The sequence below is a fragment of the Diospyros lotus genome, chromosome 4 (genome assembly GCF_014633365.1).
Source record: "Diospyros lotus cultivar Yz01 chromosome 4, ASM1463336v1, whole genome shotgun sequence".
Classification (NCBI taxonomy): domain Eukaryota; kingdom Viridiplantae; phylum Streptophyta; class Magnoliopsida; order Ericales; family Ebenaceae; genus Diospyros; species Diospyros lotus.
Window position 1 is genome coordinate 36,840,418 of NC_068341.1, and position 72,089 is coordinate 36,912,506.

Genomic DNA, 72,089 nt, shown 5'->3' on the forward strand with positions numbered 1-72,089 from the left:
CGAGATATGAAGAGATTCTAGTGATGGGTCAAGGTGTTGGCAGGTGTCAAAATGTGTTTTGATGTTATCTGATTGCTAGCAAATAGTGAACCTAAAAAGTCACACACTATATAGTGTTACTTTTAGTATCGACATTATGCATCTAATGTGTCTCGGTTAGGTCATTAAGTGTTAATGACATGGCAGTTAAAGGTTGATTGTTGGAGCACTAAGAGTCAACTGCCCCATGTTTAGGAGTCGAATGTTGCAGCAGTCAATTGCCTAGTGGATGGGAGTTAACTCCTGATGCCGTCTCAGCCTTCCAAGTATTGTCCACATGACATGAAATTGGAGAAGCAGAGGTGGGGAAGTGGTAAAGCAAAATTGGATGTGAAAATAAGCTTATATAAATAGCAGAAAGCTTTTGCTTGGTTGCTTCTGCTTGACGTCTTCTCTGCTTCTATATTCTGTTCCTTTTGCTTCTGTGAAAATTACAAGAGCATGATTGTCACGCAAAAATAGAGACACAGGTGCTAGTGATACAGAGAACTTGTAGTCTAGTATGAGAAGAAGTGACTAGAACGATACCGGACAGTACGCTAGATGTGGACAACTTAAGACCACCACAACTTGAGGTGGATCGGTCTTAGTACAGAAATAGTTTCTATACCCCAACCTAACATCGAATTTCAGGTATTCATTTATTATTATTCATATGATGAATATATGTATTGCTTAAATATCCAAACTATGTATGGTGTGTGTTTATTACTTCCTCCGCATGTATCTGATGTATGTAAAAAAAATTAGTTTTACCTGTACTACCATACATGTAATCCTTCAATTGAGACATTCAAGATGCTTGTTCAGATTTAATAATCATCTGACTGATTTCCTTTCTTCTATTAGTTCGAGTTGGAGAATGTAGAACATTGGGAGTCTTATGTTTAGGTTGGTTTAGGTTCAGAAGTTGCGAGTAGTTAAACAAGTCATGAAGGCTTTAAATCACTATCAGGGTCATGTTACACTATGTATGATTCATCTTAAGGATCAACTTGTACATGTTCAGCATCACCTTCTAGATTACCCTAATGATACTCATCTTAGGCTTCAAGAGCAGAAAGTGAGTAGAAATTATGTAGAGGTTCTTTCCCAGGAAGCGGAGTTATATCGGGTGAGGGCCCATATTAGATGGGCTGTAGAGAAGGAATCAATGTACACATTTCTTCTTCCAAACTATGAAGGCTCATCAAATTCAGATCCTTAATTGTGAGAATGGTTCGCTCACAAAGACTAAGGAAAAGCTATCAGATTTGATCGTTCAATATTATCAAGATCTCTTGGGGCCCTAGAATTGTGACACTCCCCTGATCGCAGAATAGGTGGAGATGTATGTGGATCAGGCTATCTCTCATGATCAATGGGAGGGTCTTTTGGAAATCATCACCCCGGAGAAGATTTAAAAGGCTCTATTTAGTATGGGGGATGATAAAGAGCCTGGGCTCAATGGGTTTACTATTAAATTTTTTTAAGCAGTCATGGGATATTGTGGGCCCCAAAGTTATTTTTGCGATTCAAAGCTTTTTCAAGACTAGTGAGCTTTTGAGAGCGATTAATACTACCATTATTAGCCTTATCCCTAAGGTGTCTCACCTGGGGATGATCAACCACTCTTACCCAATCTTATGTTGCAATGTCATATACAAGGTAATCTCTAAGGTCTTGGCCAACAAACTTAAGATTGTTCTCCCAAGCTTAGTGGATGCCTCACAAACTGCCTTTGTTCCAGGTCGCTTTATAAGTGATAATATTCTTCTGGCACAGGAGCTCCTCCAAGGATACCATCTTCACAAAGGCTAACCCAGATGTGCTTTGAAGGTTGACCTGGCCGAGCCTTATGACTCGGTTGATTGAGATTTCTTAATGCTTGTTCTTCGCTACATTAATATCCCTCCTCAATGTTGTGCTTGGATTAGAGCTTGTGTCACTATCCCAAAATATTTAGTGAAGATTAATGAAGAACTTCATGGTTTTTTGGCTAGTGGTCGTGGCCTTCGCCAAAGAGACCCTTTATCGCCTTTTTTTGTTTTGGTGATGTAGGTTTTGTAGGGGATCATGAGATATCACGCTCAAATAGATGATTTACAGTTCCACTAGCATTGTGAGAGGACCCAACCTATCATGTTGATGTTTGCTAATGATCTATTACTCTTTACTCATGGGGATAGGACTTCAACAGGGACTTTGAAATCCTATCTAAAGAGTTTCTCGTGTCTTTCTGGCTTTTAGCTAACTTAGACAAGCGTGACTATTTTGTCTCAGCTCCAGATGAGGCCCTTTAAGAGGAGTTATACATAGCGAAGGGGTTTCGTTGTGGCTCTCTTCCCATCCAATATTTGAGAGTTCTGCTTCTAATGACAAAGATTTCCTATACTAATTGTCGGTCTATCCTCAACAGAGTTTCTAAGCAAATATGTGCGTGGAGAAGTAAACGACTATTCTTCGGTGGTTGTCTCCAATTTGTCAGGTTTTTTTTTATCTCAACTATTCATGTTTATTGGGCATCTTTGTTTATTTTACCTAAGTAGGTGATTAGAGAGATGGAGGAGACAATTCGAGCCTTCCTCTGGAGTGGTGCAAATCTTAATCCGCACAAGGCTAAAATGCTTGGAAAGATATATGTTATCCCAAGGCGCAAGGTGATTTGGGTATTAAGCCCATCTTTGTCTGGAATCAAGCCCTAGTGGCCAAGCTTATTTAGCGTGTTTCATAAAATGGTCAGGAATTCCTCTAGATTCGATGGGTGCATTCATATCTCTGAAGGGGCAGTGTTTTTGGCTCCTTCATACCCCTTATGTTCGTGGTATTAGAGGAAGCTTATTTCTTTGCACAACGTGGTGCAATGACATCTCAAATGAAAAATTGACAATGGGTAGAAGGTTTTCCTGTGGCATGATTCTCGGCATCCATTGGGTAATTAGGTGGACATATTTTCACAACAGCTTTCTCGACAGATGACGATATCAACTAAAGCTAAGGCGTCTATGATTATTGATAATGGGAATTGAAGATGGCCACCTATTGTCAATGCCTCCTTGGATGTTATTTAAGATGCCATGCCTACCCCACTTTTAGTGGATCAACCTGGTCTCCTCCAATAGTTTCTAACTAAGAACAATATCTTTTCTGTTAAAGTGGCTTTCAATGCCTTGTCTCCTTAAAGGGATAGAATGCCTTGGTGTGACCTTGTCTGGCATAGCTCAAGGATCCCAACTTTTACCTTCATTCTTGGATGTCTATTAAGGTTATCAACCCTTAATGGCCTCAATGTGTACATGTCATTCCCAAACTTTTTTTTTTTATGTAAAACGATTGTAGAAAGACAGTCATATGTTCTTTGAGTGTTATTATTCAAAGTAGATCATCATCTTCTTTTAAAGACGAGTTAAATTTGGATGCCTTGGTGCAACTGGAATCGAAGGTTGAGTAGGGCCTCTGGAAAATGGAGCGACAAGCTTAAGCTTCCATGACAAGTTGCAAACCAATTTGTTCTTCAAAGGATTGTCTACTACATATGGTGTGAGCGCAACAACCATTGTTTTCGTGGTCAGAGCATTTAGTAGACCAATTGGCTCATCTAATCCAAATCACTATTTGGATGTCTCTTTCTATTTTTCATTTTCCCGAGTCCCTATTAAGGTTGGCCCTGGTCCATTTATGGCACCTTCCTCAAGTTGTCTTATATGATCTTCTTTCTTTGAAGCGTTAGCCCTTGTGTTTCTATTATCTTTATTAGTATTATTAGTTTTTCTTGTACTTTTATTTTTGCTCAAGGTATGCCCTAGTGGTGTTTGTATACAATTTTTATTTTTTGTTTTATGAATTTCTCAATTATAGAAGGAAAAAAAGGTTACTTCTAAAAATCTATTAAAGGAAGTTTGTGTCATTTTTAAAAATATAAAAGCGATTGATAGGATTTAAATAAGCCTTAAAATTAATATGTGAACCCTTGAAGTAGTGAAAACGGTCCTCCGCACACGTTCAGAAACTTAGGTGCTGCAAAATTGTTGGTTCAAGTCTGAATCCGTATGAATAATGTATTATCTGCGTCTATTTGAGAGGATAAGGCCCAAGTCTTTGACTCTGAACTTACCCGTCTTACCCGTTAGCCCGAGCTGGCAAACCGTGGTTTTAGGGAGAGTATAACAATCCGGGTCCAAAACTGTTGTGTATCGAAGACCTCTCAATTTTTACGTTATAAAAAAAAAAAAAAAGTAGTACATGAAATTCTTTCCCTTAAATTTCACTCCAAGTCTCTATTAACCACTAAATAGTTTTGTAATTTAGTTTAGTATTTCAAATCCTTACAATTTATTTGTTTTTTTAAACAAGCCCATCCATTCAGTTAAAGAGTTTATTGATTAATTGCCTTCATACTAAATTAAACCGTGAAAAGGGAAAATAAATCATATTGGCCTAAAATGCTAAAATTAAAATTAAAGGGACTCAACAGAGACTCTTTTTTAACTCAAGAAAAGAGAGGTTGGCAACTTAAAATATTAACAAATAACCAAAACACATATTTATAAACAAAAAAAAAAAAGAGTAAATTATAATAACCATTTCTGAAATGTGACAAATTACAAAAATCACTCCCCATATATTAAAAATAAAAATAACAATAACATTACTTCTTGTTAAATACAAGTCCTTTCGTTCTTTTTTATCTCTCTATTATTTTGAAAAATAAAAATAAAAAATTGAAAAAACCCAATACGATTCACCTTGACACGTGATGAACCTACATGAACCCATATGAATTTGTGCAAAAAACCACAAATCCATAGAGGTTCATCAGCTAAATACACCTCAAACTAAATATATATATAGTGTATATATATATATATACAGAGAGAGAGAGAGAGAGAGAGATTTGTAAATATAAAGGTATTTTGATTGTTTATGAATATATTTAACTAAAATTAACTACCGATAAAGAGAAAAATTACAATAAAACTTCAAAACATAAAAGTACTCGCTATATATATTTTTTCAAACGTGAGAAATGGTATTTATAGTTATCTTCAATTTCAAAGATATGATGTCTAAATCTTTATTATTGAAATAATTCAAACCACAAAAGATACAGATAGACTTTATGGCAAGGTTTTAGTCTATCATCAAAAGATGGGTAGCCTTATAATAATGATAATGTTGCTTTCAAATTATGAAGAAAGCAACTTTTATTTTCAAAACCGTGACGTGTAGAGCAAGACAGCCAGAATTAACTTAGAAAACAACGTGACAGGTTTGACATGTCAAAAATGGCTCCGTTTTCTATAATCCTACATAAAAATGACTTCTAATGATATGTGTACAGTGTTCATGGATGGACCAATATGATGTCCATTGCATCTGTGGTTTAGTAACAGCTATTATGCAAGTCTTCTATTTCAGAAGACCTGCTGTTAGAATATTACTCTTTATTTATCATATAAAACTACACTCCCTCCCTCCCACCACCCTCTACTAGTCGATTGCCTATGCTTGTTCCTGCAATATATCCGCCCGACCAAGCATTCTGCAACCACGACCAATGATTCAAAACGAGATAGTAAGTATAATATATATATATATATATACACATATATACTTTTTTCTTTTTTTTTCATAAAGAGACGTTCTTCACAACTCAAACTCAAACACAAGCCACGTAATATTATTATTTTTTGAATATGTATGCGTTACCTGGAAATTGAAGCCGCCAGTTACGCCGTCAACATTCAGTACCTACAGAGGTTTAAGAAACTTTGAGTGCATGGGTGCCTTATAATCCTCTGGGAATACTATAAAATAAGCACTTAGACGGAGTCCAACCATGAGAGCGTATCGGCTAATATGGATAGTGTGAGAAAATGAGAAATCAGAGGTTAGCAAGAACAGCAAGCTACCTCTCCGGCGAAGAATAAATTTGATTGGACCTTGCTCTCCATTGTGCTAAGCGTCACCTTCACAAAACACAAGAGTTTCAAAGCTAAATTAATGCACACGAGCGAGCTTACGTACGAGAGAGAGAGAGAGAGAGAGAGAGAGAGAGAGAGAGAACCTCGGATAATGGCACGCCTCCAGCAGTGACAAACTCATCCTTAAATTGGCCCTTCATAGTTGAAAAGTTGATATTACCCTTTCGAGCACAAATAACAAAAGGAGGTGAAAAAAAACATTTTTTCAAGAGTCTGAATTTGTACCTTTCCTTTTACTCTGAATGAACAATGCTTCAATTTTGAAGCAAGAGATAGTAATGCACTATTTGAAACGGACGCCCATAAGATATCCTCATTTAAGCCCTGCTTATGGGTATAGAAAAACATTAGATGCAAGTAAAGTTCCAGTGGCACCAACAGCATATAATCTTGCAATAAGAAGATTACACAACCTCACGGTCTAACATATATTTCCAAAATCTCTTTGCAAGGCCAAGTTCTGGAGGAGAGGAATTCAGCACTTTTTGCTTCTGCAGGGGTGAAAGTACACATATTCACAGCAGCAAGAAATCAAAGTGTTGTTGTTTCTACAACAGTAGAATCAATAAAAGCAGAATAGAATAATTGGGACTGTTGCCTGTAAAAATAACAATTTAACAACAGGGAACAGGACTGCCTAGAGGTTGACTTATAACAAGCTTGTTATTCTTAAAGTGAGTTATATGTCCTGGGGTGAAAATATGCCTGAAACGGAGGGTCTTCTATCCTACCTTGCACTTAATAGGACAGCTACGGTGTGCACTATATGGCTTTGGAGCAGGTTATAAGGGTTCTATAAAACCTGATTGCAGGTTTGGTTTAGGTTTTGGGTATACCTATTTTTTATTAGTAAGACCATAATAGTCTTCTCATATAAGATTATAATTTCTTACTATATTGTATCTTGTTAGTGTTACGTACTTGACCTGTACTTATACTCCCAACCCATTTAACTTAAACAGCAATAATATGCATTCTCTTAGTAGAAAAGCAAGTATACAATTTAAACACAAAACCTGACTGGTATTTGGCATGGGAAGAGGGGGGGGGGGGGGGGGTTGTTTTTCTGATTCATCTTGGGGTAGAGTTGAAGCAAACTCACCCGATAGCTCACACATTGCCATTCTTAGTACAGCCTCAATTTCAACTTCAACAAAACCTTTTCTTTCATGCCTTTACACTCCCATTTGCAAAATTTATCAGCAATAACTTTTCATTACAGTTTTTTTGTACTAACTTGCAAAACTTTGGTAAATTCCCATATAAGGGACATAATAATGCATGTATGCCCAATAAGTTTGCCCGTGGATTCCTATTTACACCCAGTCCCAAGCCCAAGCAAAGGAGGGCTGCTTTAGGCAACCAACAGCCATCGTAAAACTTGTCAGATCAAACAACATGAATTTTAGTCTTTAGTTTAGACAAATGATATGATATGTTGTTGTTTTTGTTGTTATCTGTATGCCCAATCTACATAGAGTAGGTGCTCTGGTAAAAAAAATCAAAAACAAAAACAATATTCTACTACCACTCTCCTAGTGGGATTAAGACATGATTGTTGTAGTATTCTACAGCTTGACAACCTATGTACTTGTTGGTCTTTTTTTTTTCTTCATGGACAAGCATGACAATATTCACCCCATTGGAAAGGGGGCAATCCTAGTACATAAATTCAGCATCTGTTATTAGCTCAACAAGTAACAAAGGTAAGAGAAAAGTATTACCACAAACTGATTTTTGTGTCGACTAAGAATGGACTTGACATCTTCAACATGAATGTCAGGAGCAAAATCAACATATAGTATCCCTGAATTGGTATGCTATCAAGTTGAAGAGAGAGAAGCTTAAACTATTAAAAAGAATGGAAAACAAAAGAACAGGACCATCCTTTACCTTTATAATCTGAGCTGGATAGATCACGAGCACCCCAAGCAGATAACCTAAGGATTACTGGGCCACTCAGTCCCCAGTGTGTGACTAGCATGGCTCCAACCTATAGTTACAAAATTTCGCATTACCCCTCACAGATTCTTGTGAAACATAAGCAAACCAATAAGAAAAGCATGCCTGCGTTAGCTGTGGTATACTCCTCCCAGTAGTTTCTAACTTTAGCTTTGCTTTAACCTTAGAGAATGTAACCTGGGCATGAAAAATAAAACTAGCATGTGATATTGCGGAGAGAGGAATCAAATGTTATTAGTAGTTCCAATAAAGGTAAATCATGCATAATACTAACATAAGAACCTTTTCTTTTCTTTCTTTTTTTTTTTTTTTTTGAGAGCAATCATGTGTAAAGAGAGAAAATGCCCTGTACATAATGATATAAGAACTTAGAATGCTATAGAAATATCCTTATAGAGAAATGCTAAAAAGTTACACCTACCACTGGCATATTTGGGGAAACATACTCTACAGCAGAAAATGGAAAATCATTGTCTCTATAGATTTTGAAGGCATAAACTTGTGATGTTTAAAGAGGTAATCTCAACCAATAAAAGGGGGAAGGAAAATGTTAACAATGAAAAGAACTCACACAATGGAAGTTACTAGAAGGCTGTTTCAGAAACCAATAGCATTCATTTCAAGCATGTAGAGATCAACTTAGAATTGTTACAGACAAAGGGAATCAACTGTTAAATTGAAACAAGCACCATAATAGTCCTTGCAGATGTTCATCCAATGCGGTTTTAGCCAAGGATCCAATGCCATAATGAACAATTTAAAGGTCAGCTAAATGGTGGAAGTAATTATAACTCCATTAAGGTAACCAAATGTCTCTTCATCTAACTAATGACAAATGAACAGATTAATTTCATTTTTACTGTCCGTCTATTTTCACAAAATCAAAGCTGGGAGCGGGCTTGGGCTACCCACAGAAAGAGAACCCATTAAATTGAGCTCAACTCTAGACCTGACTTTTGAGAAATCACTTGAGACTTGAGAGGCAAAGGATTACTGTTAGTGGAAACAGATAAAGTGAAATAGCAATGTTTGGCGTTTTTGTACTTATTTCATGTATCAGAGGAATACACTCTGCCTTTTTAGGACCCAAGGCCTCTAGGTGCTGATACATAAAGAAAAAGTTGTAAAGGGAGTTTTGTTGGGGAGGCACATCTGTTCAGAGATAAGAGATAAGATGAGATAAACTAGAAGGATAAAAGCTCAAGTTGGACCAGAACCATAAAAGTGCGGTCTAAGAATCTTTTAGACCTTAGCAGAAAGGAGCTAGAGGTGTAAGAGGGTTACAAGGATAGCTAGATTGTTGTGGTTAAGTGTTCATAGCAATGTCGCTTTTAATCTTTCATTGCATAATCTTCCAGACAGTGTGTCTAGTAATAAAACAATTGCCACATATTTCCTGCACTAGTCCTAGAAATCATGCATTACCTGAACTGCACCAACCAATGCAAGAATCCTACCTCCATCAGTGAATAAAACCCATAATGTAGCTACTCACTTTTATTTTCAACAAAATGTTTGTTTCTCGTCTTCACATCCTAAATTCTATGACAAGGGAAGAATAATCCAATACACATTGCAGGTATATGAAAAATTCAAAAATATGATGATACATCGCTTGCATCACTAAGTTTCAGAGCAACGATAAAAGAAGGTAGAACTAGTAATGGAAGAATATAAATTACTTAAAAGAGAGTAATACCCCAGACAACTCTGCCAACTGGGGATCCTCAATCTTGAAAGTAAATAAACTTGGTACTGGTTCTACTATGGAGTGACCAAGTTGAGTAGCAAGAGTATACCCCTGGAACAGCAAAAATAAGATCTAATAGCATCAAAACTAATCTGCATAGACTGCAATCTCAATATATCTACTAGAGTAAAAAACCTGCTTGCGACTCCCACTAGCAATTAATAAATAATCAGCTTCAACAAATTCCACAATGTCAACAGTTCGCTTCTCAATCTTGAGAAGGAATTTCCCAGCCAGTGTCATTGATGCACTTGTAACAACTTTTCCAGTTTGCAGTTTAACTGATTGAAGAACAGTTATTTCAGAATAGGCTGCTTGTTTATGTTAGAAATATTAAAAAAGCATTATTCTAAGATGTACGAAAAGTGAATCACCATGAGATAATAAAACTTCAGAAAAAGAACCCAAACCATTACCAGTAGGAAGCAGGCAGTGAACTTAACATTAAAGACAATATCAGTACAGGAAATGTTTATGCTCCAATGCAAAAGAGGCAAGGATTCCCCTAAAAGATGCTACATTATTCTCTTTCTTGACTATATGTGTGTAATGGCAAGAAGGAAATGTGTTTATGCTATCAAACACCAGGATAGAATCCTTGCTAACAGAGAAGACAATTCCATATTTTTTTCTTGATGATGAATCCCTGAGACCCATGGCATCCCTGTGATTTTATGCCATGTGGCCTATTCCGCAAAACCAGATAAAGATGATAAATGATGGGACAGAAGTTCATAATAATGCCGCACGGGTTCTTAATACTTAATAAGTTGTCCTACCAAATTTCCAATGATTGTTGTTGGACCTAACAGATTGACAGAACCAGTCGATAAATAAGATTTTCTTCATATATACACACAAGAAAACCTGGTTCATTCACCTCGTGAAAAGGAGTAACCATATCAATTATTGGGGCAGGAGTAGGTTAGGATTGGTGCAGTGAAACTTGAAGCAATAAGGCCAAACCAGTCTCCCCCAAATAACAATGAAAAATAGCCCAATACCATCTTCCAGGAAAAGACAAATAAAATGAATTAATAGATTCAGAGGTAAATGGAAATAGACAAGTCAATAAAATATTGAGTAGATACCTCCTCTGTGCTTTGCTTCAGACATAAGGCAATCAACAACAGAGGATGAGTTGTTACTGACAGGAAATACCCTTCCATCACCCTCAGTCTGAGATCAGAATAATACTCATTCTAATTATTGATTGATTGAAGCAAATAATAATATTGAAAACAAAAGCAATACATAATAAAAAATAGCAGAAAGGATTCCCAATATGCAGGTTCCTAAAATAACCTTCAGTTCCACCCCATGATTAGAAAACCAGGCCATAGTATCCTTTGGACCATGCGTCTTAAAGAAAGAGCCTCTAAGTTCCTTATAGCCCCTGGGATAATTTTCTGCCAAAATCTATGCACACAGTCAGCATTATATGCACAGATGTACACATATATGGAATCATGTAAGAGGCTCAAGTTAAGCAAAATAGTTAATATAAAGAAAGAAAAAATGCCAGATTGCATTAGTTCCACACCACACTAGAAAAGCAACCTTCCAGTTGAATCATTTATATTGAAATTTCACTTGCTATGTACAAGGTTAGGCAATGTCAGAGTCAAGTAGAATTTTTTTCTTTGCATCTAGGAAATATTATATGTTGTTAAGTAAATGAAAATAATAAAATCATAAGGTGCTCCATGTTTGAATTTGATTTCAATACACGCGTGTCATCCTTAAATTTCTGCAAATCGTAATCACAAATACGTGTTCAATGCTAGTGATAACCATTTGGAAGTCATATATAGCAGACAAAGGGAAAAACAGTCATTAAGTGATGTAAACAGTCATTAAGTGATGTATGAAATCATCATACAAAAGGAGCAGTTGGTAAAACTTACTAAAAGAGTCCCAATAAAGACTCAGTAAGATAACAATTAACATACTTGAATCCGGAGGCAAAGAATTCAAAAAAATATTGTGGTGGCACAAAGAAAGGAAGATTAAAAAAATAAGGCAATGCTAACCATGGTTAAGGAACATTAAATAATACACATTATTTCAGATGATGTATATTTGTTATACCTCATTTTTAGGACTAAAAAATTTCTATTGATTGGTTTGGATCAATAAAAAAATTTTAGTCCTAAAGACCAGTTAACGACCCAGCAAAATAAATAGACAAAAATGATAAAATCAAAACGTGAAAATGCCCACCAAATTGTCGGAACAATGCCCATTTGTTACATTGCACCGGCCACCTCCGGAAACTTTAACCTGCCAAAAACAGCATCTTTCTTTTAGAAAATTTACACAATCCTATATTTTCTTTTTCATTTGATCAATCAAGATTATCTTAAACTACAAAAAAGATAATTCAGAAGTGTCTGATAATCCAAATGAAGAAATTCGAAAATACAAACCTTTGACAAAGGCTTCCCCTTTTCAAAAACCACCACGTTCAGATTAGGGCCTACAGTTTTAGCCCTAATTGCTCCATATATTCCAGCCGCGCCGCCACCAACCACCACTAGCAGCTCTTCACTTGACTACCACCCATTAAATCAAACGTTCAGAAAAAGTAGAGGAAAGAAAAAGACTAAAAGAGCACACACATACAAACGATACCTTTTGAGACAAGGAGAGCGCAATTGTACTGCAGCATCTTCTTGTCGTGGGGGAGGAGAGGAAATGGCTAGAATTAATGAAAATGGTTGAAGGTTTGGAAGGAAATCCAAGTTTAAGGAAGAAGCAATTGAGCTTGAAGCTTGTGACGGCGTTCATGACCGGGAAGTTCGATGGAAAATCAAAGGAGTAAGAACCCAGAGCTATCAGCTATGGCAAAGCTTCCTGTGTTCTTGTTCTTCTGGATTTTCTTCTCTTCCGTTGAGACATAGACACCAACAGGCTACAGCCAATGTTAATGTAAATCGAACGACAGATTATTATGAGGGCTGGCTGGCGGTGGCCGTGGCGGCGGCGGATTTAGCCAAAGTGTCATTCTAATTTTTTTTTTATTTTATAACGCAAGTTCCGAGTTCCCTTCTTTTCTTTCCGTACTTGCAATTAAACGTATATTAATTGAAATTATTTTTGATAAAATATATCACATCACTAAAAAAATTTTCATGCTTGAATATTTGATTACTTAATATTTTTCATAAAAAAAATTTATGGTACAACACATTGAAGAATATTTTGACCTATTTTTCCATAAAAAATTGCAACTAATGGGAGGTGGGAATTGTTTCCATGAAATTGAAAAATATTTTTCTTTTTTATCTTTTTTCAATTAACATTTAGTTAAAAAAGAAAACTCTTTTCGACTTACATGAAAAACAAAAAATCACCCTCTATTAGATAAAATTTTTCATAAAAAATAGGTCAAATGATATTTTAATAATTGTACCATAAAATTCAATTTCATAAAAAATATAGTATGTCAAATAACAAACATGGAATTCAATTTCTTGGATGAAACATTTTTCATATATTTTTCATGCTATCAAACACATCCTTATAGTCATTTGGTCCTCCAATTTGAAAATTAACATATCATGCTTCTGAATTTTTAATTTTGCTACAATTAGACACCTCATGTCTCACAAGATAGCGCATAAGATACACGCGCACTGTGAGTAGATCATTAGCGAGAAATGAGAAAGAACTAGAGGTCGCCGATGACCCATCCATCGTCGCTCTTGCCTTGGTTGACCGACCCACCAGCCGATTAACCCACCCATTGGTCAATCGGCCTATCACCTTATTCGTTGACAATCTTTTTTTTCTCCCTCTTCCTTCACCACTGACCATTGTTTCCTCTTCCTTTTCTCGTTAACAATTTCTATTTCCTTCTCTTTCCTCACCAACGATGTAATATCCCGAAATTTGGAAATTAAATAAATGATTATTAATTTAGTTGGGAACAATTAATAATTGCTAAATTTTGCATTTGAAGTGATTTTGATTTATTGGAATTGAATAATTTGGTGAATGGTTGATACTTAGTAATTATTGCATATAAGTTGATTGTTAAATATTTTTTTTTTGGGGGGGGTTTAATAGAAATATTAATTATTGTGGTTGTGGTGATTATTGAATATTTGTGAGTTAAAAGAAAATATTAATTTATTTAAAAATTTGGAGATATAAGAAAATAAATTAATTTAGTGGATTTTCTAAAAATTTGGGGTTTAAGAGGAATTGAACTTCGGGCGAGTGTGCAATTTAAGAAAGCTGTGGGGGTTTAAATGTGAATTGCGGAAGTGGCCATGGTTCATTTTAAATTCAATTGGCCGCATATAATAGCTAAAGAAAGCGGCCACGTGCGCGGGAGATAAAGGAGGTCACGGGTTCGAGGCGGAGCAGGCGTGCGCGCTGAAGGATTTTGGCTAATTTTTCAGCCAAAACCCTTGCCCAAAACGGCGTCGTTTTGGGCAAGGCGGTGGCAGCCATGTGCGGCTGCTGGGCACGCCACGTGGCGCGCTATGGGCCGCCCAATTTACCTTGTGTTAAAGCAGCATTTTTGCTGCGATTTTAAGGCCGATTTCGGCCAAATTCGAAGCAGAATCAGAGGAAAAAAAAAAGGAAGAAGAAGAAGCAGCGCGCAGGGCTATTTTTGTGGGAGAAATCTCAGATTAAAAGAAGTTTAATCGCAGTTTAATTATTTCGGTAAGTAAATAAATGTGTATAAATCATTTTATACGGTTGGAATTTAATTTTGGGCTCAATTTTATTAATTTTGGGAGTTTAATCTAATTTACAGCGTGTATTAATTTGGTGATGTTTAAGCGTGGAAACGCTGTAATCAACTGAACAAGGCAAGTTCTCCTCTACCCTTGCGATCTATTTCCATTTGGTGAACCCCTTGTCTTCCCTTAATTCGGTTTGATTTTGCGTATTAATTATATGAATTAAGGATGTTTTGGGCATGATTTAATTTAAAAGAAATATGAGATTTATTGGGATTTTAATTACGAGGTGCCTATGTAGGATTTAGATGGCTAAATTAATTATATTATACGGTTAAATTTAAATAATGTGAGTCTCGGGTTTTATTAATCGTTATTAAATGTTATTAAACGTTTTACTTCGTAGCGGGAATGCAAGAAATAGAGGAAACGGTCGTGTAAAGGCAAGTTTCTAACCCTCTCCTTGTGTTCTTTAATTCCTGTGAGAGACTTCGTAGTTTCTCGTATTTTATCATCTCCCTTACTTTAATTCGGTACCTGACCTTATTTGTTGAATTATTATTTATTGGGATTAATTTAAATTAAATCCAGAACTTTTAGAGTTTATTTGTTATGAGTCTACGGAGGTTTGTATCGCCCCCCATTCTTTTGGGAATGATGCTAAACCAACTTGGGAACTAGGTTCCTAGAAGTGCGGGTTTATTTACGATTTTATCGGATTTATTTACAGTTTGGTTAAAGCTATCGAGCAGTAGGGTAGGGGTCAGTTGTTAGTGACGTTGGGGTAGACTATTGTACGGCCCTGAAGTGGACCGTCGAGTGGACACTCCTAGTCACTGGCCGTTGACCGGTGCCGGGCGCTGCTGACTAGCTCTGCCGGTATGTGATTTACTGCATGATTAGATATCTTGTATTACTGTTCATGATTTGATATGCACATGGGTACAAGATGCATGTTGGGATATTCATTTATTGAGTTTGCTTGGACACGGACATTCTAGTTTGGTTAGGTTGCATCCAGCGTGGCATATGCATGGCGTGTGGTTTACTATGTGGGCGGAGCATGGCCTGATGCCTGGATGTATGGGCGCCTTGTATCACGTTGATGCTCACTACGCCATTGCATTTCTATGTGCATTGTATGGATACTGGTAGTATTTAGTTCTCGGACGGGAGTACCGTTCCGAGAGAGCCTATGGCTCGGTTGTCGGGAGTACCGACGGATACGAGTGACGGGAGTACCGACCCGGGATTGTGCGCGCAGGTTTGTGGAAATATTTGTTGCCTTTCAGGGCAGCGGCAGGTTGGTATGGGACTTGGGTGCCGTGTGTCTTGTGTGGGCCTCAAGGACCAGTATGTGCTTTTATTATGCTCCACTATTGTGTTGTAGCGTCTCATGGCTTGTGTGTACATGGGGGTTTATTTGGGAAGAGTTTTCTTGTTATGTTCAGCCTTCAGTTTTTCTTTTCTTCATACTTGCTGAGTCTCTCGACTCACTTTGCTTTCCATCATTCTAGGTAGTGCCAGCGTGGGCCATAGCAAGGGAGTCAGTTTTAACGGCAGAGTCGGTGTGGTGTACAAGCAGTCTAGTCAATCCCTATCCACTCTGATATCTAAGTAGAATTTGCTCTATTATTTCGTACTGTGCCAGGTGTTTTCTCGAGTCTTGTGTATGTCGGCACAGGAGTTCGTATTCTTTTATTTATCTTGTGACCGCTGTGTTAGAGGGGTACCCATAGTGCATGCATGCATGTCTTGAGCTTTACTTCCGCTGTGTTTTCGTGTATGCATGCTGGGGTGGTTTTTGTCTCGTGTTTCATTATTTTTTCTCTTCCGTAAGTGCTCCCGTTCGGGTAGTCCAAGCGGCTAGGATATCCGAGTAGGGGTGCTTATAAACGATCTATCTCCCCCACTCTCATCAACAACTCATTGAGAATACACACGTATCTCACGTACAATTTTATAAGAAATGAGACGTGTGATTATAGCGAAATTAAAAATTGAGTATGACAGGTGTAATGGAGGCCAAATGCCTATAAGGAAATAGGTGGAGAGGCTTATGCCCTATTTGTTTAAGTAATTCAATACATAAATAAGAGTTTTGATCTGTTTCAATGGCACTTGCTAACAATTGACTTCATAACCACGTATGGGTTAAATCAAAATGAACATCGTCATGACTGACTGTAATTGCCGCGCACATCACATCAAACAACTTCCAAAACAATATTGTCCTCTAAGTCAAGAATGCATTTATTTGTATTGCAGACGGCATCTTTCTCTCTACACACATTTACCAAATTGAGACCCATTTGCGACAGAAAATGCATAACCACAGATCAGATGTTCTTCGTAATCGTAGTAGTAAAACCAGATTTAACATTCTGCCATGGGAATGGAAATAAGCAATCAATATGCAGAAGCAGAACCTCTCCACATCATCTGGGTGGTCCGTCACGTTGAAGTGGGAGTCTCCGGAGCCAACTCTCTGCCCACTGCCACAACACAAACCACACATCTTAAAGACGAAAACAATTTACCTTCTACTTCATTAAAATCAATTCAGACTGCAAATGAAATTACAATCCTATAGGCCAAAAAGACACCTTTTTGGCAGTCAGGGGCCAGGGCCAAGGCAACGCCGTCTAGGCCCCCTCTGCCTCCTTTCCTCTTCTCTTCTTTTTCTCTTTTTCTCTTCTCAACCAACCAAATAATAATAATAATAATACGGGGAGAGAACGAACTAACCAACCAACCTGTCGAGGAAGGAGGAACCAGGACAAGATGCATGTCTGCGTTGTTAGGAGGAAGAGGAAGATCTGACCTAAGAGGATAAAGCTTTCCAGTGAGCGGATTCCGGGAGCACACGATCACATCCTCCAGCCCCGTCTCTTCTTCCAGCTTTTCAGTCAATTCCTCCAACCCATGCCCTCTAAACCTGAAAGACGAATATGGCTCATCCCCACTCTCTCTTTCTTCCTCAATCTTGTCTTCGTCTTCCACAACGCTGTAATAGATAATCCGGCCTTCAGGCTTCGCTAAGCAATCGCCCGGCTGCATATACAAACAATGTAATTTAATTGGATGAAAAATGCAATTCTCACTGACAAATCAATGTAATTGACCGGATATCTCACCTCAAGTTTGGAGCGAAGATGGAAAGAAGATGCAGAATCGGACCGGGCAAGCGGCATTGAACCCGGTTCGGGAGCGTACGCCTCCGGCCGGAGCTCAACAATGTCGACTTCCCACAATATCCAATCCATGTGCCGGAAGGGAACATCGTGCGTGATGGAGTTCCTCCACGGCGGCAGCCCGCCGTTCGCCCTGAGATAGTTCCCGTACCGAGTCTTCAGCCGCACCTGAAATCCTTCCCTCACCGGCTCCCACTCCACCTGCGAGTCCAGCTTCCTCGGCAGCGATTGCGTCACTTTCCGGCCAGTGACGCCCAGCAGAAACTGCTCGTCCGCCGCCGTCAGGTACTTCCCGTAGCAGCTCTTCAGGCGGACGACGGCATCGAAGCCGTCGACGAACTCCACCGTCCACTCCGCCCGCTTGCTCAGGCCTTGCCGGTCTTGGCACACCGACTCTTGGTCCTCCTCCGCCAGCAAGTACGTCTCGCGGTGGCTCCGTAGCCGGATCGTTTTGGCTTTCCGGAAGAGCTCCATTTCAAGCTGAATCGGACCCGGTTGCAGATTGGATCGCGGCTGATCTTGAACCCGCCGGGAAAGCGAATTGGACGTGGTTTTATAGTGATGGGACGTGGATGAGCGCGCGTGATGGCAAGTGTCTATTGGCGATCATGTGTTGGCGCCGTAGCCAGTAACTTCCGCGTTATAACTCCAGCTCTGCAGGATTCGTTGGGAAGTGATTGGATGCGGCACCGGGTCGGTAAATACGTGTACTCCCCGTAGCCGGCAAGATGGGTGAAGCACGTGACGGACGAAAGCCTGTTTGATTAAAATATGAATTTTTATTTATTTTGTTTCATTTTTATATAAAATATTAATTATAATTTTAAGAGTAAAATGTAATAAGTATATTTTCTATTTAAATAAATATAACTATCTTATATTATTTTTAATACTCAAAAGATTCTATTAATTGATGATAAATACATTGTCTTTTAAAATATATAATTAACTAATAATATTATTTAAATAGTCAAAACAATAAATTATTAATATAAATTAATTTTAAAATAAATTATTAACGTTATTTTTTATTTTTTATTTTTTATTTAAAATTTAATATATGATTTTCTCGATTCTATTTAATTAATTTGATTCCCTAAAATATCGTTCCAGATTTAATGCTTTCCAAGTCGGCAATTCTCTTTAAGATGGATCCTCGTGAACCCACCTACCTACAGGTGTATGTGGGCCCCATCTTCGGTAGGATGTCGGGTCGGGTCTGAAGCGATTAATGCGAGGTCACGGAGCCAAAAATATTGCAAAAATACAAACTGATGCACCAGCCGGGAATCGAACCCGGGTCTGTACCGTGGCAGGGTACTATTCTACCACTAGACCACTGGTGCTGCTTGTGATGCTTGCCTCACTTTATAGATTATCTCTTCCAAACAAAAAGATGGGAAATGCATTACCTCCATAAAAATATTAACGTTATGTTGGGATAGAAGAACTTAATTACTGTTGAGTAATTAAATTTTTAATTAAAAAAAACATAAAACTCAAGACCTATTCAGTTATATAGAAAATAATTTTTATTTTTCTTAACTTTATGCCATGAAATAAAAAAACATAAAGAAAGATGGTTTCAAATTTTCTAACATTATACACTATTGACTTTTGATAAGGTTAAATCATTATAATCAAAATATGAGAAAAAAAAAAAAAGTTGGTAAGGCATTGTTTGTTTTAGCATAAAACCTTTTTACATATTATTTAGTAGGGGTTTGAACAAAAACATCAACAATTTTTCATTACTTCGAAGGAGAAGGAAAAATGAGTTAGTTAGGTCAATAAGAAATCTAAGGTTGCGTTCTTTTTACTTTTCAATTTTCAGTTTTGAATTCTGAATTCATTTTTAATTTTTTATTTTGGTAGTTTGTTTTTAGAAAATTGAAAACGCGTTCTCTTTGTCATTTTGAAAATAATTTTTTAATGATATTTTATTCAATAAATTTGATTATTCAGTAAATTAAAAATATTTAATGTTTATAAATTATTAAAAAAATATCTACATTTTAAAGTTAATGAATTTTGTAATATTTTTTTATTATAATAATAAAATATGAATAAATAAATAAATAAACGTGTTTTGAGTTTGTTTTGGATGAAAACACTCAAAACAACTTTTTGTTGTTTTGAGTTTTCTTTACAATTTTTTTTTTTTGTTTTCAAAAATGCATTTTTAAAAACAGTAAAGAGAACGCGTTTTCATTATTTTAGAAAATTGAAAACTAAAAATGACTTGAAAACAGCAAAGAGAACACAACCTAAGTTATTTTTTCATCTATTTCTTAAGATAGTGTTTGTTAAAATGAACAAGGTAAGCTCGTATCAATATAAGATTGAAATATTTTTTGAATCAAGATATGGAATGATCAAAATAAGGATAGAAAATATTTTAATATTTTTATCAAACTATTTGTTAAATTTTTTTAAATATATTGAGAGACATATAATTTATTTTTTCTTATTTGTAAGGTTCAAAATAATTTTATCTGAAGAAAGAAATAAATTTATCTGAATAATTCTAGATAAGAAGTCACATGATTTTTTTCTAAAAGTTGTTAGATAAATTTAACAAAAATAATGAAAAATATTTTTATCTGAAATACTTTCCATATCTTACTTTTTTTCAACATATATCTTAATTAACAAATACTATCTAAGTTGATTAAGTTAGAGTTAGCAGCCCAGTGCCACAGGGATAGGAAGTGTTGCTCGGTTGATATCTTATATTAATTATTTTATATTAACAATAATTTTTATTATAATCTATTTTCATTTTGGTCACACACCATGTAAAAACTCATAAAAATACTTTCTCTTGAAAAACACATTTCACCTAATCAAAACAAAGCAATACCTACTGCAACATATACTTCAATAGCAATAAAGGTTAAAATAGTCACTTACAAAAATAAAAAACAAATGAAAACATTATAACAGTTATAACATTTGGGATTAGGCCTACTTTAATATAAATTAAATCAAAGTTAAATTGTTATTGAGTCTATGATATTGTAAAGTAAAAACAAATCAATCAAATCAATTACCAAATTAGGTATGATCTAAGGCTTTTTGGCTTAGCTTTTTTTTTCAATAGTTTTAAGTTATTCACATTTTAAATTAAAAGTTATATAGTGTTTAAGTTGATAATGTGTTTGGATAGATGTGTTTTTAAATTATCAATTATTAGTTATATGTTTGGTTTAAAAGAGCTGATAAGTTATCAAAACTTGATAAAAAAAACTAAAATAAATATAGTATTGAATGATTTAAAATTTTTATCATTAAATATTGATAAATTATATATAATTATTAAAAATATATTAATACAATATTATTATATGTATTATATATATACATATAACTGTTGTTATATATATAATATATATATACATACACGCAGTGAGCGATAGGGACGGAGGAGATGAGGGTGGGGGCGATGGCCCAGATAGGCGACAGCGACGACAGTTATGGAGAAGGGGCGACGATGACTTGTAGCAATAATGGCAGAATAGAAGCGGCGGATCTGGAACTAGATGTGGGATGGCGTGACCTACCCACATGAGGTTGCTTGTGGCTGTCTAGTTGGATGACAATGACAATAGTTATGGAGGAGGGACGACGGCAGTAGCGACGATAATGGCAAAACATAAGCGAAATGGAAGATGATGGGAGAAGATAGCAATTGAGGAGTAGATAGCAGGGACAAACATGTAAATATGAAAAATATTTTAGGGCAAAATAGTATTTTTCTAAGTTAACGCAGTAGCGTTTCTTGCCAAAGTTGGAGGTATCATCTTTTTCTAAACGCTATTAACATAGCTTTTAAGTTATATAACTTTTAAGCTTAATATTATTATCAAACACTTTACCATAAAACACTATATAGCTTATAAGTTACTTGTGCAACTTACAAGCAGTCAAACCGCTAAGCCAAATAGCCTCCTAATTGAGTCTTGATTTAAAATTTGTATAATATATTAAAAATTTATATCTCACACTGGTAGAATACCGAAATAGAATTTTTTGGGGGTACTCTAGTTTTATTTTTGTGATATTTCAATTTTAGTATTGTGGGGCTCCTAACTTTTGGATAAAATAACCCTTAATTACATTTAAAATCATAACTTTATATTTTTTAAATAATATTAATTGCATAAACATTTTTTAAATATTACTTTTGATAATTTCATTGTTAAAATATTTTTGTCATCATTAGCCAAGAATATATAATAACAATAAAAGTATTTTTCATATGCATATTTTTCAAATGAGGGTAGAGATGAGTCTCGTGATAATTCCAACTATTAGATCATGTATATTTTATAGGTTGTGTTATTTATACATCATTTATGTACATTTTACGCTACATAAGGCACATAAATAATATAAATATTCATCGTCTCATTACGTCTCACCGCAGCTCACCACTTTAGGTGAGAGCATTTTAGACATTAGTACATCATTGTGTAGTTTAAGGTGTACACAATGATATTTCAATAACATTTTTCGTATTTTATAACACCTCATTCTATATGTTGTGAAGATTTTCAAATATGATAATATATATATATATAAAATAATAATTTTTTGAGTGTAAATTAGAAATGGACAGTGCCTTCCTCGATGAATACCGTTTAAGCTGTTAGGATTTGCGGTGATATTTCTCAAAATTTCTTTAATCTAACATAATCCAAGAATTATCTAAATATAATAATTAACATTAATTCCACCTCATTTAAATATCCCCTTACTTTTTTGCCACACTATCTTTTTCCCTATTTGCTAAGCCTTCCACGCTATTGCTACCTCTTCTAATTTTCCTCCCTGCCCTTCTCCCAATTTCCTTCTTGCATTCTATTCTCTAATTTCCGTTTCTTTTTCTCACTATTTATAGCTAGCCCAGCCGTCCACCTTGTTCTCAGTCCATTCATTTACTACAATTTTCTCATTCTTTTGCTACAATTCCCAACCACAAGCTATGGTTTCCTCCTCAATTCTTGAGCCCATCATGAGAAACCCACTTAGCCGAGAGTGTGATTTTGTTCATCTCCTTTAATAGGTGAACGTAACCCTTCTTAGCCCATCATTCACTTTACATGACTCCCAATTTACATGGCTAAGATTGATTATAGCAATCATCTCCTCTTTTATCAGCTTTTCTTCCATCAACTTAATGTATATTTTTTTTATTTATTCGAGGTGTTCTAATTTTGTCCGACTAATGCTTAAGGATGGATGACATTTCTCTCTAATGCATCTCTAAATAAATTTAAATATGAACACAGTCTATACACAATTAAAATTTAATATATTTTATATAAATATTTTTCTTAGATGAGGTAGGTTGGACATGCTTACAAAGAAAATAGAAGATTGGAGAAGAATGAAAGAAGCTTCTGCCTTTTCTTTGCATATTATATAATATATATGGTATTCTATTGCTATTGTATAAAATTGGAGCATGCATGGACGAGAGGAGAATGGTGAGCCACTATATTATATGTATCTTCTACTCCATCCTTTATTTCCACTAACACCTTATAACATATATATATATTCTATTGTTTTTATCTAATGAGTAGCACGTGGAACAAGGGAAGAAGAATGGAGACGAATTCTGCTGCCTTTTTATTTTATAAACCAACCCATATTATCATATATTATATTTATATGCATATGTATACTTTATATTGGCTATGGAGGAAGAGGTCTCCTTAAGCGTCCATTGTCTCGAAGTGCTTCCACCATTGATGCTAATATAATATAAAATATATTCTATTACATAATATATTATATATCATTAATATAATATACTATTATTATAATTTATGTTAACTCAATACATATATTATATATATATATATTCATATACTTATGCACGGCCACCCCTAAAATGTTTCTCAATTGCTTTCCACTTTCTATTTTCCTTTACTTAAATAAGATATTATATACTATAATATACCTATCCATATGTTAAACCGTCATCCCTTATATGTATACACATACATATATAAATATACCCAATAACAATATCATATTCAGGTGCACACACTTATCCTTGCATTTCGGCAGTACGCTTTTTTCAAATTCTAAACTTCCCCTAGCTTCCATTTTCCCAGTTATTATATAATATTCTCACGTATAACACAATAATAATAATATAAAAGTATAATATTTCCTCAGTCTCCATGTAATATATATTATATATAATCTTTACCTTACCTTTTCTAACTTGTACTTATTTGAACCTATTATTATTTTTTCTTTTTTTTAATATCATGAATATATCGAATATTAAAATTATATATTCCTCCATCTTTAACTCATAATGATAATTTAATTCCTAATACTCTTAATGTCGAAGGCACATTCATTCTTCTAATCACCACAAAATAGGCACCCCAACCACTAATTACAATGACCACCAATAACATGTTTTTAACCATTATCGGGTCGTTAAAGAAATAGATTTTGATGTTATCTGATTGCTAATAGGTAGTAAATCTAGAAAGTCACACATCATATAGTGTTGCGTTTGGTATCGATATCGTGTGCCCAATATGTTTTGAAAAACAACAAGTTAAATGTTGATTTGCCGGACAAATAAGTTGACTTTCCCCTATGAAAGTCGACTCCTAGAGATTGGGAAGTCAACTTCTTGTCACCAATTTAGCTTCCTAATAGTGCTACATGTGGCGTGAAATTGTGAAGGCTAAAGGGTGAGGTAGTAGGAACAATGGACGGGATAAATATAAGAAAATTACAGAGCTTCTTACTACAAGCTTTCCTCTTTAATTTTTGCTTTTGCCTTCTTCTTCTGCTTCTGTTAAAAATCACAGGTATGTGATTGTCACGCGGGTATTTTGAGATGTGGGTGCTGGTGATACATGCAACCTTTAGTCTAACACAAGAAGAGGTGACTGGAACGGTGTCAGACTTCACGTTAGGTGAGGACAGCCTAGGACTACCACAACATAAAGTGGAATCAGTCCCAGTACAAAACTAGTTTCTATACCCCAACATGACATTGAACTTTAAGTATGCATTTATTGTATTCATATAATGAATATACGTGTTACTTAAATACCCAAGTTGTGCATGGTGTGTGTTTATATATTCTGTTGTGTGTATCTTATACATTTGAGAAAAAAAATTAATTTTACCTGTACCGCCATACGTGTAATTTGTTAACACCTAGATGAAAGAATAAAAAACGTAAATAGATGTTTACATTGAAATACAAATCTAATGGGACACTCGAAAGATACAAAACATGATTGGTAACAAAAGGATACATGCAAACATATGTGATACATTATCAAGAAACATTCTCTCATTTAGCCAAGATGAATACGGTTAGGATACTCATTTCTCTTGTTGGTTGTTTAATTAGCCACTATTGCAGTTTGATGTTAAAAATGTCTTCCTCTTGTTAGAAATTATGATCTGATCATACGCAGCGAAAAAATAAAATCTTATTTTATTGGTATCACGTTTTTCAAATCTTACGGTTAAATCGAAGACATAAATGAAAGGTTACATTCATGACGAAATCTGATTTCGTTGTCGATTAGCCCGCCGTATATCTCCCACGTGTGAGATGTCGAGTTGGTCCACCTTAAATCGCCAAGACTCCAAGAGATTTGAAGAAAGAAATGATGTAGAAATTTTTCTCAAAAATTTTTGTTTGGATTCAATTAATTGATATCTTGGATTCTAGGTTTAATAGCCTATTTATGGGCATAAACCCTAAAACCCCAAGTTCTATTAGATTGGGCTTTAGGTGCTAGCAAAAAGCCCAATCCAACTTGATAATTAAATAAATAATCATATTAATTATTTAATTATTCTTATTTATTTAATAAATAATTACACTTATAATTTTGTAATTCCATAATTACTAAATTTGCTCTTTTTCTTTTAAAACAATTTCTATTGGGTGAGACTTTATGGGTTCACAATTAAATTGACAACGAAAATTAATCAATTATTAATTCTCGTAAATCATAAGTGGCATCAAACAATATATCATTATTATCTAATTTAATGTGAAGCGAGAATGTGAACCTTATACTACGGTGCCATGCAATACAGTCCCTCTATCATTCTATATCCTAATGAGATATGAGATCACAGACAAAAGGTCAAATCTCTCGATCTTGTCATATGACCAAATCCAATAATCCAACTTGACTAATATGACACAACCTCTACAGAATCCAAATTCCGTCATCATATTATCTCGGCCGAGGATTTATCATCAAATGACCACTAGATCGCATAGGATATCCTCCTCGTATATCTCGAGGTGATAGATTTCATGTTTGATGCACACATACCTCTTGTATCACTGAACTGGGCACATAGATACGACCAACTATCCCTGATTAGGACAACCATATAATATCGTTGATATCATAATCCACCAACACACATATATCCATGTCATCTCAGGTTTAAAGACTAATGCAAATCCGTAGTTAATATTGAATCATTGACCCGTGAGATAAAACCCATGTGATTCAATATTAACAGTCCAGTTCAGTGAACTCGTTTCTATAATGAGTACCTACTCGTCTTTCTTTTATATATCATATAGAATGATACGAGATTCACTAATCTTATCTTTCGGTATTTTATACAGAACAAAGAGGAAGACTATGTGCCAACCTTTACGAGTTGCTAATTATCCTGGTTATGAACTTTATAGTCAGGAACATATTTATAGTATAATGTATTGTGGATTATCCATTTCGATTATTTTTAATAATTAAGAATAGTATTCACTCCTTATTATACTAAATGATATTTGTATGTTCAATTCAAACCATATCGTAATTTAAATTAAACATAAAACTTACCATTAAATAGAGTTTAAAGAATTATAAGATCAAACCCTATTGTGTCACTAGAATTGGTCTTAAGGGTTTATATTTAACACCTCTATGGTGACTTAGAAAATGAAATTTATATTAAGCCTCCACGTGAGTTCGAAAAGTTATTTGGAGATAATAAAGTGGATTATTTGAAAAGGGTCTTGTATGGACTAAAATACTCTCCAAATTAGTGGTTTGGAAGATTTACAAAGGCAATAAGACAAATGAGATACAAATAGAGTCAGGGAGATCATACCATGTTCATAAAATATAATAGAAAATGTAAGATCACAACCTTATTAGTTTACATTGATGATATTATTGTCATAGGGAATGATGATACTAAAAGAATTGTTATAAGGGAACATTTGGCCCCAGAATTTGAAATTAAAGATCTTGAGAGGTTGAAATATTTTTTAAAAATTGAGATAACCTACTCCAAAAATAGTATATTTTTATCCCAAATGAAGTATATTTTAAACCTTTTAAAGGAAACAAGAAAACTTAACAGTAAAGCAATAAGTTCTCCCATTGACCTAAAACACATAATAAGAGCAAAAGATGGAGGCAATAGAGTTAATAAATGTAGTTATCAAAGTTTAGTTGACAAGTTAATATATTTGTCCCACACCAAGCCTAATATTGCTTACTTCGTGGTAGTAGTTGATCAATTTATGCATGACCCAAGTAAATAACACCTACAGGATGTAAATCGTATCCTGACACTACTTGAAAGCAACTATAGATAAAGGAATCATGTTTCGGAACAATGATAATACAACTCTAGAAACCTATTCAGATGTTGATTATGTAGGTTTACTTAAGGACAAAAGATCAACATTAGGTCATTGTACAATCCTCGAAGGAAACTTTGGTCACATAAAAGAGTAAAAAATAAAGTGTGGTTGCTAAATCAAGTGTTGAGGTAAAGTTTAGAACTATGGCCCATGGAGTGTGAATTTCTATAGCTAAGAATTATTTTGAATGATCTCAAGATCAAACCAGAAAATACAATAAAACTGTATTGTAACAATAAATCTGTTATTAATATTGCACATAATCCAATTCAACATGATCATACTAAACTTTTAGAGATGGATAGATACTTTATCAAAGAAAAATTAGACAAGGGCTTAATAACCACTCCTTACAAGCCAATAAAAATCAATTAGCAAATATTCTAACTAAAGAGCTTCCACTAGCAAGATTTTAAGTGATTACATGCAACCAAGAAATAGTCAACATATACTCTCCAGTTTGAAGGGGAGTGTCAGAAATCACATCAATCAATCGATCCACCTTATCTTATTTCCATTGATTGTGGGATTATTTCTATAATTATGGCCTGACTATTGTTGACACACATTTTTGTACCACCCCGCATCGAGTGATAAGAAGGTCTGGAACAACTTACCTTAATGGGCCTACGCGAACTTCCCAGGGGGGTCACCCATCCTTGGATTACCCCAAGTCAAGCACGCTTAACTTAGGAGTTCTCTGCCTACATTCAGCCCAAAAGGTATCCAGGTGGTGTTGTTTCATTCCTTACTTATTCTCGATATATACTGCCCTCCTTTAGACTCTTGGGGTATTACACACATTGTGTCATCATGGGCCCACAACCACGGGTTAGCTCACAACTATCGCCCTTCGACGACTAGGAGTCCCGTCACACTTATGAGCCTCTCAGTCACCCTCTGGGTAGTTGCCATCTGGGTGACCGAGGTGGGATGAACCCGGCCCTAACGCACCATCGCCAGAGACTCCCCCTTAAGTGCGGTGGCGCTCGTGGGCGTGGACCGTCTCAGGAGTGACAGATGATAGTTCGGCCAAAGGGTTCCCACAGACAGTGCCAAATGTTGACACATTTTTGTAACACCTCGCATCGAGTGATAGGAAGGTTCAGGATAACTTACCCTGATGGGCCTATGCTAACTTCCTAGGGGGGTGACCCATTCTTGGATTACCCTAGGTCAAGCACACTTAATTTGGGAGTTCTTTGTCTACATTCAGCCCAAAAGGTATCCAACTGGTGTTGTTTCCTTCCTTACTTATTCTCGGTATATCCTACACTTCTCTAGGCTCTTGGGGTATTACATACATCGTGTCATTATGGGTCCACAACCATGTGTTAGCTCAGGCTATCACCTTTCAACGACCAAGAGTTCCGCTGCACTTGTGAGCCTCTCAGTCACCATCTGGGCAGTTGCCATTTGGGTGACCGAGGTGGGACGAACCCGGTGCATCCACACCATCCCCCCCACAGGTGTGGTGGGGCTCTATCGGCCCCTCCCTTATCGGGGGTTGTAGGGACCATTATGAAGTTCCCACAGACGGCGCGAAATGTTGACATATATTTTTGTAACACCTCACATCGAGAGATAGGAAGGTTTGTGACAACTTACCCTGATGAGCCTACGCGAACTTCCCAAAGGGGTCACCCATCCTTAGATTACCCCAGGTTAAGCACGCTTAACTTGGGAGTTCTCTACCTACATTCAGCCCAAAATGTATCAAGCTGGTGTTGTTTTATTTCTTACTTATTCTCGATATATACTATCCTCCTCTGGGCTCTTGGGGTATTACACCCATCGTGTCATCATGGGCCCACAACCACGGGTTAGCTCACAATTATCGCCCTTCGACGACCAAGAGTCCCGCCGCACTTGTGAGCCTCTCAGTCACCCTCTGGGCAGTCACCATTTGGGTAGTCGCCTTCTAGGTGACCGAGGTGGGACGAACCTGGTGCTAACGCACCACCGCCAGAGCCTCCCCCTTGGTCACCTAGAGCAACTAAGAGAGAGAGAGACAGGAAGGGGGAGAAAGAGATCGCTCGAGAAAGAAAGAGACAGAGACAAAGATACGATTAGTCGATGACAGAGAAAGAGACAGAGATAGAGATAGAGAAACTGACCGATTAGACGATGGTGGCGACGAAGGAAGCCGAAAGCAACCGATGACGATGGTAGAAAGCGATGACGACGATAGGGTTTTGGTAGGGGGTTAGGGTTTTGATCGCCTTCCCCTCTCTCTCTCTCTCTCGCGTCGATAGAAATTTGGAGAATGCTCTAGAATGCCTTCTTTCTGCCCCTCACGCACGGTTAACCGATAATCTCACAAAACGACGTCGTTTATGATACACAAAACGACGTCGTTTGAGCATTGGGCGGTTCAGACTAAACGGTTAACTAACCATCAAACTGATCCTATTAAAAATAATCGAATAGCCTAACCGAACCGCATGTTTCTAACCGAAGAACTAATTGAACCACCATTCGGTTAACCAAACCGATGACTGAGACTTATTTAACCGAACCGAATCAGTCGGTTCGGTCGGTTCTCCTCGGTTAGTTCGATCTAACCGAATCCTTGCACACCCCTAGGTGTCACCAACTCATGGAATATATATAAACTCTGCAAACATTCTATTTATTTTTATATTTTTTTAAATAAAGTCGAATAATTTTTGATGATTTGTATTCCTTTAGACATCGATTGGTGAATTCATAAAAAAATGATAATGTATATTCAGTAGTTTTCAGATATTATTCGTAACATCTTCTTTTTATTTTTAAATAGTTTTTATTAAACGATGTTAAAACAAATACATTTATTATAACAAAGTCAACTAATACAAAGTATTTTCTTAAAATTGTGTATTTAATCCTCTTTGACCACTGCCTTAGATAATCAAGTCAATTATTAAAGTGATTACTGTAAAAATGATTTTTAGGAAATGTAATTACTGCAACAGTAATGTTAAGGAGGTATAAATATATAGTACTTTAGATAAAATATACTTATTATTTAATGTTTTTAGTGTCAAAATAATTTTATTAATTGATAATATATTTACAATACGGTGTCATAATCACCAAGTAACATGAATGTTTTTGAATTGTGTTAGAATTTTGGATCGAAAACAAACTACAATTAAATTATCAAATACATAAACGAACATATAATTTTAACATAAAAAAACTAAAATAGGAAAAATTACGAACAAAAATAACAAAATATCACTAAAATTAGAATGCGATTTTGTTCACCCCATTTAACAGGGGTGACCATCACCCTCACAATTTTTGTGAGGGTGAAAAATAACGAAACGGCATGGGGTGAACAAAATTGTCGTTTTGTTATTTTTCATCCTCACAAAAATTGTGAGGGTGATGGTCACCCCGTTAAAGGGGTGAACAAAATTGCACTCCTAAAATTATATTAGTACAATAATCCCAAAATATTAGCTAGAGACATATTTATAGACATAACATTCATCTATAAAAATATATAAGAAATTATATTATGATAAATTTTTAATTAGAGATAAATTCCAATCATAGTCAATTTTGACGGCTCAATCATAATTAATTTTAAAATCTTAATCAATATCCTTAACATAATAATATGTGAATTTAATTCTCCTCCGGTGATGTTCTTTGGGCCCCCAAATTCAATCTTCGAGTCCTGTCTCAGGGGGAAAGCTTAGCAATTAGAATAATTCTAAAAATTAAAAATCGCTTGTTGCCCTCACGTTTGCAGCGGAGTTAGGGATTGAACTAGCCTCTAAGTCATCTGATTTATATCTTTTACTGATATCGTGGGGCCGAATAGCGAAGGCGCTCGTGATGGTGTGTTAACCAAAAAAATATTAAGCATTATGAGTCAAAAATATATAAGAAATTATATTCTAATAAAAAAATAAGACAAAAATATAAATTTTTAACTAAAGATAAATTCTAATCATAGTTAAATTTGACATCAAGTCTCAATTAGAGTCAAATTATGAGGTCTAAATCCCAATCTCAAATAAATTTAAATTTTTGGTCATAGTTATTACAAATTAAAATAAGATATACATATTATTTAAAAATAATAATATGTTAATTCAATTCATCGTAATTAATATGCTTATAATAATAATAATAATAATAATAATAATAATAATAATAATAATAAGCATTAGAATTTAGGTTTAACATTACTGGTTACCGTTACTGATCTAACAACAGCGGAAATTAATATGAAACCTGGAGATTTAATTATTAGATTAAGGAATAATTGACATGTTTGGTGGATCCCCATAAAAGAGTTTTTAGGCGATCAATTAAACGTGCGTCCGACAAGGAGATTCTTTCCTTGAACATTAGCCAAAGGCAGAGCAAAGTTCATAATTAATTGTCTTTGTGACCATTAAGAATAGTAACTCACTCATCTTAGATAGACGTTAAATAATTGAGTTACGATAAATTAAGATTCACATCATTAAATTATGGATTTGATTATTTACCTTGTACAATAAGATAAAATCTCCACTTATAAATATTCTCTATCGAAATTGAGGACACGAGTGACGGAAAATCACGTAAGAACAGTAATCCCAAGAATAATAACTCATTCACTTGGGATTATCACCCTTATACTATCTCCCGTGCTCTCAATTTTAATAGAGAAGATAAATTATAGGTGAAAATTTTGTTTTACTATACAGGGTGAGGATCGAACTCATGACCCACCTATACAAATCCAACATATCTCTTACCCAATCGCTTGACCTATACTCTAAGAACAGAATAACTCACTCACTTGGTGGTTATTAGATACGATATGGGTTCAATTTATGCAACAAACATTACTTACTTAGCTATTGTTTGTTAAAATAAATAAGATAAGATTATATTAATATAAAATAGTTAAAATAAAATTATAAAATATTCTAATTTTTTTATTAAATTATCTATTAAAGTTTTTAAAATATACTAAAGAACACATGTATCATTTTTTCTTATTTGTAAGAGGTAAGATAAATTTATTTAGAAGAGAAAAGATAAATTTATCTAAAAAAATTTAATAAAAAGTCATGTGAACTTTTTTTAAAAGTCGTTAGGTAAATTTAATAAATAAAATAAAAAATATTTTATCTAAATTTTTTTATATTTTATTTTTTAAATTTATATATTAATTAACCAACACTATCTTATTAAAATAAATTAAATCAATTCCGTGCCTTTTAAGTATATGGCCAAAAAGTAATAAATAAAGTTTATTTTAAAAGAAAATATATACGTTACATAGTTGAGATGAGAGACACGTGTCCCAAGATGAAACAGACAACCTTGGTACTATTTCAATAGCATAACATATATGTAATGATCGAAGGTGGGCCCCACTTCCAGATGACCCGCTAATTGCGGATAATGAAGAGAGTTGCTTGTTAGGTGGAATTCCATTTAATCAGTTGGGCCGTCAATTCAAATAGAAGGGGAGAGAAAATTGACGGCAACTTTGACCCTTTTTTAATTTTAATTTATATTTAATTTCTTGACAATTTTTACAACATCTCAATCATACAGTCTTTTGTTTTAGGTATTTATAATTTTCTAAAACAAAATTCAATTTTTAACCTAATGAAGAACAAATAACATGAACGTGAAATGTCAAAAAAATTATTAAAAATTCATAAGAAGGGATTTGGTGGAATTTATTTCCTATGCTTTATATTATTTTTGTTATTCTAAGAGTTAGTGTAATCGACTTTTGAACATAATTTGTGATGTTCAAGAATTGATTCATCGATCAAATCTTTTGTTAGCTTAGTCAAGTCTCGCTAGACTTGGGTCCACAAAATAGGCAAAAAAATGCATTGCCTAGTTTTGGTTCACAAATTAGGACTCACTCAATCTTTATATACTATGTATTCTAGGAGAGACCTTTTATGATTTGATTATATGAGTTTTTGTAGACTTGCAAGTAGATCCTACTTGGGGGTTAAAATTCTTATAGTCTAGTGATCAATCATATGTTGACAAATTTGAGATAAATCTAATGATGAACAAAATTCAAATTTTAACCTAATGAAGACCAAATAGCATGAACACAAAATACCAAAAGAATTATCAAAAACTCATAAAAAGGGATTTGGTGGGATTTATTTATTGTGCTTTGTTTTATTTGTGTTATTCTAAGAGTTAATATAATCGACTTTTGAATATAATTTGTGATGTTCAAGAATCGATTCATCGATCAAATCTTTTGTTAGCCTAGTCCACGGGTCAAGCCTCGTTAGACTTGAGTCCACAAAATAGGTAAGAAAATGCATTGCCTAGTTTTGGTCCACAAATTAGGTCTCACCCAATCTTTGTATTCTACAAGAGACCTTTTACAATTTGATTAGATGGACTTTTGTAGACTTGCAAGTAAGTAGATCCTACCTAGGGGTTGAAATTCTTATAGTCTAGTGATCAATCAAATTTTGACAAATTTGAGATAAATCTTATGCAAGTGTGATCATAATTTTTATGATTTCTTATAAAATAACAACTCTTAGATATTATTAGAGAATGAGACCTAATATTAAATTAAGGATTATCGCTACATAATTATAAGAAAAAAAGAAGAATATTACTTTATGGTAAACATTATTAATATTAGTTCTAACATACTTTACCTTATTAGCTTCCTCTTTTATCACTTTACGCCTAGTTTAAAGATTGGGGTGACTTTCTTACTAACACCCTGTTTAAACATTAAAGTGGTTTTCATAGCTAACCCTAAGATAGTCTCACTATTTCTTTTTTGTAATTTATCGATACTCACGAAACTTAATTAAGTTTTTTTTGCTTCTTTCATGTTATTATATCAGTGGTCAATTTTTTACATCATTAATAATAAAAAGCTCAAAAGAATAAAAGTTTTGATTTTGTCATTATTCTCCAAACAAAAAAAGATATATTTTATAATGAAAGACTATTACCATTTTAAAAACATATTATGATAAAGATAATTTATAATAAAATTAGTTAAATTGTATTATAACCTACCAACAAAGTCTTAACAAATTAAACACATGATGTGTTATAATTTTTATTTATTTCCAATTTTGATATCTAATTTTTTTATTATGTTTGATTTATTTTAATTTTTATACAAATATAAAAATATTTTTTAGAAAGCTTCCAAAAATCATTGAAAAAGACACAAAAAAAAAAACCCATCCAATCCAATCAACACACAATTTCTTGATTTCCTTTTCAAAATAATGGAAGTCAACATTCAACAAAACATTAAAGAAAGAGAGTTACCAAATAAGACCTTCACTTTGTCATCATATTATTATTATTTTTTTCTAAATCTAGTCTTAAATTGGGTTGGGTTAATTTTTTTCTTCTAGACATAATAATATTACTAAATCGAGTTGCGTCGAGTCTAATTGATTTATTTTAATGATTAAAATAATTTTTTTTTTATAAATAGTAATATATAATTGACTTTTTGTGTCATGTAAAATCATGGATGTAGTTGAATTGTGGAGGGTAGTAATGCAGTTTAGTTGGATATAATATTGGGGGCAGAATGTTAAAATAAAAGTTACGGAAACGTCTTTGTCTTATCTTATGAGGTTTTGAAAAATTAGGGCAGAATTGCAGAATGAGTGCGCGTGGGGTGATGCAGCTTAGGCTTACCCGCAAGCTCTAGAAGAATAGAAGAGGGCGGTGAAGAAGGAGGGACTCTCTCTCTCTCTCTCTCTCTCTCTCTCTGTGAAAGTGGAATGGTGAAAGTGATTTCCGAACATGGTAGTTGTAGCTACTGAAATTGCATCATCATCGCGTTTTGTTTAATTTATTATATTCTTTCTGAAACCAACAAATGAAATCGTGTAGTCCACTCCATTCTTAGCTCCAAGGATTTGCCCAATTTTGTTGGATTCCATTCCATTCTTGACGACGACGAGAAGCAGCAGCAGCGGCGGCAGAGAACAAAGCAAACCCAGTTGCAGAGTTCAAAAGAGCGCTTTCTGAGTTGAAGCGATGAAGAAATTGAAGAATTATTACTTGCAATTGAGGCATCCGCAGACAATGGAGAGGAAATGGATCTTCCCCCTCGCCATTGGTTCCGTACTTTCTCTCTTTCTTCTGTTTCTCGTAACCCTAACCTCCTCCGACGGCACTCCTCTTCTCCCCCTTTACCGCTCCGCCGGCGGCGGCGGCGCCGCATCGGTCTTCGTCGAGTCGAAGCTGCGGCCTTTGCCGGTTTCCTCGTCCCCTCCACCGCCGCGATTCGCCTACCTCATTTCCGGCTCCGCCGGTGACGGGAAAATGCTCAAGCGCACGCTGCTAGCGCTCTACCACCCCGTGAATCGCTACGTCGTCCACCTTGACGCGGAGTCGTCGCCCGAGGAGCGTTTCGATCTGCGAAACTTCGTCGACAACCATCCGACTTTCACCAGATTCAAGAACGTGGTGATGATCACCAAGGCCAATCTGGTGACCTATCGCGGGCCGACGATGGTGGCGAACACGCTGCACGCCGCGGCCATCTTGCTGAAGGGAGGTGGCGAGTGGGACTGGTTTATCAACCTCAGTGCCTCGGATTACCCACTCGTTACTCAAGATGGTGGGTCTTTCTCCAAGATCTAGTTCTTCAGCTTCCAAGAGTTTTGATTGCTTGTATTTGCTGAAAAACTGGTTAATGGCTTTTTGATTGATTAGATCTGCTTCACGTGTTCTCTTATCTGCCGCGCGATCTCAATTTCATCGATCACACCAGTGACATTGGGTGGAAAGAGTATGGGCTTTTCCCCCCCTTTTAACAAAGTCTGGAGCTCTCTTCTTTACTAATTCTGCTGAGCAGATTTCATGATACTTGTTAATCATGTAGGTTTCATCGGGCAAAACCAATAATTGTTGATCCGGGGTTGTATATGAGAAAGAAAGCTGACGTTTTCTGGATTACACAGCGAAGAAGTGTGCCGACAGCCTTCAAGCTCTTTACAGGTGCAAATTTGATGTTGCCTTCTCGTTCATATTTTGCTTTGTACTTCAAATCTCAAGCTCGTCTTGATTCACTATTCATAGTTTTTGTTTTACCTATTGGTGATCTATTTTGTCTCTTCTTTTGTCTTTTTTGGGATGGTGTTTCCATTTTAGATTGTTTTGGTTCATTTTGTTTTCGTTTCTTTCCTCTCTTTCTGGCTGTGTTTCTTTTATACAGCTCTCTTATCAGTTGCTTATTGAAATAATTGGTAAATACGTGTTTGTTCTTCTTCGTCTTTTTTTCCCCTTTTCATTTGATTAAATTAACCTGCTCAAATAAACTTGTCACTCATAACATCTTTGGTTGTTAATGGTTCAATCTGCATTATGTTTCAGTTAGTGATATAACACTTTAAATAGCTCCATGTTTTTGCATTCCATTGTTTTTATTGCCATTGCATCAATAAGTAATTTTGTTTAATTGTGTTGGGTTGGGTTTGCTTGGACATCTCATGGAAATTCCATTATCCAACCGTGATACATGTGAGTTTTTAATTAATTCTATTTTCCATGAAACTTCTTCCTCTTGTTGGTCATCTTATTCTCTCCCTTTCCCATGTGATAAAGTTCTTGTAATTGAGAGTATTATGATCGCTTCATTGTTAGGATGAAATGTACTTAAGTGGCACCCCTCCTGTTTTTAACAGCTAACCTTCAAAGATCCATACCATAATGTTATACTTTCAGGTTTTAGATTGTTTTTTGGGCTATCAGGCTACTTTCTTTTTTATTTTCTAGTTACTACAGTGTCTTTGATGGTTACAAGTGAAGCTTGATGTTGTAATGTGCTTTCTAATTATATACGTATATATAAATTCTGGATTTTTAAGATTCTATGACATACTTTGTGTATGTGTTGAATTACCTGATTATCAATAATGAATTTTCTTTTTGAGTTTTGCGGGTACTAATCCCCTTGTGTCAAAAGTCACTGGACCTTGGTCCCCTTCTGTGAACCTCTTGAACCTTGTATATTCCTCTCTAGTGTCCTGTTCCTCTCCCTTGATCTAGCAAGTGCACAATCAAGGTTGACATTCAAAATCCTTGAGGGGGGGATTCAATGTGTCGCCTTCTTTGGGCTACTTGGGTCTTGTGGTTTTGTGGCTAGTGCACTTGACAGAGTCATTCTCTCTACTTAAGGGATTTGGGCCTATAGCTAGTTTGAGAGATATCAGGGGCATCTGAGTGAATTCCACACATGGACAGAACTACCAGAATGCCACTCTGGATTTCATGAGATCAACCATACCTTAAGTTTTTATAGGAAGGTTGTTAAGACATAGGACTCCTTCCTCCATCACATATAAATAAGTGAGCTGGTCTACGGAAAGGACAAGTAACGTTCAATGTGTTGTCACCCTCCCCATATTCTCTCTGAGTTACCTCTGGATTACTTCAAATCTCAGCCCATCACTTATTGAAGGACCACCCAGCAAGCTCTCAAGAAAGCTCGGACCAAAGAAGTGGCATAAATTAGATAACATCTTCTTTTGTATAATACATCTCTGGAACTAGCTCTTGTCTCGAGCAATTTGCTGAGGGTTAAGACTGAGAGCTCATTGATTTTTGAACCCATCATGTATTGATATGGCTAACATCATAGACCCTGAATAGAAATGAAGGGGAAAATAACTAGGAAACATGCACAAGAACATACCATCATTTTACTTATTTAACTTCTAAGCTAATGACTAGTGTAGTGAAACTTGAGTTTTACAGTTTCTGACCTTGGAAGGATGTGATATCAATGCTTCATCATTCTGGTGGAACTTTCAAACTCCTTATAATTTAATATGATCATGTTTTGGTGATTCTCATATGTCTAGAGACAAATTTGATTCATTGCCAATCCTACTTATTTATCCATGTTGTATGATGTGTGTTTGTGTTTTACCAATGCCTTCATATCTCAAAATTGTATGGTTGGCTTAATATCTTAAGGAGCTTGATTTCAAAGGAAAAAGTTTGTGATTATGGACACACACATATTGGGGTTTTGCAATATAAGTAGATTAAGTAAATTCAGACCAATGGATTATCATCATTTTCTGCCAATTTTTGGTTGCAACTTGCAATGAAGCTGATAATGTCTTCTTCTTCAAGTCAGTCCATGGTTGATTGGCTGTGCCCTTGATTCCTATTTTTACTATTCTCTGACTGCTATTTTGTTTGAATCCTTAAGAAATGGTGTCTCTTCTCTTTGTCTGTGTCCTTTATTTTTACTCCTAATGAATGTATTTACTGGCCTCCATTGCCAATTCATGAACTTTTTAACTGTTTCCCGCTTTGCTCTATTTTTCTGTAGTTGGTGATACTTTGAACTTCTGACGAACAAATCTTTTGTGAAGCTTTTTTTCTTTTCATAGACAATTATGCATGTCAGTTCACAATTATGGATACTCATTTAACACCTTATGGAGCAGTGCTAATGATGTTGGCTCCTTATAATGGATGAACACTAACTTTTCTGGCACATGCCAAGTGTGCAGGGTTCTGAACCTCATGTTGTCAATTATTTCTTTTTTTCCTAGCTAGGACCACCGATTTCTGTGTTTCCATGCTTTTCATTGCAAATGCGATTAGGTTTTCTCTGCATTGCTTCAATGTTACTAGGACCGTTTGAAACAGGTGAACTTCCCATTTAGATGACAAGGCTATTGGTGTCAAATGGCACTGGACATGCCTGAGGTTGAATGTGCCTCCAGGAGCATGTTTGACGAGATGAAGAGGTGAACGCCATTGGGTGAAGGTTCATTGGATATAGTTTTCTTATTTTATTTTTTCTTTTACATCAATCTATAAAGTATGGATATCATAGAATATATTAACACTGGATAGACACCCCAATATTGTAATTTTAAAAAATAGAAAATTCGAACACAATATGGAAAATGCACATCAAATAAATAGTCTACTAGCAAATAAGTCAAAATTTTAGAATTCGGAATGCTTGAAAATTGGAAAAACTTAATGGAAGGAGGACTACTAAATGCAGATCTATATTGGTTCTATTTTATAATTAAATTTTATTTTTTAAAAAGAAACTTATGTGTAGATGTTATTTGTTTTAAAGGATGGGTGCACAAGATCCCACCACAGAGTCACAGACACGGTTGTCCTGAAGTGTTGGGTTTTGAGAAAAGTACAGGAATAAAATGAAATAAAATAAATAATAGGACATGCTTTGACAAGCGTGTGGCAAGCATTTTGAAATGTCTGTGTTGGTTCTTGACACAGGTGATACTTCTGTAGAGAGTCCATGCTCTCTAGAGATGATAGTTCAAATGATTCTTTCAGGCAAATCAATATAAGTTGCAGTTTTTTAATCATGTGGTTCAGGTGTAGTATATGACAACCTTGATGAGGTCCATGTGAAGCCCCCAAGGTTAGATGAAGAAGACGTATGGTTTTGTCCTTAATCTCAATATTCATATCCATGTTTAAATGTATGAAAGTCTTTTGTAATGTTAAGAGAATTTTTTTGCAATGGGAAATCAATGTTCGAGACACCAGAAATTATATCTAGTTTGGCAATATAGGACTTCTAGTACTCATATGCCACCAATTTCTTTTGAGTATTTGTGAAAATCACATGGTCTAGTGCAATATAGGATTGAATTTCATGGCAATCACATTTTGATGAATTCTACCCCACCTAGAGTCTGAGCTAGCTCAGCAAAAATTGGGGAGTGGTTATTTATGTTTTCTTCCTGCTTGCAATATAATGGACTTGCTGATAATGTTTTTAATGAAGTGGGTTTTGTCCATGATCCTTTTGATTCATGATCTTAATTTTTGTGGAGTAGTGGAATGAAAGTTCTAGGCAAGCGAGGACTGGCCTGAAGGTTGAATATTAGAAGGTACTTGGATGGGGGGTCAGATAGGAATTGGCAATGGTTCTTCATATTTTCTACATTGAAAATTTGTCGCTTTGTATGGATTGTATTTACTTGAATTACTAGACATGCTAATTAGTATAGTAAATACATATTGAGAGTGATAGTAGAGTATTGCATGTTCTAATACCTAATTACATGCATTTGTATCCAATGACGCCATGAGTATTAAACTGTAGTCTCTTGATCTGTTTGTTACATAAGTTGATCGTCAAAATATTGGAACTATATTCAGACATACCAATTTTATGATCATAGGCTTTGACCTGAGCATCATTTCTAGTCCCTTTTTTGTGTCAGCTGCTTCTGCAATTAATTTTTTCTCTTCATTTCTTCTTCTTCTTCTTTTGACTTTTTCTATAGCAAGAGAGCTTAGGAATGGGATAGAGGTTTAATCCATAGGGAATTGCAATTCACAATACCTGAATGGGAAATCAAATAAATCTTTTCAATCATGGAGAGAGAAATAAATACGAAAATTTGTATAAACTTGGTGGATCATGTAAGTTGTCAGCAAAGAAACATGAGAATTCCCCATGATACTCAGATATTGAGTATTTTCATGACTGGGGAATAGTGATATTTGCCATTGTGGTTGTGCCAATCATCAATGTTGGTTATTCATTGGCTTTTGAGAGAGATATTCAAGTGAGACTGAGCGACTGAGAAAATAAGAAATAGTCAGTTATTTCCTAATCTGGTTGATTTATCAAATGTTGTCACTGAAGGATAAGTAACCCTGTTACAGCCCATTGACATAGCATTCTATAATCATGTCAATGAAAGCTGGCAGAATTGAAGTGACACTCATGTCAATGGATTGATGGGACTGATCTGGAGCCTTAATATTTGATTATATATATATATATATTTGTATAGTTTCAAATTGCATGGTTCATGTGAATAGTGTGGTTCTCATGGGTGCAACGTTTAAAGAGTTCAAAGTGGTTTTACAAAATCAGGAGGCCTCTTGAAGGTGCTCCCCTCCTGGCTGTGTGTCGATTATAGTTGTTCAGTTGAGATTAGAGTTGTGAATATCAGTATTCATTTTGCTAATTGAGAATCGGGAACCAAATCAAATCATAAGAAAAAACATACAACATAAAAAATCTAAGCACAAGACTTGTATAAAATATCTAATGTGTTAAAAGTACATCTTAAAGTACTAAATAAATATATAAAATCGTATCTATTATCAACATCATGATCTTCTAAGTTCTAACTAATCATCCTCAGGTTATCATTGGTATCATCTTCTCCCTCACTATTTTCATTGAGTATGAGTGTATCCTCTTGTTCTTATTCTTGCTCCTTTTTTATCTTCTTTCTCCTCAACATCAATCAATTTAACTTCTTCACCTTTAGCAACTTTACTGTGTCTTTTCTATGGTAGCAATCTGTAGCATGGTACAAAAAAGTCAAAAGGTTGGCCGTGTGTATTCTTAAGCCCACTAGTGGCAAACACATTAGTTTCAAAAGGGGTCAGTGAAGCTAATCTGGAGCGTTTACTGACTTGTCCCTAGTTTTCTTTGGATTAGTTGCTATTCTATGGCTTTTAGAACATTAGTAAGCCTTCTTCAGTGTCACTGATCCTCAAAATTCATATTTGTAAATCCCTGCAATTATCTTGAGCTATGTGATCCATTCAATAATCTGCAGGTTTTATATCACAAATTTCAAGTTTGCTGACCTTGAAAGTTGGATGCAGTTATCCAAATTTATAATACAATTTATCCTCGCCATAATGCTTAAGAAGTACAAGTGCATCTAAAAAGCTACTATGTCTGTTTTGGATGACTCTGATTGACATGTTTTGGGCACTGGTCCAGATGTGCTTTATTATTATTTATTTGGGTAGATTACACTCAACACCCTTGAGGTTTTACTAAATAATAATGCATGCCCCCTACATTTTTGAAAATTACATTGACCTGTTGTCCATCAAACGGATGTTAAATAACTTATTATACTCGCAATTTCACCCCTGAAATATTAAACTCTCTATATAAAACGACAGGATGCTCCCTGTGTAAGTAAAATTTGGGAAGTTATACAGGGTACCTCTTTGATTTCTCAAAGGACAATGATAATCTTGATGATTGGGTGGGCCAATTGCATCAACTAAGTGGGGAAATCCCCATATTGCCACTCCCCCGTTCACTTAACATTTGCAAATGTTAAGTGAAAGAGAATGTGCAAAATGGAAATTTCCCCCACTTGGTTGGTGCAATCTGTGCACTTGGGGTACCTCTCTAATTTATTAAATGTGTGAAAAACTGCAAGAAACTAGAATAGTTTTCCAGAAGAACTAGAATTTTGTAAAAATTGAGAGGCTTCCATTGAGTACATAGGAAAAAAAAAATAGAGAATTAAAACTCAAAAAATACAAACAATAAAAAAAAAAAAACAAATGAAAAACTGAAGAACCATACCCCCCCTCCCCCAAGGGAAAAAAAAAGATGCTTAGATCGAGTGAGGAATATAGAGAGAAATGGATGTATTTTGGCCAATTTATTACTAGTTTCGGTGATGGTATGGTTTTCTATTGAAAATACGAATGGCTATTAAACATCAGGGGTCAGTGTGATACATGAAGGATAGTGCCCGTTATTTAATGTGCATGAAATAGATTGGATTTTAAAGAAAATAGCTTAGAATATAATAATAAAATAAGAAATTATGGATTCATACCATACAATGAATTCTTTTGTATAAATTTTTCTTTATTGGACATGTAAGACAAAAATAATATGCTGTACTTGTGAGAATAATTTGGTAGAAAACTCGTAAACATGACATAAGCCTTATAGAAGATATGATGGTAGATAATGATGATTAGTGAGTTAGAATCTATGTAGTGGGATTAAGGTTGGTTGTAATGTATTTCTATTTTAGTATTCAAGAAAAAATTTTCATTTTTTTGGTAGGTAAAATTCTATAGAAAATATAAAATTCTTTCATGCACGTTGTTTGTCAATCCGTTAGGTAGAATGTATAAAATGAACTACTATCATTTTTTATATATAATATAAATGCTTCAAATGTGAAACATGAACAAAATTGTTAGGGCTGTTTAGTTGTGGAAAAACCTCGGTTTTCTAGGAAATTACTCCACAGAAAATGAAAAATTAGAAAACTTGTTCAAATACAAAAAAAATTTCTAAACAGAAAATAGAGATTTGTTAAATGCTGTTCTCCAAAATTGAATTGAACTTGGAAAACTCCTAAAATAAGTTTTCCAAATTTTTCTTACTAATTTGGGGATTTGGAAAACATGGTTTTCCACAATTTTTTTTTTTTTCAAATAATCTCTATCTCCTCTAGCACAAGTTACACTTACACAAAAGGTAAATCTCTTTCTTTCTCTCCTTTTTGAACATATGTTCCAATTTTCTATATTAAAAATTATTTTCTGCACTTTTAAGATTTGAATGCTTTTTTTTCAAATTTTTTGGAAGAAAAATAAAAACTAGAGATTTTATAGAAAATCAGAGATGAAAAATTTTTCCACAACTAAACAGCCCGTTAGTGATTTCTACTCTAAAATATATACTTATTTATGCCTGTCATAACTGAATCACGACCTCATCTTTTAAAAACTATCTTGTCTAATGTTGTATCATATCTTTGTCTCGTTTTGTTATTTTGTTTCTTAGCCTAATATCGTTGTATTGGTATTTAAAATCTAGAGGGCAGTAAATTGCCATTTCTTTTATTATCAGACAATAAAATGCAATTCGTTGCTTTTTGTATCCCTTTTGCTGTCCTCTCTTGTCTTTGTTGAAGATGGAATGATGTTGTTCCCCCCCCTCCTTGTGACTGTTAATTGGTGAAAAGATTCTATCTCATAAGGTGCATGAACCATATTTATGTGTCAAGTATATATTTAAACAGAAACTTGTAGCATTATAAATCCGAATATTGCAAGGAAATTATGTAGCAAGCAGGACTGTCAAGATCCTTAGACCATTTAGAGACGTATTGACTATGTTCGAGTGCGCATCATTGAAATCAAATATTCTCTATATTTGTAGGTTCTGCTTGGATGGCACTTTCTCGTCCTTTCGTTGATTTTTGCATATGGGGATGGGACAACTTACCTCGAACAGTCCTAATGTACTACGCAAATTTCCTCTCCTCCCCTGAAGGATATTTCCACACCGTCATCTGCAATGCTCAAGAATTTCGCAATACCACGGTGAACAGCGACCTGCATTTCATATCCTGGGACAATCCACCGAAGCAACATCCGCACTACCTCACCAGTGATGATATGTCGAGGATGGTCAACAGTAATGCCCCATTTGCGAGGAAGTTCCATCCGGACGATCCAGTGTTGGACAAGATTGACTTTGAACTCTTGTTTCGTGGTCAAGACATGGTCGTTCCTGGTGGGTGGTGCATAGGAAGCCGGGAAAATGGAACCGACCCATGCTCTGTTGTGGGCAATACCACTGTCCTGCGTCCAACTGTCGGTGCTAAAAGGATGGAAAACCTCATCACCTCTCTCTTATCAAGCGATAATTTCCGAGCAAGGCAATGCAAATAGCAAAATGACCATTCTTGGGGGAATTTCCCAGTGTTCCCATGCCGATAGGCCTGCATCAGCAGAGAAGGAAAAGGTGGAAGCACAAGGTAATTAAATTAGTCCATGTGCATGTAGGGAAAAAAATCCTGAGAACTTACACGATTGAGGCAACAAGATTATGGATTTGGAACTGAGGAATGCTTGTATCTGGTCTGCCTTTTTTTGTGCCGGTGAGCCCTTTTTGCATCATCCTCTCTTCCTGGTTTAACTGTCTTCATCAGGACCTGACACCCCCTTCTGTTGGCTTTCCGGCTGGCGAGGATTACAGTAAGTTTTAGGGACAGGAAACAGTAGTAGTTTTAGAACATCACGTAGCAGCTACCTCCTACCTTGTTGATTTGTAGTCACTTTTATTGTGTTGTTGTGTAAACAACTACTATTACAACTACTAGTCGCCCGCATTGTTTGAAGAGGAAATGTTACTCAAGTCAGCTCTGCTTCATCTCCAATTTATCCGAACTTGGTCACACCATTTTTAAATGCTGTTCTTTGCATGGGGGGCTCCTCCTTTGTAACAGTGGAGAGAAGCTCGTCTTGAATTCATAGTAATCTTTTATTTAGAAAGGATAATTGATATTATATATATATATTTAACGTCACCAGTTCCTTTATTAGTTTCAATATAGAAGAAACGCTCATTTTGTTAAATGGAATTTACAATTTGGTTCTATATTGGTTCGTTAAAATGTAAAAATCTATCATAATGACATAAATGATATGAGTAAGTCGTCATTCATAAACATAAATCAGAAATGTAAAAGCTGCGAAGATAATTCATAATTATAGAAAACAGAAATATGGGGTGTGATAACGAACATAATTAAATGCATTAGAGAAGAGAAGAGTTGAAAGGGAGAAAAAGAAAGATGGGAATGAGTGCACTTACAGTGGAATGCAATACATAATAATAATTATAATATTGAGTACGTAGTTACTGTCTTCGCCTTCTAACTCTGCTTGTGAATTACTCTTACGTTTCATTTATAGGCGATGACAGAGGAGTATAATCGGCATCAACCTGCATGAAACTGATCTTGATAGACAACACAACACCACTTCTAAACAACTTAACATAATTAAACAATTCATATAATTAGTAACCCTCCCTACATAAATATGTAATATATAAGATGGAAGAATTGAAGGTAACCATGAAGGAGCTTGTGATTGTGAATGCCGCAAGTATTAAGCTTAAAGTGAGGAGTATGGCAGGGAGTGTTGCCGCGTAAAGATGGCGGTTGCTTTGCTTTTCTGCAACTGCAAGTGCCATCTTTCCCGCGACAACACCCCCCCTACTCCCTCTTCTTCTTCGTCTTCTTCCCCTTCTTCTCTTCTTCTTCGTCTCTCTCATTGATCGTTTCACTTCTTCCTGCCCCATACACACATACATATATATAGCGAAAGAGAGACTGAGATATATATATATATATATATTAAATGACTTGTAATTTAATTAGAAGAATATTACAAAGCAAAAATAATATATTCCTGAATGAGAACGCAGAGATCGATGTGGTGGTCAGAAGTCCACGATCACATGCTCGATTAGATTGAAGTTGTTTTAAATTTCATTCACATTTGAGAAGCAGCAATTAATGCTTGATTGTGTGTGTATGTGTGTGGGTGTGCGTGTGTATATATATATATATATATATTAATGCTTAGACCTGCAGCTCTATAGAATTAATAATTTGACAGGGTTGATGGTAAGAAAGATCATAGAATTGGACCAGCTGGACAGTTTAACAGTCAAATCTCTTAATTACTTTCTTGGCATTGGTGGGTTCTTAATTAAGTCCGATGCATGCTTTCATTCCATTCCAGCTGGCCTGGCCGTGGAGTCAGGGCTACCGGCGGCTTGCCATGCCCTTCACTCTCATGTCAAGTTGACTTTGACTGCGTTTGATTCCATGGCTGTGGGTTGACTCTGTTGACTCCATGCATTTTTTCGCCCTTGGAACTGCCGGTAGATGATACGGGCTGGGTCAAGTGTTTCATAGAAAAAATAAAAAAAAATAGAAAAACCAAAGAACCAAACATTAAAAATCAACCTAAACAAGGCGAACGAGTCAAATGAATGGTGATTATGTTATTATATATAATATAGTAATAGCAGATTGGACTGCTTCTATATAATGCTAGTCTAAGGGGATTGAATTTAACAGAAAGTCCATTTATAATTTGGTCTTTTTTTTTTTTTTTTTTAATTTTAAAAACTAGTAAAACTAAATTGTAATGGCCCAAATTTTGTGGGTTTTGTTGGAAAATTTAGGATTTTTTTAGAATATAAGGTTGCGTTCTTTTGATTTTTTAATTTTTAATTTTGAGTTTTATTTTTTTTAATTTTTTATTTGATAGTCTCTTTTCAAAAAATTAAAAACATGTTATTTTATTTATTTTAAAAAATTATTTCTTAAAGCAAAAAATTAGAAAACGAGTTTCTTTCATAATTTTGAGAAAAATTATTTTATGATATTTTTCAATGAATTTAATTATTAAATGATAAAATTAATTATTTTTAATAACATTCTATTATTAAAATAAAATAATAAATTTGATTAATAAATTACAAACATTTGAGTGATAATTTATATTAATTATTATTATACATAATATGTATAATATACTTAGTAATATATTATATGTTATCTTATATTTTTAATTATAATATGGATATATTATATTTTTTAAATTTTAAATAAATATATAATTTTATTTTTGAAATTTAAGAATAATTTTTTTCTTTGTTTCCTTCTTTTTTTTTTTTTTCATTTTCTTTTTTAGAGTCAAAACATGAAAAATGGATTGTGTTTTCAATGTTTTGAACTCAGAGATTATTTTGGCTGAAAATAACCAAAACAATATTTTGTTGTTTTGAATTTTATTTACAATTTTTTTTTTGTTTTCGAAAATACATTTTTGAAAATCATAAAGTGTAACATCTCGCATCGAGTGATAGGAAGGATCGGAACAACTTACCCTGGCCTACGTGAACTTCCCGGAGGGTCACCCATCTTTGGATTTCCCCAGGTCAAATACGCTTAATCCTGGAGTTTTTTTGCCTACATTCAGCTCAAAAGATATCCAACTGGTGTTGTTTCATTTCTTACTTATCCTCAATATATACTATTTTCTTCTGGGCTCCCGGGGTATTACATTCTTCCCCCATTGAGCACATGACGTTCTCGTCATGTGACCTTACAACTGGTTCCGGACCTTCTCTCATTTGAAGGCTACCATCTTAGAAGCCTGCCAGGAGTCGCTCCTTGATCAAGCCTCACGCCTTGGCGCCACTCCCCTCTCTCATTGGATCGCATTCTCCAAGGGTCGGCTCTGATACCACCTGTAACATCCCGTATCGAGCGATAGGAAAGATCAGAACAACTTACCTTGATGGGCCTATGCGAACTTCTCAGGGGGGCCACCCATCATTGGATTTTCTCAGGTTAATTTCGTTTAACTTTGGAGTTCTTTGCCTATATTCAGCTCAAAAGGTATCCAGCTGATGTTGTTTCATTCCTTAGTTATTCTCGATATATACTATTCTCCTATGAGCTCTCGAGGTATTACACAAAGTAAATGTATTTTCATTATTTTAGAAAATTAAAAACTAAAAATAGTCTGAAAACAACAAAAGGAATGCAACTTAAAATTTTTTAAAGTACCTTATACCCAAATAAGACAATTAAATTGAAAATATAGTAAAAATTGATCCTAATTAATGTATCTATAAAAAAAAAGCAATAATAGTATTCATTTACATCACCCTTTAATGTTCAACGTATAAAGATTTAAAGTCATATTTTTCTTTTGGAGGAGTTCGGATAACTTGTTTGACACGTGAGATTATATATGCTAATTAGAAAATAAAACACCTAGTGAGATTTGAAAAAAATATTTTTATGCTTGTGAACAGTCAATAACTGTGAAATACATTATTACAATAAACGATGAGATGATCGCCCAATGTCAGGAGCAAGTAAACCCACCCTATGGTTTAAGACGAACACACCAATCGCCTTCTCACTAACCTATCTATCCCACTCGTTGTCTATCAAGCCATATGAGAATTCAATGCATACGTGTTATGATATTTGGATTCAAATACAATAAGTTAAAACTTTAAACATGCACACATTTTATGTCACAAACTTGATTTATGCGAAGTAAAAGGCATAATAGCAATAACAGGTAAGGTTACGGATGCTCATGAAATTTTGGGAAAAACAAAGATCATCAGCATAATTTTAAAAAATTGGCAAGTTTATGTGCAATGACCCCAAAGATAGGGATAGAAGCATCACATTGACAAAGTTAAATCTTTTTAGAAAATGGTAACTGTGTCCTCGTCTTCCCCAAGCAATATGTTGGCCGCTAGTGACATTACCGGCACGTTACAATCACCAGAAACACTGTAACTCCTCATGTAGGGGCTTTTGGAGCTGTCATTGACCATCACCTTTCCTTTTTCTGCACTTTGTTGTGTAGGATTTGGTCTCGTTGGTCCAAGATTTTCATTAGTCATTTGGGGTACATCAGATCTTCTCATACTTACATGGTTTTCTTTGGAATTTCGTGTTTTTGGTTTAGGCTTTTGAAGTTGTGATATGTGGAACATGTGGTATAATCGAGCCAATAGGGCAAGTAATATCAGTTTATATGCCACAGATCCAATCCTTTCTAATATCACATAGGGACCGATGTAACACAGGGCCATGTTTCATTTTCTTATCTCGGGTCACCATCCGTATCGGAGATACTTTCAAATTTACCTTATGGCCTTCTTCAAATTCGAGATCTTGTCTTCTTTTGTTTGCATAAGACTACTAATGACTCTAAGTAGTATGAATCCTTTATTGAATCACTTGTACTTTCTAAGTTGTTATTTGCACTAATTTAGGACCTAACATCTGTTGTTTTGCTCTTTATTTTGGTTTTAATGATGAAAAATAATATTGGTTTTATAATGAAAGAAATATTTTGTTCTATTTTTGTCTTTATACCCTAAATCATCTTATAAATCTTATAAGCTCCAAGATGAAAATCAATTTCACATTTTCAACCAATGCAAAAGATCTCTTGATGGCATTTGAAAAATCAAGTCTTTATGTCATAAGATTCATTTAAAATTTGATTCAATATCAAATTGGTTTTGAAGTGCTTGAAAAATGGAGCAATTTTTTTTTTTAAAGTAAAGGACAAGCTGTCGATAGGTTTTCATAGCCTATTGACTGGTCAAAAGATGGCTCCAAACCAAGTGCGGTCGATAGCCACTGTATAAAAATCGTCTGACCATTTTTTAGCATGTCGACCGTTTTTTCCTCTCATGTTGACTGTTTTTCAAATTTGTACACTAACTTGTTAACCTATTCTTCAAATCAGTTGACCATTTTTCTTGCATACTTTTCTATCAGCTAGTTTAACAATTCATTAAATGCTCCAAGTATCCACTAACGACCAAATTTTTCAAACCCGATGAGAAGATCTATAAATTTAGAATTAGTGGTGCATTTAAGAGGGTTAAAGAATTTATTGGAAGCTTCAAGTGTTCAAATTATTCACAAGTGCTCAATTGTTTTGAATTTGTTCTCTCAAAGACTTTGTACTTAATTTATATCATTTTATTCAAGTCATGTACTTGATTTTTGAGAGATTTTGTAATTAAAAGATTCATCTCTCAGATTATCCCATATTGTAAAAATTCTTGTATTTTCCTAGCAAAGTTGTTAGAGGGCCCAGTTTGATAGAATTTTTAGATATCTAGAAGGATCATCAAATTTAGAATTGATCTATCCTAAATAAAATGAATTTGATCTAATGGCTTATAATGTGAATTATGATGGTTGTAAAATTGATAGGAAGAGTGCTAGTAGCTCATGCCAATTTTTGGGAAATTCCTTAGTCTCTTGGTCTAGTAGAAAGTGAAACACCATTGCATTCTCTTTCATTGATGTTGAATATGTAGCAACAAGAAGTTGTTGATCTCAAATCTTATGGATGAAATATCAATTAGAGGACTATGGTATAAAACTTCATAACATCCCAGAAAAATACTCAAGAGGGGGATGAATTGGGTTTTTCAAAAATTAATAATTTTAACTCTTTTGAAAACTCTTAAATTTGTGATCTTAATATGTGGCGATTGTAGTAGAATTGATAACAATAAAATCACACAATTACAATGAACAAAAGAAATATTTATAGAGGTTCGGCTCTAAAGAGCCTAATCCTGTCTCTTAAGACTTAACTTGAGACTTTTAAGATTTACCTTAAGGGTCCACTAAGGAGAATTAATGCTACATTTTAATTGGAGTTAAAACTAACATACAATCCTTTGCCTAAACAAAAATCACCAGCACACTACTAGCAAATACAATCCCCTTACACAATAAGTGAGTAAAAATAAAAGCTTACAATCTGAGACAATTACAAACAAGTCACAAATGGTTGAGAATTCCACTAGTTAGCGCAATTCCAACACTTTGAACATTTTCACTCTTATTTGAATGCTTTATCAAGTTTGTTTTATGTTGAGCCCCCATACTTATCCTATATATATATATATATATATACATCTTCCAAACAAACTAACCATTAAAGAAAGGGTTAATATGAAGTTTAAAATTTAATTTTTTTTTAGATTTTTTCAAACAATAAGGAACAAAACAAGGAAACATGTTTAAAAACAATTCATCTTTAATTCAAAATAAATTTACTTTTTGGATGAGTAAGAAATACATTTATCAAGATATGAAGATTCAAACATAAGGTTTTGAGACATAAATTAAAATGAGGAAACGTGTTTAAAAGCAATTCACCTTTAATTCAAAATAAATTTACTTTTTGCATGAGTAAAAAATGCATTTATCAAGATATGAAAATTCAAACATAAACTTTTGAGACATAAATGATCAAAACAAGAAAATATATCTAAAGACAACCCACATTTAATTCAAAATAAATTTACTTTTTGTATCCATTTTTAATTCAAAATAAATTTACTTTTTGCATGAGTAAAAAATATAGTTATATCATAAAAATATTTTTGTTATCATCAAAATCTTATTTACTTACCCTTGAGCTTAACAACTTTTTACATCTTATTTGTGTTCATATCCTTATGCCTCGTAAGGGTAATTATGTCCAAGTCACAAAAAAAGACTAGTGGCTTATGTATTGTATCATCACTCGACATCGTGTTGATCTTTGTTCTATTATTATTAGTCAAATGATAGGAGCCTTTGGTAGCAAAACCCATTGTCTCCCATATGGAATGGCCTTGAGTTTCATTTTAGACCCTAAGGTTGATAATTTAGGTAACATTAGGCCTGTTTCTATCAACCGATCCTAATACCTTAACCATGCATCTCTTGTTCGCATGGGATATAAGGAAGATCAAGAGCCATTGGGTTAAATAAAAGAAGAGGAAGAAAATTCACTTATCCAAGGATGAAGACGAGTAGCCTCTTCCTTTTCATACTTATATTGGGCCTCCCACTACTACTTTCGTGCCTCCTCCATCACCATTATTGGCTTCTCCATCCTGCTATGTGGCTGAGTCATCTCATCCACCTGATGATATAATAGTTCATGGGATTGGTGATTAGAAGGTTGAAGTCTCTAGCCTTCGTGAAGAGATTAGAGAGGAGATGTAAGTCATTCATCATCAACAATGTAACACCCCGTTTTCCAGGCATGTTATAACTTAGGTCAATTCTGAGATAATAAATTTTTTCTATTCAAAATTATGGCTAAACCATATCATTCCTCATATTCATCCCAAAATTTCCATTCATTTATTTCGAATGAGAATCATCATAAACATCAAATGCAGAAGCTAAGAATCGAACCTTAATTTTTAACATTAACCATAATTAAGGTTATACATCATCATTCCACAAAATATTCAGAATTCAAAGTAGTAGAACTTAAATACATAGGCAACATAAACATATAACCATTACATCATGCACTTTGCTAAGTGCCATTATATGCCCCTTTCATCCTCGTTTCTGCTACAAGTTTGAATATTCTAGGGGCAAAACCCACGTTAGATGCTGAATCATCTAAGTAGGGGTACATCATTCAATGCTCATGTATGTATGCAATGCAAGATATCATCTTTACTCTATGTTTGGGTCGACCGCATCCAACTGTTGCCCTCCATTTTACAGCTTCCCTGCCAGGTTAAGGTGTATGGGTGCGCCCTTGGCAAAGCAGCGACGATAGTCCTTAATCCCAAACCCATGTGACGTATGATCGAAAATCTCATCGTGCACATATGTATATTTCATCATTTGAAAATGTAAATACACTCTACGTGATGCATAACATACCAAGACATGACAACATGATAATAGAATGTTTGCATGAAATTGGGTTTTGGGACAAGCCACTTACCTCAAATGTATCTCAGAATATCTTGGTTCTCATGTTAGATTTCTAATGTACTCAATTCAGAACCTCAAGATACACTGACCATCATATTTATTCAAGGGTATCAATATTATATTTTTCCTAAATTTCTTATGATTTTTCTCAAAATTTCTCCCATTTTTTCTCGATAAATACAAACTAAATATTCCTCAAATATTTCCTTATAACAATTCCTAAAATAATTTTCTTGATTTTTTTGGAATTTTCAAGAAAATTTTACTCACCTCGATGTAGCCCCTTCAACCTTTTCGGTATACATACTTTTCCTCAAACTATGTGTCTCGAGTAACTTTCCTGTCCAAATTTCTCAAAAAATTAATAAGCCTCCATTTCTTATTTTTCCAGAATTTTTTAGAAATATTTCCCATTTTTCTCCTTTTTCTTTTCTTTTCTTTTTCTTTTTTTTTTCTTTTCTTCTTCTTCCTCATTTTTTCTTCATGCGCGTCTAGTTGCCTACGCACGCCCACCATCAACCACTGCTGCTAAGGCCTTCGTCGGCCGTCACTGTGGCTAACGCCACCCTTGACCGCTGTACTTCCGATCGCCATCGCCTCAAGCCGTTGCTGCCGCTGGCTCGCTGCGACCAATTGCTAAAGGATGAGACAAATGATGCTGCACTACCGGCCATCGAGGTTTTCCACGCCACTGTTGGCCACCCGCGCATCACTGCAGCTGCTGCCCAGCCTCTACGCGTGTTGCTGCTTGCCGCCATCTTCACTTTCTTCTTCCCATTCTTCTCAATTTCTCTTCCAAGGCTCCCTATTTATAGCCAACCCACTGGTTCTCCACCTACTCCCCCTGACTTAGCCATCCCTTCTTGCGTAAAGAACACCCTATTCGGCATGGAGTTTGCAGGACATGGCTACCCATACACGAGCAAAGACACGCCCATACCTATATATTTATATATATAACTATATATTATATTTAATAATAACAAAATTACACATTTAAACTCCAATTTCATCTCTATTTCTCTAATTGCAATTACATCCTTAAATATCAAATTAATTGGTGTTACGATACTTAAAATACGAAATTAATAACTCCAAGATTACTCGATAAAGACGATTTCATCCCCGTGTCCTCATGGGACCCCTATTTCATCCCAAAACCACTTCAGAGTTGATCCTTACATAAAATTGGATCCCTCTCAAGGTTCCATTGACTTCCTGGAGGTCCCTTACAATCATTCAATTTTTCAGCCTGAACCGAATCAATATAAAAAACTGTCTCGATTTTGATTTATTTTAATACCATAAATTCTATCTCAGAAAGCTCGTCAGTCCCATGTCATTTTTCTTAGACATTTATACTCCAGGGCATTTCCTGCGGTCGATTTAGTTGTTTAAAATGCTTAAATTGTATTCTAGATTCTTAAACTTGACTCTTCTAACATCACAAAGTATGGGATATTTCTTTATATTACTTATTTTGAATTAGGGGATTATAGGCAAGATGAGATCATGCAGCTTTTAGAGGTGGTTCTCTCTTATCTACCGCCATCTACGTTGTCTTCTTCTCTTCCACCGCCTTTCGAGTCATAGTTTATTTTATTATATGTTCACAAATTACTATTCTTTTGTTATATGTTTTGCTCTTTATGTTTGAATTGTGATTAATGAACATTTCGTTTTATGGTTTGCTCTTGGGTCTTGTATGAAAAATGAATGTATTGCTCTCAACTCTTTTGTATGGTACAAGATGTATTGATCTTTTGTATTACTCAAGATATTGATTTATGAATTTTTTTTGGCTTATGGTTGCTTATTTGGATACTTCATCTAAACCTCTTATCATGACTAACGCTTGATTTGTTGATGTTTTCAGTAATGTCATTTTAAGGGGGAGTCTTGTGTTTGGTAAACTTGTTTTAAAAACAAGCCTTTTTGATTTATGACAAAAAAAGGGGAGATTATATTAAAATTGATTTTATTTGATTTTTTCATCATAAAAAGGGGGAGATTGTTGTTTTGATCTTTGGTTTGATTTTGATGATGAAAACAATATTACTTTTATAATGAAAGAAATATTTTGTTCTATTTTTGTCTTTATGCCCTAAATCATCTTATAAGATCCAAAATAAAAATCAATTTCACATTTTCAACCAATGCAAAATATCTCTTGATGGCATTTGAAAAATCAAGTCTTTATGTCATAAGAATCATTTAAAATTTGATTCATCAAATTGGATTTGAAGTGCTTGAAAAATAGAGTAATTTTTTTTTAAAGCAAATGACAAGCTGTGAATTGATCCTAAGGAATGGTCGACAGCTTTTGCCCTTGTTGTCAATCGGCTTTCATAGTCTGTCGATTGGTTAAAGGATGGCTCTTGGCCAAGTGCAATTGACATCCACTGCATCAAAATTGATAACCTTTTTTCAATATGTCGACCATTTTTGCTTTTCATGTCAACCTTTTTTCAAATTTGTTCACTAACATGTCAACCTATTCTTCAAATCAATTGACAGTTTTTTTGTAGAGTTCTCCAACGGCTTTTTTAGTAGTTCATTAACTGCTTCAACTACCCACTAATGGCCAAAATTTTCAAAGCCCACAAGAAGATCTATAAATTCAGATTTAGTAATGCATTTAAGAGGGTTAAAGAATTCATTGCAAGCTTCAAGTGTTTAAATTATTCACTAGTGCTCAATTGTTTTGAATTTGTTCTCTCAAGGGTTTTGTACTTAATTTGTATTATTTTATTCAAGTCTTGTATTTGATTTTTGATTGATCTTGTAATTAAAAGATTCATCTCTCAGATTCTCTCATATTGTAAACATTCTTGTATTTTCCTAGCAAGGTTGCTAGAGCGCCTACTTTGATAGTATGAGGTTGTTTTTTCTTGTAATATCCCGAAAATTTTGGAGACGAAAATAATTATTAAATTTCGGTATTTGAGGATTTAAGGTAATCAAAGAATAGTAAAAATACTACTACTAATAATAATAAATGTGTAAATTATGTTAACTTAATTTAAATTAATGAATTAATATATAAATACACACACACACACACATATATATATATACTGTTAATATAATCAAAATAATGATAAAGAGTTAAGAAATTAACTTAAATTAAATTAAATTAATTAATATGTTAAATTGTGTGGCTGTGGTGTGTGAGAATGGCTTGGAGGCCAAGATTGAAACAGTGGCTACTTTCTGTCAAATTAAAACAAAGAAGAAACAGAGAGAGAGAGAGAGAGAGAGAGAGAGAGAGAGAGAGAAAGAGAGAGGAAGCAGTGTGAGAGGGAGAGTTCGCGAGGGAGCTGGGGGCCGAGAGATCTGGTGAGAGAGAGAGAGTGCTTAGCCGAGAAGGAGAGGGAGAGAGATAGAAGAAGAGAGAGACGAGTTGCAGGGCGGCCATGGAAGCTGGCCGAGAGCTCGGCCATGGCAGCCGAGCAAGTAGTGGCGGCGGCGGCGAAGTAGGGCAGTGGGCCAGCAGGCGCACGGTGGTGCGCGGTGACGTGCGGAGGCAGCAATAAAGGCCGGCAGGGGCTGGCGTTGGTGCGCGCAGGTGTGCGCACCATGGAGAAGAAGAAGGAGGCAGCGGCCACGTGGGAAGAAGAAGAAGAAGAAGAAGAAGAAGAAGAAGAAGAAGAAGAAAGGGAGAAGAAGAAGGAAAGGAAGGGAGAGGAAGAAGCAAGGCGCAGGAGTAGGGGCGGGAAAGAAGGAGAAAAAGGAAGGAGAAGAAAGAAAAGAAAAGAAAAGAAAGGAAAGAAAAGAAAAAGAAGGAAAATAAGGGGAAAATAAAGAAATTTTAGAATTTTTTGGCAGGGAAAGTGATCAGGTACATGGGTAAAAATTTATAGAAGAGTGATATGATTAAATTATAAATTTTACGCGATTATAATTAATTAATTTAAGTCCCGATTGTGTTATTTGCTAGAAAATGTTTTAATTCGCATCGGGAGCACAAGAGAGGCTGAAAGCAGCTGATTTCAGACAAGTTCCTAACCCTTTCCTCCTATTCTTTAATTCACAAGAGAGATTTCGTGGTTTCTCGTATTTGATCCATTCCCTTACTTTAATTCGGCGCCTAGCATTATTTATTGAGTTATTATTCATTTGTTTTAATTTAAATTAAATTCAAGACTTCTAGAGTTTTATTTGTTATATGCCTACAGGGGTTTGTATCGCCCCCATTTCTTTCGAAATGATGCCGGACCCAACTTGGGGACTAGGTTCCTAGATGTGCGGGTTTATTTATGGTTTTCTTGAGTTTGTTTATAGTTCAGTTAGAGCTATTGAGCAGTGGGGTAGGGGTCGACTGTTTGGTGACGTTGGGGTAGACTATTGTACGGCCCTGATGTGGACTGTCTGGTGGACACTCCTAGTCACTAACCGTTGATCGGTGTCGCACACTACTGATTAGTTCTGCCATTATGTGGTTGATTACATGACTCGTTATGTTATATTAGTGTTCATGATTTGATATGCCCATGGGTATGGGATGCATCTTGGGATATTCATTTATTGAGTATGTTTGGACACGGACACTCTAGCTTGGTTAGGTTGCATCCAGCACGGGTGTATGCATCGCGTGTGGTTTACTATGTGGGCGGAGCATGGCTTGATGCCTGGATGTATGGGCGCCAGTGTATCACGTTGATGCTCACTACGCCATTGCATTTCTATGTGCATTGCATGGCTACTGGCAGTTATTAGTTCTCGAACGGGAGGACCGTTCCGAAGGAGCCTATGGCTCGAGTGTCGGGAGTACCAACATGGACACACGGGTGATGGGAGCACCGACCCAGGATGGCACGCACAGGTTTGGCTGAAGGTATTTGTTACTGTCCAGGGCAGCGACAGGTTGGTATGGGACTTGGGTGCCATGTGTCTTGTGTGGGCCCCAAGGACCAGTATGTGATTTTATTATGCTATGCTATTGTGTTGTAGCGTCTCATGGCTTGTGTGTGCTTAGGGGTTGATGTTCTGGGGAGAGTTTATTGGATCTATATAGCCTTCAGCCTTTTTTTTCCTTATGCTTGTTGAGTCTCTCGACTCACTTTGCTTTCCATCATTCCAGGCAGTGGCAGCGTGGGCCATGGCAAGGGAGTCAGCTTTAGCGACAGAGTCGGTACGGTGTACAAGTAGTCCCGTCAATCCCTATCAACTCTGATGGTTGAGTAGGATCTACTCTATTATTTTTGACTATGCCAGGTCATTCCTTGAGTCTCACGTATGTCGGCACAGGAGTCTGTGTTCATTTATTTATCATGTGACTGTTGTGTTAGCTGGGTACCCGTAGTGCATGCATGTGTTTAGCTTCGCTTCCGCTGTTCTTATTTCCGTGTATGCATGCCAGGGTGATTTTTGTCTTCTGTTCTATTCTTTCTCCTTCCGTAAGAGCTCCCGTTCGGGTAGTCCTGGTGGTTGGGGATATCCAGGCGGGGGTGCTTACATTGTTGGTATCAGAGCATAGTTTGAGTTAGTTTTGTGGGACGAGTTCCTGTACACCAAGGTTGTCGGGTAGAGTTAGAAAGGTGTCTTAGTCGCTTTTAGTGACCGGATATGAGTCTAAATAAAGTACCCTATCCCTAAGTTGTGAAAATGAAGGGAGTGAAGGGAAGTGTCCCGAATAGTGAGTATGTAACATGGTATAGATTTGTGTTGGGGATACCTTAGTAAGGAGCCATATGCCTCTGGGTCGATTTTAGGTTGATGGGTGAGGAATTTGGTACTTGGCTTGATACTTGATTTTGTGTGCAGATCACAAGGTCCCTTGCTATTTGATATGGATCCAGGAGGGTCAAGTTCTAAGGTGCCAGACCGGGATCAAGTGGCACTGGACTTAGTTTGGAATCGTTGGGAGCGTGAGTTACTCCCCACCCTGGGTGGTAAGCAGCGTGATGGGGAACATGTGATGGCTTTTCTGTGGCGTATGGACCAAGTATTCATGCTGACTACCCACGAGCATCTGTGGGGCCATTCCAAGAAACAGGAACTTTTTGTAAGGGAATGTATGAATGAGAGGTGGTAACAACTTACTCGGATTCTGATGGAAGATATGGCCCTCCAATACCATTATGACCAGTTCGCCTACGTTGTAGAGCGGCAGGTGGAGCTTTGGGATCCCAATGACTCAGGGCGACAACGGGAATCGTCGGTGGGGCGTCCGATAGATGCTGCGGTGCAGGGTCCCACCTGCTTAAGGAATGAATTTGTAGGACCTAGTTCCAGCATTGGGAGTAACGGAGGTTTGCGGATCCGACGAATGAGGTTATGTCTCGAGCGGAAGAAGATGCAAGGAGCTCCACCTAGTGAGGAGTGTTCGTCATTGTGAGGAGAGAGGATAGTAGGTGGATTGTTAAATAGGGTTTATGTATGCGTCTTCTTTTGGTTATTAGTGTGAATGTAAATAGTGGTTGTATCGAGTCTAAGTAATAGGAAGAATATGAGTTTTGTGTAAACTCTCCTTGTGTATGTGTAATTATCTTGGAATGTGTATGGGTATTACTGAGGTATGAGGCCTAGATGTAATATTTGTGTTATGTTCTGATTGTATCAAAGGTGACGAAAAATGACTTATGCATATGAGTTGAGTGAGTAAGAGCATGCAACGGTGTAAAATAAAGTTTTGATTGGATATGGTATATGTTCGTGAGGCGTGCCTGGAACGAGCTAGGGCATGGGTTACCTGCCTGAGGGAATTGTGTGTGTGAAGATATGGCTTAAGATGCTTGTCCAATGTGGTTCTGGGCATAGCATGGACGTTGGCCTCTATGGTAGTATAACAAATTTGCTAATATAAAAGAAATCATAAATGTGTGATGAGTAATGACGAGCAAAGTGTTGAGAGTAAGGTGTGATCGGATATAAACATTTTATGAAAATGGTTAAGGTGCAGGACCACGTGTGAGGGAATGTGATGTATGATGTTATCGTGACTTGTCAAGTCACTTTTATTGGTAGGTGCGTATGCATGTGTACTGATGGGCAACTATAAGGAAAGTGGTGAGGCAATAACGAGGCACAGCAAGCAGTCGATCGTGGATGAGGGAGCTGTTGGCCAGTGGCCAACGAACACCAGTTCTCTTCTTATCTGTCGGTCTCTTTACTGGGAGCTCGGTATCTGCTATGTGTAGCAATGGGAAAGAAATCACCAGTTAGACATGTAAGTTGCGTACTTGAGGACTTGGGTATTTGGGATAGGATGGAGTAGAGTGATTAAAGGTTTATGAGTTGCCATGAGGTAGGAAAGAATTGACGATAGGAAAAGTCGGTGAAATAAGGAAAGGGACTCATTGGTACGTTTATAGGCTGCGTAAATATGTGGACGTTGAAGTTTTGTTCTTAGGCATAATAAGCAAATAAATTGGAAGTTTCGTGCCTGGAAGACCTAATTGGGATTTGATGATGACTGTTTTGCGACGCTTGGGCATTTCTTCGGATGTGGAATAGGCACTGTGTAAGCAATGAAATCGATCTGGGTTCGTGATAGTTTCCAGTTGTCAAAGATTTGAAATTCTGGTGTAACTCTGAGTGGGGAGTTATCGTCTCGGTGACTCGTGTGGATGGGTTTTAAGGAAATGAGTAAATTAAGTGATCGAGACCTATTAGGTGAGGTAGGCAGTTCACTCGAGAGAGTTATTAATGGCTATGTTGATAATGGAAACTCAGAGGTATTAGGCTCAGGTGAGCGTAGAGAGTATGTCGGGACATGTGGGTATACTCAAGTGCATTTTTGGGAAGAGTTACCCTCTAAGCTGAAGACCGAGACTAGCAATGGAATGTTGTTTGGGTTCGTTAACGATGTAGCTTGACCAAGGATGTTCCCTAGGGTGCATTTGTGTTTTGAGAGTGAGGATAAAATAAAATAATAATGGATTTGAAAGTGAACAAGGATAGTCGTGCATAAAATGGGAAGACCATCATTACCCTGTTACCCGGTTTGGGGTAAAGTAGTCCATCTGATGATGTTTGAGGTGGCTAACATACTGGTGACACTTATGGACTATATGGGTTGAGCGTCCCGATCATCTTTGGCTAGAACTTACCTTTGGTCTTGTTGGTGTTGTACGAGTTAGCTATCGGCGGGGTTGCGGGTGGACTCCCGAGGTGCAGACTGTGAGGGAAAGGATCACCGTGGGTTGTCCCAGTATCATTGATCTGTCTGCTATTTGTATGGACAGTCGGGCCATATGTGATGAATTGTCCGCAGACATTGGGGACTGTTGTTGGTCCGATGATCGTTTGCTTTCAGTCTGACCAGAAAGAGGCACAAAGCAAGCAACTATAAACAACCGCTATAGCTTGATGAACAGAGGTTTGGAGGACAAGGTGGGAGGTTGGTAGTTATCGAATGAGCCGTAGGAGGGATCCAAAATTGGGTAAGTTGATTCTTTTAGGAGGGGAGATCGGGTGACATCTTAAATCTCGAGATGTATTGAGTGGAGGATATTTATTTTTTGATAATCTTGATTACATGACTACCCATAGTTATTGACAGGATCCCAAGCATATGCGACAAATTGTGGGAGAAAGTACTGCCAAGAAAATGCTGTGTATCTGGTTAACAATCAGTTGGAAAAAGTCAGACTAAAGGATATTGCTATTGAATTCTTGATTGAGTATGTCGTATCATTTCCATGCTCCTATGGATCGTAAGTACGTGGCAGGATCCGGTCACGTTATCGAGTATTAGCTTCCCGACATACAAGAGGATGGTTCCACTTTTGTCTCTACCGGTTGCACTTGAAGTTAGCTGCATTTGCATTAAGCTTTGTGTTGCGGATCGGTTTGTTATTGGGATTGAATACCTCTGAATTTTGAGCTTACCTTTAGATTGATGTGTGGTGGAGATAGCTTTGGGGAACGGTTGAGTTATGATATTGTAATAGGCGAACTATGTCGGTGTGTGTAATATGATTGATGACGTTTCTTAAGTCGGTTAAGGTATTAGTGGTCATAACATGGTCCAAGTGAGGTGATGGAATGGGGGAGATGTGCTAGTGTGTTAAGTCAAGTAGGATATGTCGTAGACTTGGACTTGTGGGAATACTGGAAAATGATGATATGGAATGTCCTGGGGAGATGTTGAGTAATATCATGAGAGGTAAGCGTATCTTGAGGAAATGGATTGAGCGCGAATTTCGAGGACGAAATTCTATTAAAGAGGGGAGAATTGTAATATTCCGAAAATTTTGGAGATGAAAATAATTATTAAATTTCGGTATTTGAGGATTTAAGGTAATCAAAGAATAGTAAAAATAATGCTAATAATAATAATAAATGTGTAAATTATGTTAACTTAATTTAAATTAATGAATTAATATATAAATACACACACATATATATATACTACTAATATAATCAAAATAATGATAAAGAGTTAAGAAATTAACTTAAATTAAATTAAATTAATTAATATGTTAAATTGTGTGGCTGTGGTGCGTGAGAATGGCTTGGAGGCCAAGATTGAAGTAGTGGCCACTTTTTGTCAAATTAAAACAAAGAAGAGAGAGAGAGAGAGAGAGAGAGAGAGAGAGAGGAAGCAGTGTGAGAGGGAGAGCTCGCGAGGGAGTTGGGGGCCGAGAGATCAGGTGAGAGAGAGAGAGAGTGCTTAGCTGAGGGGGAGAGGGAGAGAGATAGAAGGAGAGAGAGATGAGTTGCAGGGCGGCCATGGAAGCTGGCCGAGAGCTCGGCCATGGCAGCCGAGGAAGCAGCGGCGGCGACGGCGAAGCAGGGCAGCGGGCCAACAGGCGCGCGGTGGCAGCAATGGAGGCCGGTAGGGGCCGACATTGGTGCGCGCAGGCGTGCGCACCATGGAGAAGAAGAAGGAGGCAGCGGCCACGCGGGAAGAAGAAGAAGAAGAAGAAGAAGAAGAAAAAGAAAGGAAGAAGAAGAAGGAAATGAAGGGAAAGGAAGAAGCAAGGCACAGGAGCAGGGGCGGGAAAGAAGGAGAAAAAGGAAGGAGAAGAAAGAAAAGAAAAGAAAAGAAAGGAAAGAAAAGAAAAAGAAGGAAAATAAAGAAATTTTGGGATTTTTTGGCAGGAAAAGTGATCAGGTATGTGGGTAAAAAATTATAGAAGAGTGATATGATTAAATTATAAATTTTACGCGATTAGAATTAATTAATTTAAGTCCCGGTTGTGTTATTTGGTAGGAAATGTTTTAATTCACATCGGGAACATAAGATAGGCTGAAAGTAGCTGATTTCAGGTAAGTTCCTAACCCTCTCCTCCTATTCTTTAATTCCCGTGAGAGACTTCATGGTTTCTCGTATTTGATCCCTTCCCTTACTTTAATTCGGCGCCTAGTATTATTTATTGAATTATTATTCATTTGTTTTAATTTAAATTATATCCGAGACTTCTAGAGTTTTATATATTATGTGCCTACGGGGGTTTGTACCGCCCCCATTCCTTTCGGAATGATGCTGTCCCCAGCTTGGGGATTAGATTTCTAGACGTGCGGGTTTATTTACGGTTTTCTCGAGTTTGTTTACGGTTCGGTTAGAGCTATCGAGTAGTGGGGTATGGGTCGGCTGTTTGGTGACGTTGGGGTAGACTATTGTACGACCCTGATGTGGACCGTCGGGTGGACACTCCTAGTCACTGACCGTTGACCGGTGTCGGACACTACTGATTAGTTCTGCCATTATGTGGTTGATTACATGACTCGTTATGTTATATTAGTGTTCATGATTTGATATGCACATGGGTACGGGATGCATCTTGGGATATTCATTTATTGAGTATGTTTGGACACGGACATTCTAGCTTGGCTAGGTTGCATCCAGCACGGGCATATGCATCGCGTGTGGTTTACTATGTGGGCGGAGCATGGCCCGATGCCTGGATGTATGGGCGCCAGTGTATCACGTTGATGCTCACTACGCCATTACATTTCTATGTGCATTGCATGGCTACTGGCAGTTATTAGTTCTCGGACGGGAGAACTGTTTCGAGGGAGCCTATGGCTCGGGTGACGAGAGCACCGACCCAGGATGGCACGCATAGGTTTGACTAGAGGTATTTGTTATCGTCTAGGCCAGCGACAGGTTAGTATGGGACTTAGGTGCCATGTGTCTTGTGTGGGCCCCAAGGACCGGTATGTGATTTTATTATGCTATGCTATTGTGTTGTAGCGTCTCATGGCTTGTGTGTGCTTGGGGATTGGTGTTCTGGGGAGAGTTTATTGGATCTATACAGCCTTCAGCCTTTCTTTTCTTATGCTTACTAAGTCTCTCGACTCACTTTGCTTTCCATCATTCCAGGTAGTGGCAGCGTGGGCCATGTCAAGGGAGTCAGCTTTAGCGGCAAAGTCGGTACGGTGTACAGGCAGTCCCGTCAATCCCTATCAACTCTGATGGTTGAGTATGATCTACTATATTATTTTTAACTGTTCCAGGTCATTCCTCGAGTCTCATGTATGTCGGCACAGGAGTCTGTGTTCATTTATTTATCATGTGACCGTTGTGTTAGCGGGGTACCCGTAGTGCATGCATGTGTTTAACTTCGCTTCCGCTGTTCTTATTTCCGTGTATGCATGCCAGGGTGATTTTTGTCTTCTGTTCCATTCTTTCTCCTTCCATAAGCGCTCTCGTTTGGGTAGTCCTGGTGGTTGGGGATATCCGGGCGGGGGTGCTTACATTTCTAGTCTTGGAACTAGAGGCCTTACTTGAGATCAAGTAGGAGGATTTAATAATGGAGTCTTTAAAATCCTTAGTGAGGAGCTAAGGTAGTGGATTAGACCATTTGGCTAAACCATTCTAAATTTGCTTGTGTTTCCATTGCATTTATGTTTCATTCCATTTATCTTGATAACCATTACTTTCAATCACCATAATTTTTCACTAAATCCTCACCTTTTAGAATTTCTTTTTTTCAAGTTAAACCAAATTTTTAATCCCCTAATTCTCCCCCTTCGTGGGTGTGTAGTGCCATTGCTAGGCAATTCTAACAGTATTTTATGTTCTCCCACTTTGGTCTAGCACATGGGAGATAGACACTTCCTGCCATATAAAGCCTCAAAAAGAGTCATTTCAATGCTACTTTGATAGTTGTTTTTGTATGCAAATTCCATGAAAGGTAGAAGATCTTCTTAGCTACTAGGGAAATCTAAGATGCAAGATCGTAGCATATCTTCTAAGGGGTTTGCATAGTGTGTTTGGACTGCCCATCCATTTTTGAGTGATAAAATGTACTAAACTCTAGCTAGGTTCGTAAGCATGCTTGTTGTTCCTCCAAAACCTTAAGGTGAATCATGGGTGTAACGCCCCGTTTTGCCAAAGTGCGTGTTTAACTCGAAATTTTGGGGATATATTTTTTTTCAACAATCACACAACATAAATTAAAACCTCGACAATCCTGATCTACTATATCAGCATATTAACTTGAAAGAATAACCTAAGACTAGTAACATCATCACATTAGTGGAAGCAAAATCGAAATCTCGAAAATACATAACTGGATTCACTTTATTCATAACGTAGAAATTGTTTGACAAGACATTTCAAAGCAAAATACATCAAGTCTCATCTCCCAACAACAACTACTAACACCTTGAGCATAGCAAAATATATGCTAATGATTACCAACGAAATCAATGGCTACATCTCGATAATTTCTTTTCCTTTAGTGCCACTATTTTCACCTGGAACGTTTGAATATTCTAGAGACATAGTCCAAATTAGATGTTGAATCATCTAAGTGAGAGTTCAAAAATATTTTCATGAATATATGTAGAACCATGAATAAAATCGACAAATCCTGACATGTCCCAACCTAAGAGAATCCCACATAGCACTTAACCCTAACCGGGAAAAATACGATATCTTTAAAGGCAATACAATCACATTGACACATTGTCATAACACAATCCTGCTTAAGAGGGACAACCTCAATGCATGAACCCGGGCATCACCCTTATATCATGTTAGGCATTACACTCCCACTCAAAAGCATTTCGAATCTCAACACACCCAGGCCACAAGATGATCAACAGTACTATCCCCGGAATCAACGTCAACCTAGGCAATAATGCTATTTCTCAAAGGCACCTGGGGTGGTGTCCACTCCCAACTACTGCCGCTTGAGCCAACAATCGGGGTGGTGTCTACTCTCAGCCCTGCCACTTGAGTACCGTAGGGTGAAGTCCGTCTCAGCCTAGTCCAAAGTGGGTCACATAGCATTAACCTTGGCACGCATCCCGAGTGCTATCACTCAAGTGCCACACACAGGTTGACAACCCACATCTTACATGAACCAAAAATAGACATGCCAATGCTGCAACAAAACATGCATCACGTAAATTCAACATTTCAAAGCATGAATTTATAATGCACGAATTCAATAAGTGTAAAACAATTTGGGACGAACCTCCCATGTGAAAACAACCATCACAGGTAAAAATCGTTCACATGCAACAAAAACCCTTGAATGAAATCAACTCAAGTTCAAGTAGAATCGAAACCAAGTTTTTGGGTAAAAACTCTCACAAAACCAGATTTTTTTGGTTAGAACACTAACCTTCAGATACAACTTGATTTTTTTCGAAAAATGTGCACTGCCTCGATTTGCATACCAACCTCAAAATTTGCACAAGTTATTTCACATCAAGTCTCAAAGCATCCTAATCATCATGTTTATCCAATACATCAAAAACCTAATTTTTTCCTTAATTTCCTCACATTTTATTTATTTTCTCCAATTTTTCCTCACTAATATTCTAAAATAAATATCTCCTCAAACATTTTTCCCAATATTTTTACACAAATAATATCAAAATAATTTTCTAGGAATTTTACAAAAAAAAAAAAAAATCAAAAAATACCTTGGCATGCACCCCCACACGCGACGCGTGAGTTCTGCGCGTGAAGCCCGCATGCGAAGGCCACGCTCTGGCCTTCTTCTCTGGCGACGACATACTGGAGTTTCTGGTTTCTTGCACCTTGATGAACCTCAGCTCCAGTTGATCCAGATGGCATGCCTTGAGCCTCGAAAGGAGCATGGGAGAACCCTCAATGGACTGGCTAAAGCCTCGGCCCCAACATCCAGCTCTCTTCTCCGGCCACCTTCTAATACCCCTCAAACCAACACGAAAAAGCACGAAATTGTCCAGAATCCTTCCTTAGCTCATGGGCAACAAAATCCCCTTATTGGAACCTCTCAATTCGTTCTAAAATGGGCGAAATTTTAAGCTCTCATTTACAAAACCCTTGGCCAAGCCCTAACTATTTATAGCCAAAATTGGCACTTGAAATGCCTATGACTGCCTTATCCAATGCCTTAAATGCCTCGAGCTGACCTTGGATGACCCAAAAGCACTGACAACTAGCCTAAAAAATCCCATTTACAGGGCGTCGACATTCCGATCGAACCACAGTCGAATTTCTTGAAATTTCGGCCACCCTCGAGCTTGTTGTCGGCCTTAGCTTGATCCTCGAGCTTCCTCGACCACCTTTCTCGAGATCCCAATGGTCGGAAGCATTGATCGGTGGCCTGCAGAGCTGCTGGTCTGCCATGGCAACTTCCTACTTGGGCTTATTGCACTTTTGCCCCCCCACTTTTGCCTTCTCACATTTTGCCCCATTTTCATCAAGAACCTAAATTTTCCATCATTTCCATTGAGACCCTCAAGTTCTAAAATCTTCATTTCATCTCCAAACATTTTGAAAAATTGTCCTTTTGACCTCCCTCGGGTAATTTTTAATCGGGCAATTTTTAAGAAATTATACTTAGGCCTAAATTTACGTTTTGACCACAAATCCTTTTGATTCAACCCAAAATCGCTCAAGGGTTGTTTCTTACGCAAAATCGAAGCCTCCTTAGGCTTTCGTTGACTTCTCAGAAGTCTCCTAAGAAAATTCAAATTTTCAGCCTAATCCGAAGTTGTACCGAAAATGATTTTTCATTCAATTTTTTTCGATGCTAAAAATCATTTCTCAAATTGGTCATTAATACTATATCATTTTCCTATAATATCTAAACTCCAGAGCACTCCCTACAGCTGATTCGATGACTTATTTTTACCATCAAACCAATTTTTGGTATTTTAATCTCACTTAAATTACATGACAACCTTATGCCGAAACAGGGTATTACAATGGGCCTCTTGACTCTTTAGCATGTTTCATACTTGGCCATATATCTAGCCACGATCATCTTTATTCTTGAGCACTAATATACTTCCTTAAGGTCATTATACATTTTAGTAGCTCTACGATGCACTGTATTTTTGGTTTGGTGTGCCTTATCCAATTTTTTTTTTTTTTTTTTACGCTAGATCCTCTTTCTTTGGCATGTATATTCGGTTATGAAACCAAAGTATTCCATCTCCAAACTCGAAATTAGGTCTCTTCACCTAACCATGTTCATTGATTCATTGGTGGTACCTCGAGTCTTCTACAAAAGCCTACCTGAATTGCTATATCAAATCTAGTTGAATTGTAGTCATGCTAGTGATGTAGGAAGTTGCTCTGTTAGGAGTCACCTTATTGTCAATAGGCTAAAAGCCTCTACTAGTTGCCACTTACAAGCCTTCAAGCTAACTACTACGACAAGCTCCTTCATACTCAAAGCATTTGCCACCACATTAACCTGCCCTGGGTGATATTATATTGTGCATTTCTAGTTTTTTAAGGACTCCCACCATTGTCATGGCCTTATATTTTCAGTTCCTTATAAGAAAATACATACATCAAGATTTTGTCATCCGTGAATATCTTGAACTTTTCCATGTACAAGTAGTGTCGCCATAGCTTTAGAGCATGTATTATAGGTAACTCCAAATTATGTTGGGTAAACTTCTTTGCGCTATTTTAGTTGCTAAGATCCATAGACTATCACTCTCCCATTTTGTATTGGCATGTAACCCAAACCAGCTCCTAATGCATCACCATATATACACTACAAATCCTTCCGACCATTAGACATAGCTAGAATAGTTGTAAAGGTCAACCTATCCTTAAGCTCTTAGAAACCATTCTTATAATTATCACTCCATTTGAACTTGAATTCTTTTTGGGATAATCAAGTTAGTGTTAGTGGTGTTGTAAGTTTGGAAAACCTTTCATGAACCTTCGATAGTATCATGACAACTTGAGGAAACTTCAGACTTTGGTCATCTATTTAGGTTGTTGCCAATTCTTCACCTCTTCAACCTTAGCTAGGTTTATCAGTACTCATTTTTCTAATATAATGTGCCCTAAGAAGGCTACTTGGTTGAGCTAAAATTTGCACTTTAAAATTTTTGAATGTACCTCATGTCTTTTAAGGGTTTGCAACATCTTTCTCATATGTTTCTCATGTTTCTCTTTATTGGTCGAGTAGATAAGTATGTTGTCAATGAACACGATGATGAACTTGCCTAGATAAGGTTGGAATACCATTTATGTTCATGAGATCCATAAACGTGGTAGTTAAGTGCATTAGTTAATTTGAATGGCATCACTAGGTACTCACAGTGTCTATATTAGGACCTAAAAGTAGTTTTAGGTACATCATATGACTTAATTCATAACTAATAATATCTGGATGTTAGGTTAATTTTTGAGAATACTCTGGCTCCTTGGAGTTGATCAAATAGCTCATCAATCCTTAAAAGCGGATAATTCTTCTTGATTGTAAGTTGGATTAATTGTCGATAGTCAGTGCACATCCTCAAACTTCTGTCTTTGTTCTTCACAAACAATACTAGTGTGCCCCAGGGTGATGTGTTGGGTAGAATGAAGCATTTCTCTGTTAGTTCATGCAATTGTTTCTTCAATTCCCTTAATTCTGCCAGGGCCATCTTGTAAGGAGATATGGATATGGGATTCATTTCTTGTATCAATTGAATAACGAATTCGACTTCTCTTGTTGGTGGAAGTCCAAGTATATCTTCGAAAAACACATCAACATATTCATGAATTATTCATACCTCTTAGGGTTTTAGGGTTACCTTATTTACATCTTAAATATGAACTAGGTACTCAAAGGCGCCCCTTTCCATTAATAGAGTTGTTTCTAGTGTTGTAATATGTTGTTCTACTTTTGTATACTTAGTTTTGATGATGAAAAATAATAAATATTATTTAATCCTTAAGTCATGAATCAAGGTTGTGGTTTTCAACATAAATTAATTTCAATATCAAGTATTACTTTGTGAGAATGAAAACCAAATGAATTTCAAGTATCGAGATTTCAAAGTCATATTTTTCTGAGTCTGGAAGGTTAGCACTTTATAAGGAGACATATTTGAAAATATTTTCTTTTTAGAAAACTAACTCCCGGTATTTCAATAGCTAACATTCATTAGTGATAAAATGATTTTTAACGAATTTTTCATGAAATAGAAAGTGTATATCTTGGAGGTGGTAAAATCGCAAAATCCTAAGTTTGTACTAAAACTCAAATTCTACTTTCTTATTCTTATGGATTTTGATTTTTTTAGATATTTTTATTAAATTCAAATGGGGGGTACTTTCTTATTTACATTTATGTATTAAAGTAAATGGAGGTAAAATATAAATTAAACAAAATGAGGATATTTTGTAAATATGTAGTGTGCTTCTTATTTACATTTATATGTTGTGATGTTTTGTATCAATCTAGTGTGCTTCTACATGTTATCTATTAAGTCTTCAGATTTTCCAAATGGATAGTCGACTATGTGTTTTAGTGCTGTCGACTATGCCTGTTAATAGTCGACTATGTGCTTGAGGATAGTCGACTATGACTATATGATCTGTCGACTATGTATAGCTTCTGTCGATTATATTCCATTCTGTCGACTATTGTGCAAGGATAGTCGACTATGCTATTTATTTTGTCGACTATGTTTGTGCATGATATTTGAAATTCTCTTCATAATTTTTTATCTGTCAACTATGAGAATGGTTTGTCGACTATGGGTAGTTTTTGTTAGAAAATAGTCGACTATGCCTTATTTTATTTGAAAATATAGTCGATTATGCCTTGTTTTATTTATGAATATGTCGACTATACATTATATTCTGTCGATTATCTCTTCTCGCAAAAAGATATAACGGCTAGTTTTTCAAACTCCAACGGTCACAAAACGGCTAGTTTTGGGCAAGGCTCTTGGATGCTTATATATACACTTCAAGGATGATCAAGAGAAGGCTAATGGACGGAAACGAGTTGATCTAGAGATTGTAAAACATTTTATTCGAGCTTACAATGTTTGTGCTTTCGTTGTTATATTTTTCTCTCCAAGGCTTCGTTGTTTTATCATTGTAAATTTATTGTTAAGCCTTGTTTTCATTGTGAGAGAACTTGTAACTAAGAGTGTTAACTCTTAGTTTCTCTCTTTCATTTGTATCTTTTTTATTTTCCTAGCTTATTATACTAGAGGACTTGCTGTTTGAAACAAGGGGTTGAAATTCCTAGCTTGTGTAGCTAGAGGGCCCATTTGAGTGGGAGGTTTTGTAATTCCTAATCTTGGACTAGAGAACCTACTTGGTTTAAGTAGGGGGTTTTAGTGGATGGTTTGAAAAATCTTTAGTGAGGAACTAAGGTAGTGGATTAGGCTTGGGTTAAGTCGAACCACTATAAATCTTTGTGTTTTCTTGTGCTTGTGTTCTTTGATATATTTTTCTTTCCAAGCATTTCATTATTTCTCACTCGATTCACATATTTATCTTTGTTCATTTATCATTTTTATGCTTTACGCTTTAAAACTCTAAAACCTCAATTTGTATCAAAAAGTTTTTCAAGTTCTATCAATTAAGTTTTTAAAATAACCAATTCACCCTCTTGGTGTGTGCCATAACACCTCCCATTCTAACATAATCATCTTTTATTCCCCTACATTGCCATGACCTTGGAAGTTAATAGTTGTAATAGTCTTCTTGTGGTGTTCTAGTTTTAGTCTTTGACGTTCCTATTTTAGTCTTGTGGTATTTCAATCT

The 72,089-nt window shown here is 36.0% G+C and overlaps 3 protein-coding genes, 1 long non-coding RNA gene and 1 other non-coding gene across 9 annotated transcripts; 1 reads left to right on the forward strand and 4 right to left on the reverse strand.

Annotated features, from left to right (window-relative positions):
* Window positions 1-5,099: 5,099 nt before the first annotated feature.
* LOC127800495 (uncharacterized) lies at window positions 5,100-12,709 on the reverse strand. 2 transcript variants are annotated; one of them, XM_052335122.1, is made up of 16 exons: window positions 12,349-12,709; window positions 12,144-12,269; window positions 11,938-11,997; window positions 11,020-11,133; window positions 10,806-10,893; window positions 9,850-9,995; window positions 9,664-9,765; window positions 8,070-8,141; window positions 7,896-7,995; window positions 7,727-7,809; window positions 6,416-6,493; window positions 6,228-6,326; window positions 6,086-6,136; window positions 5,931-5,987; window positions 5,728-5,769; window positions 5,100-5,560 (listed from the first exon to the last, which is right to left on the reverse strand). In XM_052335122.1, the coding sequence occupies exons 1-16, from the start codon at window positions 12,502-12,504 to the stop codon at window positions 5,480-5,482; spliced, it is 1,455 nt and encodes a 484-aa protein (XP_052191082.1). In that variant the 5' UTR covers window positions 12,505-12,709; the 3' UTR covers window positions 5,100-5,479. The 2 variants fall into 2 exon arrangements, 1 of the variants encoding a protein (XP_052191082.1); XR_008022821.1 differs by having other exon boundaries at window positions 5,483-5,560; window positions 5,857-5,987.
* Window positions 12,710-16,640: 3,931 nt separating this feature from the next.
* LOC127798920 (uncharacterized) lies at window positions 16,641-18,257 on the reverse strand. 3 transcript variants are annotated; one of them, XM_052332566.1, is made up of 3 exons: window positions 17,549-18,257; window positions 17,160-17,465; window positions 16,641-16,906 (listed from the first exon to the last, which is right to left on the reverse strand). In XM_052332566.1, the coding sequence occupies exons 1-3, from the start codon at window positions 18,077-18,079 to the stop codon at window positions 16,850-16,852; spliced, it is 894 nt and encodes a 297-aa protein (XP_052188526.1). In that variant the 5' UTR covers window positions 18,080-18,257; the 3' UTR covers window positions 16,641-16,849. The 3 variants fall into 3 exon arrangements, with proteins under 3 accessions (XP_052188526.1, XP_052188528.1, XP_052188527.1); XM_052332568.1 differs by having other exon boundaries at window positions 16,641-16,899; window positions 17,164-17,465; window positions 17,549-18,255; XM_052332567.1 differs by having other exon boundaries at window positions 17,168-17,465; window positions 17,549-18,248.
* Window positions 18,258-18,880: 623 nt separating this feature from the next.
* On the reverse strand, window positions 18,881-18,951 carry TRNAG-GCC (transfer RNA glycine (anticodon GCC)). Its single transcript has one exon. It is a non-coding gene; the product is annotated as a tRNA-Gly (tRNA).
* Window positions 18,952-34,925: 15,974 nt separating this feature from the next.
* Window positions 34,926-45,235, forward strand: LOC127799551 (beta-glucuronosyltransferase GlcAT14B-like). The gene is made up of 4 exons (XM_052333682.1): window positions 34,926-35,883; window positions 35,979-36,054; window positions 36,148-36,263; window positions 44,233-45,235. The coding sequence occupies exons 1-4, from the start codon at window positions 35,298-35,300 to the stop codon at window positions 44,745-44,747; spliced, it is 1,293 nt and encodes a 430-aa protein (XP_052189642.1). The 5' UTR covers window positions 34,926-35,297; the 3' UTR covers window positions 44,748-45,235.
* LOC127799552 (uncharacterized) lies at window positions 41,181-46,140 on the reverse strand. 2 transcript variants are annotated; one of them, XR_008022647.1, is made up of 3 exons: window positions 45,937-46,140; window positions 45,673-45,814; window positions 41,181-41,595 (listed from the first exon to the last, which is right to left on the reverse strand). It is a non-coding gene; the product is annotated as an uncharacterized LOC127799552 (long non-coding RNA). The 2 variants fall into 2 exon arrangements; XR_008022648.1 differs by lacking the exon at window positions 41,181-41,595 and adding an exon at window positions 45,183-45,319.
* Window positions 46,141-72,089: the final 25,949 nt, after the last annotated feature.

Bases quoted from the DNA above. Each gene is read 5' to 3' on its own strand.
- LOC127799551 (XM_052333682.1), top strand. From the start codon at position 35,298: ATGAAGAAATTGAAGAATTATTACTTGCAATTGAGGCATCCGCAGACA. The intron at 36,055-36,147 runs GTATGGGCTTTT...TTAATCATGTAG, and splicing joins AGTGACATTGGGTGGAAAGA to GTTTCATCGGGCAAAACCAA. The intron at 36,264-44,232 runs GTGCAAATTTGA...CTATATTTGTAG, and splicing joins AGCCTTCAAGCTCTTTACAG to GTTCTGCTTGGATGGCACTT.
- LOC127798920 (XM_052332566.1), bottom strand. From the start codon at position 18,079: ATGGAGCTCTTCCGGAAAGCCAAAACGATCCGGCTACGGAGCCACCGC. The intron at 17,466-17,548 runs GTGAGATATCCG...TTGTATATGCAG, and splicing joins ATCTTCGCTCCAAACTTGAG to CCGGGCGATTGCTTAGCGAA. The intron at 16,907-17,159 runs GTTAGTTCGTTC...GTGTTGTGGCAG, and splicing joins CTTCCTCGACAGGTTGGTTG to TGGGCAGAGAGTTGGCTCCG.
- LOC127800495 (XM_052335122.1), bottom strand. From the start codon at position 12,504: ATGAACGCCGTCACAAGCTTCAAGCTCAATTGCTTCTTCCTTAAACTT. The intron at 7,996-8,069 runs GCATGCTTTTCT...TTGTAACTATAG, and splicing joins GTATACCACAGCTAACGCAG to GTTGGAGCCATGCTAGTCAC. The intron at 7,810-7,895 runs GTAAAGGATGGT...ATACCAATTCAG, and splicing joins ATCCAGCTCAGATTATAAAG to GGATACTATATGTTGATTTT.